General features: G+C 42.2%; 1 protein-coding gene across 1 annotated transcript; it reads right to left on the bottom strand.

Annotated features, from left to right (window-relative positions):
* Window positions 1-28,901: 28,901 nt before the first annotated feature.
* UGCG (UDP-glucose ceramide glucosyltransferase) lies at window positions 28,902-58,607 on the bottom strand. The gene is made up of 9 exons (XM_051643065.1): window positions 58,318-58,607; window positions 40,449-40,590; window positions 37,211-37,313; window positions 36,189-36,290; window positions 35,707-35,819; window positions 33,675-33,853; window positions 33,173-33,259; window positions 32,587-32,776; window positions 28,902-31,321 (listed from the first exon to the last, which is right to left on the bottom strand). The coding sequence occupies exons 1-9, from the start codon at window positions 58,413-58,415 to the stop codon at window positions 31,151-31,153; spliced, it is 1,185 nt and encodes a 394-aa protein (XP_051499025.1). The 5' UTR covers window positions 58,416-58,607; the 3' UTR covers window positions 28,902-31,150.
* Window positions 58,608-62,794: the final 4,187 nt, after the last annotated feature.

Genomic DNA, 62,794 nt, shown 5'->3' on the forward strand with positions numbered 1-62,794 from the left:
AGTGTTAGCAGGGAAGACAGAAGAAAAGGTGTTTTTCAAGTCTTTCACCCCACAGAGATGACCCCCACTCCCCCCTCCCACCCCCAAAAAAACCCCCACAAACCCTAATTCAGTTGAGCAAATCCCTGCTTTCTAAGGCCAGATACCTGGGAAGCATTAATCAACACTACAGAAATCTGCTGCTTCTTTGACAACAGGGTGAAAATGACCCCTCTAAGTGTCACCCTGGGTGAGGAGTTGCTCTTCCTGAAAGGATGTTGCAATCAAATAGCAGACATCTTGATAGCACACAGCAGAAAACATCTGCAGCTTTGGGAAATAAAGTGCATCCTGGAACAGTGGGCCAAGAAGAGTGAGAATTTCTCAGACCCTTTTTATTCACTAGTTCAGAGGCAGCCGTCATCCATGCTAAAGTTAAGCTATGCTGCAGCTTAATCCTGGCTGCCAGCATGTTAGCATGCTTCACGAGCAATCCCATCAAAGCCATCAGAATGACTCTGAATGTCAGACCACAGTAGAAGACACCTTGCCACCTTGCATTGTGTGCTCTTGAAGCAAGCTGTTAATACTGGCTTTAATGCTTCCCTGTGCTAGATTATGCAGTGTCCTCACTTGGGGCATTCCTTCGTTGAAGACAATAGGTAAATCCACATCTGGCATGCATTTCACAGAAGGTCTCAGAAGGAGTAACAACCAAACCAGGGCTGGAAACCAGAGATGGTAGATGCAGCTGTCCCTGGTGGGTTGGGCAGAAACTGCCACTGGTGGTGAGCGGATGGGTGAGCAAACGAGGGCACCTCAGGGGTGGATGCTCGTGGGCTGCTTCCAGCTGTGCTCCAGACAACCTCTGCTTGTCCTGGTCTTAGTGCCTAGTGCCCATCTGTGCTCGTACATCCCGTGCCTACCTACACTTTTTTTATTTTTAGGTTGCCAGTTACTGGTGAATCCTCTCTTGTCATTTGTGTGTTGCTGTAAATGCAGGCACTGGGAGCAGCACTGACTCTGCACTGGACCTGAGAAAACAGGCTCTGCACAAAGTTAAAAGCAGCCCAACTGAAATTTACCTTAGGGCACAGAGCTAATGCATAAAAAAAGAATAGCATGTATTCAGATCAGTGTGTTTCATACTAAAAAATATATGTACAGGTTGAGGACTGTTTTGACAAAATCCTGTTTTGCTGAACCCATGACTGTAAATAAACTTTTTACATGATGTTTCCCACTGGGCTGGACTTCTTCCTAGTCTGCCTAAGGAAACTGGCAAATACTTGCTAAGCTACCAAGCCTGGGAACCAAGACTTCAGATTCTACAGAAAAAGATACCCAGTTTTGCCTTGAAAGGTCTTCAAGATGTTCTGGCTTTCAGAGAGAAAAGGACAGGATTAGTGCCTAAATCAGTCCTGAGTTGACTTACTGTTGACATGGTGTAAGAGATCCAAATCAGTCAGGCTTCATTCTGGTTGTGAATCACTTTCATGCACCTCTGCACTATGAAAATAAAGAAAAACAAAATTTCATTTTGTTAGTTGTTCTAGCTGTGAAGGTCTTCCTAACGTATAACAAGAACGGAAAGCACCTACATCAGAAATTGAAAGGAGTTGATTCCTTATATTGTCAACATGTTTATTTAATGCAGTTTAAAAAATGGTTTCCTTTTGGAAAAGCCTGCTCCAACACACATCCAAAGGATGCTGAATTGCAAACTCAAGAGTCACTCAAGAGTGACAAGAGACTCAGAAAAGAAAATGTAATGTACAAACACATAAATATTCATCTTTGTGCCAGAGTGCACATATCAAACCAGTGTTTTTATGCAAAAGAAATTTACAAATGCCAACACGTATCCAGGTTTCATCATGCTTTTTCTTTTGCAAAGAAATGGTTTGTTTTGTAGTTTAATAGCTAGGGAGCTGCTGGGGGTTTTAGCACAATGCCATTTCAAGGGGCTGTTAACTGTCACCATTTCTGAAGGAAGACTAATTGACTAAAACTGTGGAAATAAAGTGTATTCTATGCTTTTTCCAGTGAGGTCCTCACTACCTTATTTGTGTTTTCATTTACTTCCTTTCTCTCAACTTTAATAAAAAATCCTGCAGATGGAGGGTCATACAAATGGCCTTGCTATGACTTCTGGGCACAAGAAGTTGCACAGCTCTCCTGTAGTTTTGTGCTCCTTCATTCCACCTCCCTCTATGCAGAATGACTGAGACTGAATGTCCCAAGACAGTGAAAACCTTGTTTATTGGCACATTTAAATAAAAGACAGCTCATGGTAATAGCAGAGTGATTTATGGATTCAGCGTTGAGTGTGTGGTCAGATGTTTTGCTGAATTGAGACTGGTGTTAACCTCTCTCCCTGCTCAGAGATGGCTGTTCCTCCCCATGACGTCTCAGCCACAGCAGTGGAAGCAGTTTGGAGATGACTGGTTTGTCCGTTCCTGTAATATACTAGGTCTGTGGTCAAAGTGGGGATTTCCCTCTGTGGGGCCAGCAGATGCAACAAGCAGGAGCACAAGAGATGGAACACACATTAGCTGCCATAATCGCAGAATAGCACTCAAAATAACTCAACACGACTGCCTGTGAGGACAACAAATGCTCCCAGTCCCTGTTCTGCTCTGCTCAGCTCACCATAGTTTGGCATAAAGTATTTCAAAAGCCCTGTAAGGTAACCTGATCAGAAAGGCAAGTTAAGGAAGGGTAGGATCTGGAGTTCCCCTGGATGTGCATGCAGCAGAGAAAAGCAGGAGTCCTGCTGAATCCCTGTTGACTAAAATGACTCAGCCAAGGGTGACAGATTAAGGGCATTTTTTGCCATTTAGCACTTATGATGGAAATTGCTCTCTAGTGCTTGCAGGGACTGGGTTTATCCAGCTGTTGCTAAAGCTATTGAGGAAGTGATACCCTTTCCACACAAAATGCCCCCACCATCCACCCCAGGCAGAAGGTGGGCTGTGTGGAAGCCCATGGGGTACTTTTCATGTATGTGGGATCCACCTTACTGTTTCAGACACCACAGCGTGGACTGGCATCTTCACCAGGGAAATAAAAATCTGTGGTCTGCCACCCTCCTCCTCCTCCCCAGCGCATCCAGGGGAGGAGGTGCCTGCAGGGGAGGAGGTGCCTGCAGGGGAGCAGCTGCCGGGGAATTCCAAAACCCGCAGGAATATCTACAGGAAATAGCGCTCGAGTGAATCCTGAAATCCTGAAGATTTATTTCTCGGTTTGTCCCAAGCTTTTTTTTTTTTTTTTTTTTTTTTTTTTTTTTTTTTTTTTGTCGTTGTTGTTCTTTCAGCCTCCGTCACCAGGGTAAATCAGGTGCTTTATACTTGTATTTATGAAGAAAAATCCTGATCTTTCCCTCTAAACCCGGTTTTCGAACACAACATAGTGACAACAACTCTCTTGAGCTTATCCTGGGACTCATGTTTGTGAAGGGAGGTGTGTGTGTTGGAGACAAGAAAAGCAAGTAGGTACAAAAGGAGAGAGAGGGGGAGGAGGAGGAGGAGGAATGTGTATAAACTGTTTCCTCTCGGTCCCCTCACAACCCCTTCCTTTTTTTTGTTTTTGTTTTCTGTCCCTTATAATTTGAAAAATCTCATGACAGTAATGGACTGGGGATTAGTCAAGAAAAGGGGCTTTGTAAAAAAAAAAGGCCATTTTAGAAAGATCAAGTTTTTCCGGTTAACAATTCATATTTCTCTGCCTGATACACTCTCAACTTCTGTCCTTAAAATGTGTTTTGTACTGCATGCCTTATAAACAAAAAGTTAAAATCTGGTGCATAACAATGCTGAGAAGAACCAAACAGGTAGAAAAAAACAGAAGTATTAAGGGCAGAAAGTGTGCTTAACAATTCAGGGTGTAACTCTGCATGGACCTCTTCATATTTAGCGCTGTCTGAACTGGTTGCAATAAAACTTGTGTGCTTTAAAGAATGAGAGGACATTTGCTGAAATCAGGTGCAAGCTGACCTCTGGCCAAATAACTATGGAAAATGGCAGTGTTGCTAAGCTTGTAAGCCTCTCCCTCTTTTTGTCAGCATTTGTATTTTCTTTGAGTCATGGCCACAAGTCACAGTAAAGCTCATGAATCACAGCAATAAAAATAAACAACCAGGAAGAAAAAAGTGCTGATGCAGCACGGCCACCAACTTCGCCGTGGAAGATGGTCTGTCCTGTGAAGAGCACACTAGCAGGGTGCTTTAAAATCCCTGGGAAGGTACCAGAGCTGTTTGACCCCAGCACAAGCAATTCTTGCTCATTTGTCCGTGCCTCCAAGCACTGTGTACGAGGTCTGTGTGGGGATGAGGCAGGAAGCAGGTGGGCACACCCTGTTGGAGCAGAGCGGGGGCACCCTGCCCAGCTCAGCCTGCACTCACTGCTCGCCAGTGCTGAATCCCAAAACATTATCCGTCTGGGTCTTCTTTTTAGGGCCAGGTTGGACAGGGCTTTGAGCAACCTGGTCTAATGGGAGGTGTCCCTGCCCATGGCAGGGGGTTTGGAAGAAGCAATCACAAATGGGAAGATCAGAAGCCAGGCCGGAATGGGTCCCTCCAGCTCAATTAATCTCCACCAAAACAAAAGAGTGGCCCTTTTTTTTTCTTTATTTATTTCTTCCTTCCTTTCTTTTTTTCTTTCTTCCCCACTCCCCTTCTCACCCAGCCCCTCCCTCCCCCCCCAATCACTGTGAATTAAAGATGGTGTGACTTCTCCAGAGAAATTTGTCTTTCTGTTTTATTTTAAGCTCCTGTTCTGAAGCAACAGTGGGGATGTTGTTCCCACAAGATTACACAGTTTACTACTTGCTTTTCTAAATAGTAAGTGCAGAGACTTACTGTGGTCTTGTGCTTTGTGCATAAAGTCAACACTGAAGTTCCTGTTGGCCAAAGTCCCTGTCTCCATGTGTGGTTTTAGTTCATTAATATCACAACACTGAGCAAGGGATTCAGTGAGATTCTGTCTTATGTTCAAAAGACACTCTAGGAGTTAAAAAAAGTTTCTGAAAAGTTTTTGAAGGAAGACAAGTGGAGGCCACCAGGTAAACCCTTGGAGCCCTGCTGCTAGCAAGGAAGCCATGGTGTGAGAAGAGGCACAGGAGTGCAGGGAGTGGTGTACCTCCTGCTCTAGGATTTGCTGTGTCAGAGCAAGCCCTAGACACCCATCCAAAACTCCCAGTATCTCTCTTGGGAAAGAAGGGCAATACCTGGAATCTGACTAATGGGAGCCAGGAGCAACCTCCACCTGGACTGCCAGAGCCTGGCCCATTTTACCACTCCCCCGTACTGTACAGAGACTGAATGAATCCCGAGCCCCAACTCCTCCTGGCCTGATGATCAGTCAGTGCTACAGCTAGGGTGGGCAGAGTGTGACAGAGGTAGCCAGGAAAACTCCCTTGCTTGAACAAGACTGTCAGTTCAATTACTCTTTCTTATTCCATCTACAAAATTGCAACATATTTCCCTCTCTCCCTCCCTCTAACATATGATCTTCCTGCTCCAGCAGAGCTACTGTGCTTGTAGCTGATTCTGAGCTGATTTTAATCATGAGGCCTGCCATAGCTCTTCATCATTCATCCTTTTGCAGATCACAAGGGCCGCACCAGCTCAGAGCACAAGCTGGAGCAGCTCCATGATTGCTCCATCTTGCAGTGCTGAAGGCATCTCACTGAAGATCCACTGCATTGCTGGAGCACACAGCCCTAGCTGGCCCCAGGACTCAAACAGCAGGACAGCCAGGGAGAAGTGGCAGGCAACCCATAGCAATACCTCTGGAGCCATTAGGAATGCTGCAACACCACCAAATTCCTGCCTTGCTACTTCACTTCCAGACACTTTCCTCTTTCACCACACTTCTCTTAAGCCTCCAGCTCATAAACCCACAGAAAAGAAAGTCTAACCATGAAGTCTAATGAGGGCGGAAGGACACACACCAAGGCATCATGTTTTCATGGGGAAGCTTGCTCTTCCTACTGCATCTCAAGTGGCGGGTGCATTGGGAAGGATGGGAAGGAACGTATGAGTGTTGTCCCCTCAGCAGCAATGCTGGAGCACCAGTCAGGCACACTGTGGCTTCAGTCCTGGGTGTGAGGGGCTGGAGAGATGGGCTCAGTAGGCTGCTGGCAGTCAGCACAAACCTGCCTTCACCACAGCCAGCTCCCCCCCCCTGCAAACAGCCAAGCTCCCCTCCACCCTGCTGCTTTTTCCCCATTGCAATCCTGCCTCAGCCTCTAGACCACTGCAGTGACATGAGCTTCCCATGTGTGGAAAGGAGGTTAGTGGGGCAAACCTGAGTCATGCACAGGACAGAGAACCCAGCCACACTAAAAACAGTTGCAGATGTCCAGGGTCAGGGAGGAAACAGCTCTAAAGCCAGTGCCCTGTGCCTTCAGAGCATGGCACGGACGTCTCCTGCAGCTAGCTGCCTGCTGCCCAACAACCAAAGGAAATAATTTGAGCATAACGATCTTCTACAAGAGTCAAAGCAAAGGCAACCTGGGACCTCAGTGTTACTGTTGGCTGTTGCAGGTTGGTGGTGCTGTATGAGCAGTGCCACCAGTAACAGTCTTGATTTTGTGGTGCCAGCAGAGACTCTGTGGACCTCCAGTCTCCTTCATCCATCTGATACACCAGGACCCAACTAGAAATGTACACAACAGTGCACAGGAGAACTTGAAGAATTAATTTTTGCTGAGGTTCCTAGGGAGATCTTCAGGCTGTCTTTGGTAACCCACTACTTGGAGCAAAATAAATTATTTATTGGGCTGCAGACACACCAAGGACTGAAAATGGGTGGTAACATCTTCCTTTCTTCTACCAAGGCTGCATCATCCCACCCTTATGGTATTGAGCCACAGGATTGTGTCATTCTGGGGAGGTGTTAAGCTAGCACAAAGGTTGTGCCACCTGTAATCTGTTCTTGTGAGAGAGGTATCCAGAGGAACACGCAGAATGTTGTCAAAGTGCAGCAACTCCCCTTTTCCTTCAGTCAAGTAGGGTGAGTCAGGTAAGTCCTTTTTCCAGGTGGGGCTGTCCTTTCATGTGACAAGATATAATTGCACATCTGCTGGGTTGCATCAGCTCAAGCAATGGGGACACAGGTAACCACAAAGGGTGACCAGAGTAATGGAAAAAAGCTATTGTTGCCAGGAATTGCAGGTAAACTCATTCTCTCTGGCAGGAAGTTAAGCAATGTTGTCGAGAAATATGGGCTTTGTACGTCTTTTCAGACTATTGCCTAAAGCCATACTGAATTTCCTGTTTCCAGCACTCTGGTGTGTGCACTTGTCATCATCTGTCTCTGCATTCGTGGGAAACGGTTCTTCTTCTTTACCACATAAGTCCAAACTAAATGCCTTTCAAGCTAGGGAAGCCCTTCTGCCGATTATTCCCAGCTAAGGGACCAAAACCAGGCCTGCTGCTCAAGGACACATGAAAGCAAAACCACAGGTGTGGTACAAGGCAGGAGGGATGGGCAACAAGTTATGCATTGCCCTACTAGTTACTGCCCTAACTTGGGGCTCATGGGTGCCAGCTGGCTCTGGACAGGACACTGGCTGGACAGGGGGTATAAAAGGCGGCGAGTTCAGCAGGTGGGACTGAGACCTCCTCGGACGTCCTTGCGTGGGACCCCCTGCTGCGGAGCCTGGCGCTGGGACCCTCCCTGCCTGCCCGGGGATCCAGCCTGAGCCTCAACGGTGAGTGTGCCAGGATTCTGACCCTGCCTGCCGGGATTCTGACCCCTGGAGCACCGGGTCCTTCCCGCAGCCGTCGGGGTCAGGGCCAGAGCCGTTTTGCTGCCACTGCCCGAGCCGCGGGGAGCTGCCCCCCGAAACCACGGATGTCGAGATCCTGCTGGAGCTGCCTGCCCGGTCTGCCTGCCTGCCCGCTGCTGGGGCATCACCACTGCTGGGGCATCACCCCTGTCACTGGGAAACCAGCCCCTACGAACCTGCTGCTGAGCCCTGGCAGCTGGAAAAGAAGCTGCATCCCACACACAAACAGACGCACAGACACACACACACTATCTCTCTCTCAACTGTCCTGCCGGGCTCAACTCCTCCCTCCCTCTCCTTTGATCCACAACCCTACCTGGAAGAGAGTGCCTTAAGAGCACAGCACTTTTTGCATTACCTCACTAAAGGATGCATTACTGCCCTGATAATATCCCTGGTAGCCATTTGTCATTTGTGCCTTTTCCCTAAACCTCATCCCACACTTTGTGTTAATCCTTAATAAACCGGTTAATTCATAAACTAAACATTGGTCTCAGCAGCAATTTGTGGGCGTGGTGGGGGTGCCATTCCCCTGTGAGAGGCAGCGCCGCGTGTGACCCTTGGTCTGATCCAACAACCCCTCCAAACTGGGGGGAAGTCACCAAAGCACCTGACAGCCAGTAGCCCCCCTGGCATCGGCTCCCGACAGCACTAAAGAGAGATTTTTTTTTTCTGTAAGCCAAGTAAGATGCTGAGCGCTGCTGTTGTGGGAAAAATAAAGAGCAAGGAAGTGTCTTGCCAGATTTCCTATTTCAAAGAGCATTGGAGTTATAGTTTTAGCCCAGCAAATAAACCCCACCAAAACACCTGTTTTTCACTTTGCTACCCATCTTCTGCAACACGACCTTTCGGGGGCACCATCAGTGTGACACTTTCCACTATAACCCTCAGATGTGGGTGGACACAGGCCAGACAAGCAGCAGAAGGAAGGGCAGAGGCTTGTGTGAGTGTAACAGTAGCATCAGAGTCCAACAGCACTCCCTCAGAGCAAGTCCATGTGAGTTTCAGAGTCCCTGTTTATCTCCCTGCAGCACTGCTGCTGCATCTGCAGCTGGCTGGGAAAGTGAGGTGGTGGTATCTGTCAGGAAGAAGGACAAGAAGGTCAGCAGACGAAGCGCAGCCATCTGGGCCCCCCAGGGTCCATGCTGAGGCTGGGCTTTGGCTAAGAGATGTGTTCAGAGCCAGATGTCCCTGTGCCACCAGGAGCCCAGTACCACTAAGCACAAATGCTGGTAGAAAAATCCCTTGCATGACTTGCAGAGTGAGCATCACTCTCATGGCCCTTGTTGTAGAGACCCAGCTCTGTTTCCCCATTAAGATGCAGAATCAGATTGAGGAGGAAAAGGAGGTGGCATTAAGGGGAGGATGTGGACAAGGAGATGCTGTGTGTGGTAGGAAAGGTGGAAAGCTGTGCAGTGTGCAAGAGCAAGGGAGGAGGAGCTGTGGTTATCCAAGCCCATTGCTTCTAGTAATCCACCTCTGCCACCCATGCCAGGACACGGGGCACTGCTCCCCTTCCTCGCGTGACATCAGATTGGGGTGCTCCTCTCTCACCTGTGGGAGGTGCTTCAGGAAGCACCTGTGGGCAGGTTCTTCAGCACCTGAGTTGAAGTGAGTCCTGTGGCTACAGACACCCGGAGCCAGACATCTACTTGCCCCTGCTTTTATTTCTACTGTTTTTCCCCACTGCCTTACCATTTAGAAGGAAAGTTATTGATTCATTAAAAAAAAAAAAAAAAAAAAAAAAAAAAAAAAAAAAAAAGGAGGGCTAGACTTCAGGAGTCCTCAGATTGCTTCTGTGTGCAGAAAAAGAAGACAGTAGGAAAAAGTCATATTTGTTTTCTCAGTGGTCCCTTTTCTACAGTTCCAGGGAGCTCCTTGTACAAACAGGTACCCAGTGTGAGAAAGGAAGGAGAACTGATGAACCTCTGAATTGCTGAGATTTATCATCATTGCTGCTGCTAAGTATGATGAGCTGTGAATAACTCCTGGATGCTATGACACCCATTCTCATTTGCATTAAGGATACATGAAGCTTCTTTTTGGGATATACATTTTTTTCTGTGGATATTAATCACATACATACCCAGTTTGCCATCTCCTTATGTTGTCAAGCTGGTTGAAATAGGCACATAAATCAGGCTTTCACATCTTTAACTGTGCCAGAAGCAATGTGGACCAAAAAATGCAGTTACTCCCTGAATAAAAATAAAAATAAAAATAATAGCTCAGTTTGTCTTCACTCACCTTTGGAGTTTTGTCAGGAAGGAATGAAAAAATGTGGTTAGAGTGCTCAAAAACTGACATAAATAACCTGCACCTTACTTCCCAGGGCAAGTACTTATGTTTGATATACCAGTGGGTATAAACTTCTCACCCTAAACCCTATGACCCTGTTTCCAGTAGAGAAGCCTGATCCTTTATCATTAGCTCGGAGGTGGTTTGGGGTGAGTGGTCTTCCTCCATCTGTGGAGATCGCTGGTTGTGCAACAGAGCAGTCGTGGAAACAAAAATTAAAGACATTTTTCTCTCGATTTCCCCAGACCTCTCTCCCCCACAGGTTCTTCTCCCAGACCCCCAGACGCTGGCACAGTGAGATGTCAGGCCACTAAAGCAAATTTAAGAAATCTAAAAGCAGAGAATTAATACTGTAAAATACTCTGTTTAAAATTTCTCCTGCTTGTGAGGCAGAGTAAGGCAGAGGCTGATCTAAAACCAATGGTAATGTTGCACCATGAATATTCTTAATTTCAAAGCCCATTAAGCTACTTGTAAGTAATGTCAGTATTGGCAGGAGAGCATGGTATGTTTGATGCTTCCTATTGAAAGATCAAGAAAAATCAGGTACTGCCTCTGTGAAAGCTGCTTTCTGTCTCTAGAGAAAGTTCAGACTGAAAGCCAGATGGAATCACACTGCAGTGCAGTAGCAGTCTTTGTGCATACATTTAGCTGATGGAAAAGTGAGATAATCTGTTATTAGTTTGGCCTGCATTAAAAGGACATTAAACAATGTTCTTATCACAAGCAGAGTGTGTTCTCTGGCATTCACAGCAGCTTGGCTTATTCCCAGCCATTTCACACAAATGTTGGCAATTAACTTTGTTCACTCTTATGCTCAATCTCAGATACAGTAAGAGGGTTTGATCAATCTTTGATGAGTTGTGCAGGGTTCAGGTTCAAGCTGTCCAGGCTCCTGGCGTGGCTGTTCTTATTAATAATAGTATTACTTTGGTAGGGAAAACACCATTAAAGTAAGAACCCAGTGCTCTAAAGTGTGCCACCCATGGCACAGCTGTGAAATAATAGATGTACCCTGCCCCCAAAATGCATCAGATTAAAAACATATTGTAGAAATGCAATAGTGGAAGAAAGCAGCAGCAGAATGAAGTATGCTTAGGTTTGTCCAAATGTGTAAGAAAAAAAGCAACAGGCACCAGTGGCTAGAGAGGCAGAAAAGAAAATAAATATTTCTCCAGAGTAATACAAGGTTATGCCTGCTGTGAATACAGGAGAATCTGTCCAGCTAGAATCTTTCTCAAGACGTGGCATCATAGAAAAAACAGTGATTATTGCACAGGCAAGAGGAGTCTCAAACAAAATCTGTAAGAGATCCCCAATGTCCAGAGTAGCCTGACAAGACTGTCTTAACAGTCTTACATCATACAGAGCCACAGCAATAGTCTGAGTCCCTCTCTCCCTTCTAGGTCTGGTCCATGTGCCCTTGTCCAGAGCTACCACAGCTTCAGGCTTGGCTGCATTTTCACAATGGCTCCCGTCTAGTACTTGAGATTTTGTAAATACAGTCAGTGGATGGGTCAAGTTCATCTCAGGGACTGCCTCAGGTCAGGTCTTGTTGGAGTCTGAGAAGTGGAAGAAGTTATGCAAAAATGCTATCTGAGCAAATGAGGCTAGCCTAAAAGAGGGGGTGTATTTTCGCCAGTGCAGGAAGTGCTCAGAGAATGGTATAGGTCTGGCAGTGCAATAATTTCACTTTGTGCTGGTCTGATGTCAGAAAAAGTGAGGTAAAATTCTGCCTTGCTCAGGTTGATAGTGGCCTCTTCTCATTTCAATCAATAATTCATTCCTGAGAGCTTTATAAATATTAGCTATTTTAGTCTCACTTCACCTCAGAAGACATTTCTTCAGCTTTAAAGAGCTTGGGTCCATGACCCTTATTTACTTCAGGTGCACAAGGATTTTTTTTTGCTTTACATTTTGCCCTCAACTAAAAAGCTCCCCCTCCTGATACTGCAAAAAGTCGTGGTCAAAGAGCAAACCCATTCATGCAATATTTATCACACCTGCATTTCTTTTGGAGTGCTCCAATGTTTTTGCCTGTTAGTGTAAGTGGACGCTTCTGTGCCTGCACTTGCAGACTGTAATCCCTTCTGGTGGGAGACAGAAAGGCCCAGAGAAATGCTACAACTACCTGAGCTTCTGGGACCATTTCATTGCCCTGCCCAGTGTTAGGTAAATAATAAATGAGGGCTTTGGATCCTTCTTGTGGCCATGGGAGCATCTTCATGGAAGCATCACCTTGATTTCTGTACTCCTGGCAGTCCCTGCACAGGTGGACAAGTGGCAGCAGCAGGAAGCAGGCTTGCAGAGGGCAGATGCTGGCAGCTGGTGAGGTGTGGGAAGGATGAAGGCCATCTTCACTGTCAACAGAGGAGAGGATATATACCTGCAGCTAATACTACCTTGGCTGAAATACAGCTGCAGAGCACAGTTGCTAAAGGTCACACCTTAGATGATGGTCCTTCATCAAGAGCTGGCAAACTCCAAAGCACAGAAGGGCAGGTGCTGAGTGGAAGTTCGTAAGTATGTGATGGCAGGGCTGGTTAATTGCATCAGTAATGACAGCCAAGCCCACACCCATGTGAGGAGGGATCCTGAAGCACACACCAACAGCTGCATGTCCACCACCAGTCACCAGGCAAGACTGTGCTCACTGCTGCCTGGGTAGCTCTCCCCTGCTGCTCACATTGTCCCTGTGGAGAGGAGAATGTGGACAATGCTATGACATGCGGTAAGGTTAGTCTCTCAAAGCTGCCACCAAGCTGCAGGCAGAAGATCCTGGAAGAAACAGGGGTGGGGTGAGATAACTTGCAAAGCCAAAGCCCATGGCTTCATCCCTGGGAGTTCCCCCTCTTTTGTACATTCTGTTAAAACCTGTTAAAGCCATCCTAGCATCAACCAGTCTCTCTGGGGGACTGCTCTCCAGGGAAGGATGTAAACCTGAGGCTCACTCAGGCGTCTGTCTCAGCTTTTTCTAGTTCTCCTTCTGCTTGTCTTCTTCACCCAGCATGAGGTGATGAAGGATCCCCTGCCCACAAAACCAAAGGCTTTATTTCCCCAGTAAGCCTGGCCATCATGCCCAGATTTCCATTCATTGACAGTAACAGTCATCACAGAAAAATCAGTACAGGACCATGGTGAGGTTTCAAAAGTTCATTACTTCAGTGATGACTAGCTATGGAAAGACCAAGATTACTTGGTGAAAATGAGACCAAAACTTTCCATTGACTGTCTGATGAAAAAAACCCTGAACTGCAGTGATATCGAAACACCAGATGGGGCAGATAAGGCCTAAACTTTACAACTTCATGTGAATATCATTAACTTTTGCCATCTGTACATGAACCATATTAACCTTTGCCAGCTCTAGGAAAAGGACACGCACAGCAGTGGTATGTGACAACATTATCATCACTTATAAGTAAAAAGGAACTGACTAACTTCAGCTGAAAATGTCACAAGAAACATGGCTTTCAACAGAAGTTACAAGATTTCTGTCAAAATGAGTACAACAACTAGCTGAATCTTAAGGTCACCAACCCAATGCCCCTCTGTCCTGGAGCTGGGTCCTCAGAGGAGCAGGAGGCAAACATAAGCATGTGCAGGTTTTATTTTGGAGGGAGCACAGGAGAGACAGGGACAGATGTCCCTGTCACCACAGGAGGAAAGCCTGTGGTGGTATGAGCATCCACTGTTGCAAAAGGTGTTGGTGGCAGTCACCACCTGGATCATGACAAAGGTTAGAGGACGTAGCTGTGGGAATAAAAATTATTTGAGGGCAACTGCTGTCATTGCTCAGTCACATCAAGGAATATGATCTTTAAGGTGAAGACCAGGTTTAATTAAACTGCAAAGTGCACAAATTGGAATAGTTGTGCAATATAGCCAGGTATAGAGAAAAGCTGCAGCCTGTGCAAACATTGCATGAGACTTCTATAGTTTCTTCTGTCCCAAACACATAATGAGGACAACAACCTGCTTGAGGTCACCAAGCCAATGCATCTGAAGCAAAGTTATCTCTAGGGCAAGTTCTTCTACTATCAAGACATGGCCCACCCCTCCAAATTCCATGGCAACTCAGACAATGAAGGTCAGCTACACTGACAGTCACATCATAGCTTCTGGTTGCTCCACCTTTCCCATGGAACCTTCCATCCCAGTGCAACGATTTCAAATGTTTTCCCCCTTTTTTTCCCTTCCATACCAGCTTCCCTCTGGTTTGCCCTTTTAGGGGCATGATCCATGAGATCCACTTTGCAGCTTCCTTCCTCTTACTCTTCAGTGTTAATTCTGTGTGAGTAGTATCAGACCCAGCTACCAAGTCTCCTCACAACTACAGGATAAATAATCTTGAAACTTTAACAAATTTAAAAAAAATAATTAAAAAACCAAAATGTACACAGAACACTATTGAGCCATAAACTCAAAAGGAACACAACACAATTATCCAGAGTATCAGTGGGAATGATCCTAGTACCATTGGTGATATGTACCTAAACCTAATGAAAGTGTCAGAGAACTGCAGTAAATAAAAGAAAATCAGACCTCCCATTATCATCTTATGAGCAAGTGCTCCTTTTCACATGCTTTGAGCTACCTCCCACCACACAAACTGAACAAAACACTGGCCAAGACTCCAGTAAACCCTCCAGATCTGATCAGATTAGATCAGATCAGAACCCTCCAGCACAGAGGAGAAATGCAGGAAATCACTATGCTTGCTGAACTAAACCACACGTATATGTAGGCATTTACTAACACACAGGTATAAATGTCTGCCTGTCAATGTGGGTGCAGGTGTAAGACCTGAAGATTTTTTGAGGTGTTTAATGCCAAATGATGTCATTCCAAACCTGAAGTTTAGCCTGCAGTAAAGGGCACAGGATCATTGCCACTCCAGGGTAGACAAGGCAGCCTGTCAGCTTCCAGTGAGAGCATTTAGGCAAGCACAATGCAGTGCAGAATGCAACCCTGCCTGGCTTCATTATCAGATTCTCTTCCCCCCCAGTGAAAGCTAATTCAGCAGAAATGTGGCACACTCTAAAGGAACATAATGAAAATGTGGAAATTCTACTTAGACAAAACAGTTGTTCTTGAATTGGACAAAGGGCAACCATTTAAATGTTAGAGCAGCCTGTAAATACATTCCTGACCATTTGAAGGCAAAATGTGAGGCACTGGGGGCAAGCACTTCCCTGAAATGAGCCCAATGACACCTGTGGTCACAGAATTAGCTACCACCCCCGGTCAATTTTGTGAGGCACGTCAGTCACTATGCCCACAGACAGAATTGCAAATTGAGACATCAGCTGCAAAAGGCAGATTTTCCTGAAGCTTTTGCCTCTTCTCCCCCAAGGAGACTGTTCGGTCTACAGCCCTGTATGTTCCATGTGTCCAGATATCAGACATGACATCTGCCTTTTGGCTTCTCGTTATGAAAGACATAAGCCCTTCCTTTATTTCAAATAATAAAAAAAATAATTCAGATTTAAAAAAAAAAAAAAGTGACTTTAAAATCACATCATTACATCAATGCAAAGCTCTCCGGATGATAGTGTGAAAGAGATGTAAAGCTCCCTTAAACTTGCAAAATCAAAACTAGACGAAACCTTGGTTTACACCAAATTCAGAGTATTCAGGTTCTTAAGCACTTCCAAGTCCTTTAGAGCCAGCTCGAGGAGAACAGGTCCAAACCCAAACCTGTGGGTTTCAGCTTTTGGCAGGAGGATATTCAGTATGCCTTCAGTATGGATGGTAGTGACAGCCAGCCTGGCTGCTCCTGGCAACCCTGCTCTGGAAGACAGTTGACAAAGGCAGTAACAAAGTGAATTGAGACCAATCTCTTTAAGTACAGAACTGGCTGCCCTTGCACAGGTACGTCCCGTGTTAGTCTAGCTGTGATAACCTTCCCAAGGGGCTCATACTTGCAGCAGGGCTGGTAGCTTTGTTAGCTGCACCAGCTAATTGTAAAAATAATGTTTGCTTCAGCTGCACATTTTACAGGAGCTACTCAGAAGCAAGGGGCTGTAATTGAGCAGCTCCTGGGGAGTATGCAGATGAAGGAAAACTCCTGTGTTTCACCTCAGACACCCTTTTTTGCTGGGTTCACAAATAGGGCTCTTTGTTGTGTGCAAGATAATACAACAAACCAGTTGTGGTATTACCAAACAGACCAAATAAATCAGTCTATTTCTTTTACATAGTAACCCATGACTTCCTCCAGACCAAAAACTTCTCCATTTCTGATGTGCTCCAGGATGGCAGATAACCAAATGCATTTACATCTCTTCTCCAGTCTTATTACCACTGCTACGGATGAAAGACCAAGGCACAGGCCCTGTCCCAGCTCTGGGACACCACTGGTGTCTCCCACAGCATTCTGCCCAGGACAGGGTTCCTCACACCAGAACTGCCTCACTAAGCAAAGGTGTTTCTTGTTTTGCACTTTGATGCAGCTATGAGCTCCTCGACTGAGAAGCACCCTTGTGCCTCTCAGCGCAAGACTTGGTGCTTACACTTGGGTCTGGCAGGATTTGATTGATTTGTAACTATAGTAGCTACACGGCAGTACACTGGTTTTCATTTCCAAAGCTTCCAGGTTCTCTGACAGTGGCAGGGAGAGCTGTGTCTAGCAAGTTAAAGCCTTCAGCAATAGATTTCTTCCACTGATTTATTTTCTGCTGACCTAGCAGTCTGAAAAATCATGAGTTCAGTGTAAAGTGGCACAAAAACCAGCACCTGAAATTTATTGGCAAATGAAACTGTGAGTTTCACTGAGAGTGAAACCCTTCAAGCATGCAAAGTTTAGCCAATTTTAGCAGAGAGGTGAGTTGAAATGAAAACAAAAAACTTACACTGCTGAATCCCCTACACTGGACTGAAGGAAGAAAAGGTCACAAGTGCCATCTCATCTGGTTCATGCGCTTGGTAGTTTCCCACGTAGGTTTCTTTACCCTTCCTTTCTGGGTTTCCAGTACAAGAGAGATATGAACATACTGGAGAGGGTCCAGCAAGATGTAGAAGAGCCTCTCATCTATAAAGAAGAGATGAGAGAGCTGGGACTGCTCATCTTCATCAACTGGCTCTTATTGGGTGAACACCCAATAAGAAGGAAAATGCTAATGCTTGGGTCCCTGGACATTGTCCACGACATTGCCCATACATAGCAAACTTAGTCACTGAGAGAATCTGAAGCTGATACAACAGCTAAGGGAACCTGAAAGCTTGCCAGCCACCACCACCCCCACCTACCTGAACTAGCATGGTGGTACAGCATGATTTTCATAACATGGGTAGCCCAAGGGCAAAATAAACAAAGGTCACAGTTGCCTGTGGTGTCAGGCAGAGCTTTATTGGGAATAAATCGTCTCTGAACTGTTCCCATGCCCTTGGAAGAGGAAGCACATCTGCAAAGATGAAGGAGAACCGAAAGAGCAAGAGGAAAGAGAAGTTAAAAGAGGTGGAAATCAGCACTCAGTGGTATATTCAAATAAATGCAGAGGAACTGTGCAAGCTATTCCAAGGAGACTAGAATTGGCTTTCCGCTTTTATTTACTTCCATGTCTCCTGTTGCTCTTCAAAGGCAGCACTACAGCCTGACCTGCAGGAGGACAGGGGAGATTCTCCTGGAAGCCCCAGTGCTGAGTTGGAGAACACTCTCTTCCTAAGTAACAAGAGTAACTGTTGGGCACTGCCCTACACCCTGCCTTTGAGCAGTCTGCCAGGGGGGTTACCCTGAGGTGGGAGGGTGGGAACCAGTGTGGCTGGGAGGCTGCATGGCCACCAACTGGACACCATCACACCAGCTACCTTTGCTTCTCAAACCCTTGCAAACAGGAGGAAAATAAAGGCCCATCAAGACTTCTACCGTTTGCTCTGCTGAGACTATGGGAGCATCAGAGGTCAGCAGCCTCCTCACTGGTGCTTTGCACAGGGGAGGTGAAGTGACAAGGTAACCCTGGGCACACCTGGCTTGTAAACCTACACCAGGTATTTCCCTGCACATCCTGCACACACATGCATGTTGACATGAGCCAACACACACCTTCGCAATGCCCGCTGTGGTAAATACCACACACAGCAACCGAGCCTCCACTTGAACTTGGTGCTAACCTTTTGAAAGGAGGAAACTGAGACAAACTGGCAAAACTTGAACTATCCTTTTCATTAATCAGAGGAACTGTTTGTTGGAGAATTTTGAATGCTAAGAAGAGATTAAGCTCTTTTTAGAGACACATTTTATATGAACAGTGATTTATCTGTGCTTAAAATACCCAAAATCAAATACCTAAATATAGGTATACGTATGCATTTGGCTTTATATTGAGTTAGAAAAGATGTTCTTTCCAGAATTTTAAGATGCTAAACTGTCAGATGACCTGAAATAGTATTAAAATGCACAATAAACATTATAACACAGGAAGAAGAAATGAAAAGAAAATTAAAAGCCAGAGAAAAGTGGTAAATCCAGCACAGACCAGGCAGCTCCTGGTAGGAACCAGGACATCTCTCTCAGACTGCCAGGCTGGGATTGAACTCTCAGTATCAGACAGCAGTGATGAGTGCTCTGAAGTCCTATTGCTTTCGTTTTGCAAGGACCAGCCTTTGGAAGCCAGGACAGGGGTCAACCAGCTCATGCTGTTTGTAATGACCAACCACCATGTGATTTATTATTCGCCCAAAGCCCAGTATTTTTATTCAACCGAAACTGTGAAACTACAGCATAAGCTCCCAATAGATCCAAAATATGAGGAAGCAGTTCAGGGAGACCAATGCAGATGTCTTAGTTACCTTCCTCTAGCACATGCCCCTTCCATGTGACAATATACAGTGTCACACACCCTGGACCTCTCCAGGGCAGTGACCCAAGGCTGCCAAAGCCAGCAGCCCATCCTCCCTGTCTTGCAGGAGGGTCGGTACCTGCTGCTGTGCATAGTGCCATCAGCTCCTTGGGGCAGAGCCAGGACCCTGGCCCCCACCCAGCAGAGTAACTTCCACCCATCCTGGCCACCCAGCCCCATGGCACAGAGGCCTCTGAGCACCCTTAGAAAGCCTCATCCATAAAATAAATAAATAAATGTATTTTTTCCAGTATTTACTGGAAAGCATGATGACACCAAAGCAGGAGGTCTGGAGGTTGGTAGCAAAAGGCCCCAAAAGCCTCTGCATCCCAGGTTGAAGGGTTGCAGCCTATTGCTCCCCCCTCCTCAGGAGAGCATGGAGCCAGGCTGCTGTGGGAAGTGGTTCCCCTCCTGGAGCTTCCTCCCTCCAGCTTTGTTCACCCTGTAAGATGCACATCACTCCCACCCTTCGTACTGGTCATCCTCAGCCACCAGCTAACAAACCACATAGTGTTTCTGGAGCTACAGTTTTCTCCACTGTGTTAAGTAAAAATTCTGACTCTATCTAACTAGGTCTTTCCAGCTATGCTTTTTCTAACACCTCACAGCCAGAAAATTATCCTAAGGGCTTTGCCTTTACTTGGACATTTGGAGACACATGAGAGATAAAGGGAGTTTCAAAGCTTCTGGAAAAGTGCAACTTTACCAAATCCTTTCCAAAATAAGTAGGCTTTTGTTTCTCTTTTTAAGTGAAACCATTTGTTATATTACTCATGTCAGATAAAATACACCAAAATTTAGGTGTACTCAGTACCGCACTGGAAGAAGTCCTGGGGAGAAAAAAACACAAGGAAGCTAAGTTTTTTCCTTTCTTACAAACCAGCAAAACCCCAACTGTGCTTTGACACAGAGAGAAAAACACTAATACTTCATTTCTATACTAACCCATCTCAAGGCACCACTACTACGGTGGTTGCAGCATTGGAAAATTGCACCACCTACAAATTTTTCCCTAACCATTGCACCAAGCAAACTATAACACATGGAGGCAATATACCTGATCAGTCTGGAAAGATGGGCTGATGCAGGAAAGGGCAGGCTGCCTGACTGTCCTGTCCAGCCCACCCAGGGCTGCAGGAGCTTTCCTGCAAACCAGGACTAGGCTGTTGGTCACAGCCTGGCTTCTGCCTGCCTGAAGTGATCTTGTCTGTGGCTGTTAAGAGAAAATTACCCTGCATCATCATTTGCAGCAGAAAAAAAAAAAGGGCCGGTTTCCACGTGGCTGTTACTGCAGCTAGAGGTGTCAACAGCATGACTGCTTACAGTCCAGGAGAGATGGGAGTAAGAAGACCCAAGATCTGCCTGTAATGTGCCCAGGCTTTCTTGGGAGTCAATGATGAACAAAATCCACAGCACAACCATAGCCAGAGGTGTTTTGGGTTGATCCATGGCTCTTCTCAGGAAGTTTTTTTATTATATGCCCCTCTTACACATGGAACTGTAGAGGACTGTTCTGTAGGCTTGTCTCAGGTCATAGCCATGCTTCAGGACACAAGGGCTTCCTTTTTGGCTGCACTCCAAAAATGTTGGACCCATCTGATTTAATGTAGGAGTTCCAAGAGTTCCAAGATTCTGTCACTTTTTGTGCCTTTTTTTTTTTTTTTTTTTTTTTTTTTGGCATTAGTGGAAATGTTTCCTTGAAACTATTTCCTTGTAAGATTATCTTAGCTTGAGGAACTGGGTTGCAGGTGTTAACCATGCTGTATAACCCACAAGCTTCCAGCTTTCATCCCCTGCACAAAGCTGTCATTTAGGCCTCACTACACTGAATACTGCATAGGACAAGGCGAAGGAGCATGTCAAGAAAAATGGTACTGAAGATACAGACACAGAGGCAGCTTCCTTTCTCAGGAAGACCATGTTGTGGCTTTTCTCTCTTTGGTCTTTCTTTTCTACTATATTTAGCAAGATGAAATCAATCAGTGCTGCCAGAGACACAGTAACCAGGGGGCAACAGTAATGACCAGCCTCAGACTTGCATCTTTTTTTATCAGGCAGACTCCCTGCTTAGAGAGCTTTTGTACTTTTCACTGAAGCTTCAGGTCTGAGCTCCCTCTCCTTGCTCAGGCATTTGCACTGGAGGGGATCTGAGCTTAGCCCTTCTTTCATTTCTGCACCAGTAAAATAGGGGAGCAGCCCTCTGGCAGTTAAAAGCCTGTAGAAAGCTCTGCTAGAGGGCAGATATTGGCCTCTTTCTCCTGGCTGACTGTCGTGAGTGTTGGAAAACTTATTACTGTGTCCCCAGCCCCATTTGCAAGAGTTCAGAAGGTAATGTCAGGGTTGGGTCAGCAACACATTTGCTCACTGACAGAGGGGTTGACCCTGGCTGAATGTATCTATTTGTGCATTAACATGCATTGCAGATGTGAAGATCTGGCAGCCCTGCCTGGCTCTGTTACACTCCTGAAATGAATGTCTTCCATCCTTGGTCTGGGTGTAGGCAGCAGTGCCTTCTCAGGGCAGCCTGGTGATGCCTGGAGGGCTTTCAGTTCCACTTCTCACCAACAGAAGTTTAAAGTCTTCAAAAGCCCAACTCCAGTCAGACCCTCAAACAGCACACAGAAACCAAGTGTGTAAAATCTGGATTCTGTGGTCTCCTGTCAGGTTTTTGCTATTGTTGGGGGTTTTTTTGTTGTTGTTGTTTTGATTCATTTTTACAAATCTTGTGCAAAAACTAGAGGTTGCAGGGTCATTGATTCCTGCTGGTAGGGATTACCAGAAAGCACTCAGCTTCCCCTCCAGTCAGCTTTACCTACAGGTGTCCCTGCCAATGGCAGGGAGGTTGGAACCTTTAAGGTCCCTTCCAACCCAAACCAGCCTATGATTCTAAAGGACACACAGAAAGTAACTAACCAAAGTGGGTCTGTCACAAAAAGCCTTCAACAGAACATCCATGAAAAAAGGTGGAGGATCTATCAGTGGGGCAGACAGAGAAAGTAGGATGGCTGTGATCTAGTCAATCTGATCAAACTCAAGTGGGTAGCAATGCAACTTTCTCCTCCCAAAAGAGCAGGTTTCAGCTAAATGGGAAGAAAAGTCCAGGAATCAGAAACCATGGCTAGGCCTGTCTTTCATGGGAATACTACAGTGCAGTGAGACTCTCCAAACAACCTATTACCTCCTAATAAATGCTAAACAATGGCCTGTTTTTTGTTTTGCTTTTTTGTTGTTTTTTTTTTACTTCATCTATTGCCACCTTGGCAGGACCCAGTTGCCAGCAAGGAACTGCCAAGCATCAGCTGTGTCAAACTGTGGTACATAGAGGAACATTACTCAACCAGGACTGGAGTGTGCTCTTTAGTGCCCTCTGATTTTCATCCACTGCTGACACCAGGGAGAAGGTGGTAATTTTATTTTTTTTGGTTGAAATGACATTAATCCACTGATGGCAGTGTTGCAAAGGGAGCAAATGGCTGTCACAGATCTGGCAGACATCAGAAGCTATTGCAGCGCAAACCAGGTGAAGGCACATAGCAGGGAAGTTATGGTGCAGAGCAGTGAAACTGCAGAGCTTCAGGCCCTTCAGACACTTTGCCACCTCCAGCAGCCTGAAAAAAGAGGGAAAAATGTGTCCAGTCTGTTTATAAGGACAACATCAACTTTCTGGGGAGTGAGAAGCTCAAAATAATTCACAGCCAGGAGGGTGGAAAAACAACAATGTGATGTTAATAAATTTGTATTAATTCCACGTTATTTTTTAGAGGAAAAAGCTTCTGGGTTTTGGAGACGGAGGAAAGGGGTCAGTCAGCAATATATTTTCCTTTAGGATGTGACCTGTGCTCAGACTTCAGGCAACAGCAGGAAACACTACTCATGCAGTGCAAAATGGCATAATTTTGTGGCCAGCAAACTAGCCACTGTGGCCCTGCAAAATTACTCAGACCACCCATGCCAGCCCCTTGAAGGGCAGTTTCCCTTGAGGCAGCTCTAGCACTTTTACTTGGAACAGCTCTGGGGGTACAGGGCCTGTGGGCAGAACTCTGCCACCAGGCTTAGGCTATTTGGTGAAAACTCTGCAAAAAACAGTCTTGAGACAGATGCAGTGCTGAAGAGCAGTCTTTCCTGCTACACAGGCTTGGGTTTATGACTTTGTATGTAGCAAAGAATGGGTCCACTGTCCAACAGCAGCAGGCTGCATGAAGCAGAAATGCACCAGTTTCTGTTAATCATATCACAGAGGGCTGGAAATGCCAAATTTAACTTCTGGTGCTCATTTCAGCTACAGCTTTAAGCAAAATGAAATAATCGCTTTAGTCATCACCTGCTGCATACAGAAGCAATCTGTCTGACAGGCAAAGCACAAAAATACTATGCAGTTGTATGCTGGGTGCACAAAGACTGCTATTATGGGAGTACCACTGGATGTCAAACATGCCTGTTCACTCCTAGCAGAGTTAGCATAGTCCTGATGCATATGATGAGATCATTGTTTGTGTCAGTCTGCAAACAGTCAAGATACACTTTATGTTCACATGCAGTTATCATTGACCATGTACCACACAACTCTGATTAATTGTCATCATAATTGCAGGAGGATGCCTGAAACACAGCAACATTTCAAGTCCGTGCTATTCAAGTATCTGAAAGTAAGAGGGTTGCTAATCCACGCTGCCAGGTTAGACAGGTTGTACTCGCAGTACCACGCTCCTTCTAACATCTGCCAGCTCCCTTCTCCTTTCCCTTCTCCTCCTGCTCTTAGACAAATGGACACCTCAGGTCCCACAGCTTTGGAAGGGACCCTTTATGGTAGGTGAATCCACCAGCAGCACTATAAAGTGTCAACGTCAACTTAAATAAAGCCTATGGCTGCCAACACTCCCGACCTTGGAGAAGGTCCAGATGTCTGCTCCAGCTGTAGCTCCCTCCCTGCCCACTCCACAGGACAACAGTGACAAGCCATCCTTATCCACTAGTCATCTGCAGGAGTTGGCATGTGATGGAAGGCTCCAAGACACATGGAATCATAGAATCATAGAATCATAGGGGTTGGAAGGGACCTCAAAAGATCATCTAGTCCAACCCCCCTGCCAGAGCAGGGTCATCTAGAGCACATCACACAGGAACGCATCCAGGTAGGTTTTGAATGTCTCCAGAGAAGGAGACTCCACAACCTCTCTGGGCAGCCTGTTCCAGTGCTCTGTCACTCCCACAGTAAAAAATTTTTTTCGAATATTCACCTTGAACCTCCTGTGCTCCAATTTGATCCCATTACCCCTTGTCCTATCACTGGTCAACACTGAGAAAAGCCTAACTCCATCTCCCTGACACTCATCCCTTACATATTTGTAAACATTGATGAGGTCACCCCTCAGTCTCCTTTTCTCCAAGCTAAAGAGACCCAGTTCCCTCAGCCTTTCCTCATAAGGGAGATGATCCACTCCCTTAATCATCTTTGTAGCTCTGTGCTGGACTCTTTCAAGCAGTTCCCTGTCCTTCTTGAACTGAGGGGCCCAGAACTGGACACAATACTCCAGATGCGGCCTCACCAATGCAGAATAGAGGGGGAGGAGAACCCCTCTTGACCAACTCTTATGTGGAGCCAAAATGAGAAGGTCCCTGAGTGGCTTGTAACCAGGAGAAAAGGGGTGCAAATTCTCCTGTCTTTCTACTCAGCTGCAGGGTTCCCTCCTTTGCCAGCCACACAACCCTGAAACAAGTTGTCCTGAAAGCCCCATATAATTCAAGGCAAACAGTCTTATTCTGGGGAGCTAGCTTTGATGAACATCTCAGAGGTCCCAGCTGCTCTCTAAGCAAGAACCTTTATAAACATCTCTAAGGTTTCACCACTGTGTTATCCTTCATTATTACCCAACCTGTTGTGAAACCACCCAGATTTGCCTGTACTTGTCACTCTGGAGCATCAGTGACAAATTCAGCACTGCATTTGCTACAGCTCTCTCCTGCTTTCTGTTCTTTCTCCTTCCCATGCATGCCTTCACGGACAAAACAATTGTGCAAAGAAGGAAGGGCAGAAGCAAGTGAAACTTAACAGAAAGAAGGCAAGTGACCAAAGTATTTGCCTTGCCTTGCTCAGATTTCAGGGTCTGCCAGATAAGGATGCAGAATCTCTTAATTCTCCAGCAGTGGGCAGTTACTGAGATGACCAGAAGAATGGATTAATAAAACATTGTTCAAGCTTATTAGTAAAGAGTCGAGAACAAAACCTGACATTTTTTTGAGCCTTGCTGTCTGTCTGCTTACTGAGAGATAAAAGCAAACTGGATACTAGCCCAAATGGCTCATGATTTATTTAGCTCTGGGCTGCTGGCTTTTTATATTAGAAAAACATATTAACTCTCTGGTCCACCTACAGAAAAGAACAGGCTTGTCAAATTGAAGGGTTCTTGCCAGGGTTTGTTGGTTTTGTTTTGTTTTTTTTATTTATTTATTAGTACACGTATAAGGATATATAAAAAAATAATTTAAAAAATGCATGCACATACACATTCATATATGTAATTGCATATATGTGCAAGTAGAAAAATAAACTTAATTACAAATGCTGACAGAACCTCCCAAAGGCTTCCTACTTTCTCCTTTTTTTTCTCATTTCCACAGGGTTAGGGGGTCACTTTTGAATTTATTACTGCATTTTAAATGTACACTGTACAAGTCTCCTGTTCTCTTAGCACCTCCCCCAGTATTTTGGTATCACAGAAATAAAGGAGCCATTGCCATCAAAGATAAGTTACTGTTGGATATGTAACAATACCTCCTTCCAGGCCCAGGCAAGCTTTAAAAGAGGAACAGGGCCCCAGGGGGTGGGGGAGGCAGACTTGCTGAGCTTTAGATTCATTTGAGCTCACTGCAACCCTGTCAGCCGATCTAAGTTTAACACAGGCCCAGAGGATGCAACACCCAAGTCACGAACAATAACTCACTTCATGTCAAAGCCCAGTGAAGAGATTTCTTTTGACAGTTCTTGTTTCATGCTCCCAGTGAGCTCACTAGTTTCCTCCACAGGCACACGAGCCTGACCTCTCCCATTCACCCACAAGTTGGCTGCATATAAATATGGCCATTAATTCCAGCTGGCACATGGGTTTTGCTGAGGCCCTTCCTTCCTGTCAGCAACAGGGGAAAAAAAGAGTTGGGGGGAATGTGTGGAGGGATGAGACAGAAACAAGCAGCAGCCCACAAACTTCCATTGCGAGCTGTCTGGTTTGTGTCTCTTAATGGACCATCCACCATCACACCATTTAGGCAAAAATACTTAAGAGCAGATTAAGACGAAGTAGAGGAAGCATGTCCTCTCCAGAAGAGTAAACCACAAAAGTAGCAGACCAGTCTTGATCTGATGCAAATTTAAAAAATAAAGCATTCCAAAAGTTGTGTCGGAAAGTACTAGAAATACTCTTTTCTATTTTACAGTCTTAGTTTACAGGAACAAGCTGATTAGCTATTTTAGCCTGAGTGTGCAGAGAGGCATCACAAATCTCTTCCCTTGAAAAGGCTACTTAGACACACTTTCCATACATAGACTGCAGGGCTTTGGCATACTCAGAATAACATTTACAAGACACTCATTTAAAACTGCTTTTGAAAAGGCAACACACTGGGCATAACCTTGTGAGGTTATAGCTGAACACTGATGTGATAGTTGTTAATTTGCTGATCACACAAGAAGTCTACTGTGGTTATCCAGTTTGTTAACAGCTAAACCACAATGTTACCATAGTGAACAATATCCTGTTATGTTGGCTATAGCTCATAGTGTCTTTATAAGGAAAAGATGTATATTGTTATGTAGGTTAGGCTTGATACGTGTGTGTAGACTCTTAGGTTACCTAAGGATAGACGAGGATGACTCGCAGCGTTCATCCCGAGACCACCTAAGTGAAGAGAACTTGTCAGTCAACAAAGAAACTGAGCTTGCGCAGAAGAAACGGATGAGGTGGCCACTGCCACGAACCAGGAAGTTATCAACTGTATAAAACATGGACTATAGCTCCCCAGAATTGTGGACCCTTGGTGGAGCGGAGACTCCCCGGCTGCCCAGCACTGCTTTGGTCAACTGCCACTTAATAAACTATAAAAAACATAGAACTGTTTGTGTGTCATTTTGACTATAACAGCTGACAATGTGTCAGGATCCACAAGGCTGCCTGGTCTGCTTGTAGTTACACCAGATGGATTTGAAGGGAGAACTAGACACTGATGTGCATGTAGGACTTGAAACTGAGAACACAGTCAACCTGTCAGTAGAAACTGCTACAAACCAACCAACCAACCAACAGCTTTCAGCAAAGATGTCCCACAGAGTCTACAGCAACTTTCTGCATGAAACAGGTAACCAGACTCTAATACAAACACAGCCACGGCTAAACTGGCCTGAAGGGATTCATTAAATGTTCTTCTTTACTGACAGGTTTTAACTCTAAGGACCAGACAAATAAACAGTGAGAGCAGAATGTGGGGAATTTAACGGTAAGAATTACCACTTATTCTCAATGGTCTGATGGCTGGAAGTGAAAATCTGTTAGTGCAATTGCTCAAACAGTTGGACTTCAAATGCTCAGGATCTACAGGATACACAAAGCCACTAGGGTTTGGTTCTGTGGGGACTTTGGGGTCACATTGTGTTGGTTTAATTGTGGTTTGGCTTTTTTGGGGTTGTGTTTGTTTTTTTTTGTTAAAAGCACATCCCAGATGACTGTCTGCAGAAGTTCTCATCTGTCCAGATAAGCAGTACTTGCTATGGGGCAACTGTGTCACAGAATTTAATGTATCCGAAAAACTAAGAAAACACCTTTATTTAAACTTGTGCATTCACTCTGATTTTCCAAGTAGTAGACCCACATAGGATAATCTGAGAATTAGAACCTTCAGTTTATACACTGTCAGATCCAAAAGTTGAAGTCTGAAATTGTCATTCTATGCAGTGCTATCCTCTACCCTAAAAGTTTTTAGACAAGTCTAGAGAGTATTTAAGCTGAAGTAATTTTGTGTAACTGTAAAAAGCTTATCTATTGCCACAAAAAGCTTGAGGTCTCCTTAGCCTCAACAGCCAGAATTGGTGTCACCGCTGTTGGGGGACCAGTTCAATCCAAGAATGGATTGAGCTGGAGCTCAAACCCACCTTTACAACTAGATTATCAGAAATTAGGTGTGAGCATAAAAAGAAACCTTTAAGATGTATGAAACCACTTTCAGAAGTGATATATGAAAGCAGGTGGTTAGAAGAAGACAAACTTCTCCAGCTGACAAAAGACTGAGAGGCAATACCAGTAGCCAGCAGTCAGTATCAGGAGACAGAAGAGTGACAATCTCTTTAATTTTCAAATTTAATTTGTAAGTACAGAATAAAACCAAACACTTTTTAATAATAGGCAGGCAAATAATAAAAAACTCGGGAAAAGAGATTTAGGTATTGTGTTGCATGGCTGCAAATGTATTGAGCACAAATTACTCTAAGGGATATTTAAGTTCCTGCAACTAGCTTTCAAGTGACTCCAGTGCTGTTTGCTTCTGCACTGGCTTCTAGCTCCCAAAAACTCTATCATACACAGTCTCTTAATCAGTTTCACACACAGAAGTCAAAGTGTTAGGAAAGAGGTAAGAAAAAGCCCAGTCACAGGACAGGGCAAGCAGAGTGCTCTCTTTGCAGAGTACCTCAAAGCAAATTATCAATACTACTCCTCAGTTTCAACATGTGTCATGGCAAATATGTTAATCTCTAAAATCTGAATCTAGGCTGACTAGTTTCCAATAGGGAACTATCACTTCAGTTGTGACAGGTTTATATACTGAATTTATTATAAAAAAACCTAAAGACAACTCAAAGTCAGGTTTAGGTATATGTGAGTTAATAATGTGAGCTGTAAAAAAACCTCAAAAGAAAGGCACATAAATTTATTGCTGCTGTCAAAACTGCCGTAAGTACTTGTAATGCTACATATTATGGAACAAAGGGGGAAAAACACACATGTATTCCAAACAGATTGTATTCAAAATTTATTTTTAAATAAAAGAAAAAACATTTATTTTAAATAAACATGGTATATTCTACATATCTGTAGATCAACACAACGTTACATTAACCATTTTTAACTTTTAGAAGTTCTGTTGCAGCATCTTCTAAACTTGACAGTATTTGCTTCCATTTCATAACTGACTGAACAATACCCAAATGAAACTATTTGCTTAAGTGAAGCTTTATTTTTTGTGATCAAACATGGCTCTACTAATACAAAAGCACCTGTTAAACAATTATCCCCACCTAATTTTTTTTTTTTAATGAAGTCTGTACAGCCTTTATTTTTGGTTCTGTTCCACTGCCTGCAGGAATCAGCATAAAGCTAAGTTGCAAGCTAAGCTTCACATCAGCAGTGCAATGAATGGCATCAAACTTCATGAAACAAAGAAAGATACAAAATTCAACTATGTAAAAAACAAGATTAAGACCAGAATGTTTTTGTGGATCACAACTAGACTAGCTTTCAGTATGCAACTTTCCTCAGGAAAAATGCTTTTTCCTGATTCACGTTAAGAGAATGAAGCATGCATCAAAAGCCTTTGTTCATACAGAAATATCCATTAAGAAGAGTTCCATGGTATCATAAGGCAGAAGAGATTAAGGTGGATGAAGCATTTTGGCCCAGAATATGTTTTAATGACACATACATACACATCGTACCTTGTGTAGCATATGACAGGTAAGGGATTGGCTCAGTAAGGTAAAAATATCCATTTTTATAAATACATGTAATTATTGCTAATACGCTACACGTTATCATCCAAGTTTTAAAGCTGCTTGGTTGGCATTAGCCTTGTAATTAGCAGCTCACATTCATGGTGACAATATGCTATTCCATATGAAGTAAAGCAGCATAAATACAGCTATGAAAACAAAAGGCTTATGCAGCATTCCTCTCTAGCTTTGCTGTGTTTTTAATTAAAGTGTTTAAAGAAAACAAGTCCAGTTCACCACAAATTAGGAACTCTCACAATGAGACTGGAAACCAAGCTTCAGGTAGCACGGAGGAGAAAAACATAGCATGCATTATAATCTAGTCCTTTTAGTCATACTACTGCAGCACAAAAGTCCAATCTAAAGGCTAGACTAACAGTAGAAGGCAAAAAGCCAAAAGTAGACTTAGTTTGATACTTAATATTACAGTTTCAATCAGTAATAGCAAACTCACCCGGCCCTCCAATATATTCACAATAACTACTGCAATTGAGTACTTAATTATGACTAGCATAGGTATGTATGTTCACTTTAAAAAGATATTAAATACTTGCCTCATGAATTCACCCTCTTAAGACATCGTATAAGAAAATAGCTCACATGTGAAATGTTTCTGAAATATATTTCCACTCCCCACTATGTCCCACACACGCACCCTCACCCCATCAAAGCATTCACTCACAGGGAAAAACAAACACCTTCAAAAAAGGATGGAAATATTGCAGGTGACCAGCTTGGCTAGTTACAGCACAGTGCTTAACAAGGTTCAACACAGAACCAGATCAGAATTGGCCAGAAGATGCCCACAATACATGTCTGATCAGTAACTCCTTCCAACTCAACCTATCAAACTCAGTCCACTTTTGGTTCATTGCAATGACTAAAGTATTTCATATATACATATAAACACAAAACTCTAGCTTTACTTCAGTTTGTTTTTGCAAAGCGTTTTTACCTTTCCATTCATCTTGTAACATCTGCAGCAACTACAAGAGGTAGGCATAAAGCATTTAAGAGCTTCTTTCCAAGGTCCTGTTACTAGCTCAATTTAGTGAGATAAAACAGAAATCAGCTGTACTTCTGTGATTTTACAAAGTACAGCTTCGTACAATCCAGTTGGAAAATAGCTAGGTGAATCCTGGATTTGCTAGGCTAGCACATCATGGAGTAAGAAGCTGTTCATATCCAGGAGGATACTTTATTATTTATTAAGAGTTTACTGCAGAGTAATCCTACAGAAAGTAGATGTCAGGACCAATTCTCTCAATTTCTATTTGTACATGGAAGTAAGATACCATTTGGCCAAGACTACAGATTTATTTTCACAGATGCAAGTGCCATGCAAAAATAAATTAAAGAACAGATACCAAAACATACAAATAATAAAACTACTGATGGTATATGTTCTTAAAAGTATTTATATAAACAATTTATAATACTTTTCTTCCCCCAGTTTCTCCTTTTGACATTCACAGTTACAAAGCTGTGGCTATACATCAAGAATTTCTTCTGCAGTGCCTCCACAACGTAATCTGTAGCGTCCTGTCCTCCACCTAATAGTGGGGTCCCACAAAGCAGATAGGAAAATATAAATTGTCATGGATTCTCTGATGAACCAAGCTACTGCATAATCGAGTTTTGAAAAACACAGAGCACCGCCCTAGAAATACAAAAAGAAGTATTTAAACATACCAATTATCCAAAAGGAATTTTAAAGTAATTTAAAATATTTGTATGACAGACTTAAGTCTATTCTAAATCTTTCCATACAGATTTACATAGTAACACTTTCCTGTTCACAGTGTGATTACCCACATTAAACATGAGTAGCTCAGCAGAACGATCGGAAGGTTTGAAAAGAAACTTCTGTATTGCAGAGCAAGAGGCAAGAAAAAGTGTGACAATTGCACTTTTTTTCTTTTTGAAGCTTTGTAAAACTGTTCAACCAGACACTAGGTTTTTGCCACAGACCCCAGAAGAACAGCATCTAGACAGATGTCTATTGCACAGGAAAAGTGGGGCTAAGAAAAACACTTACAGTCTCTCTCTCTATTTTCTGCTTTTTTGAGAATTTTCAGCTACATGCAGAGCTAGAGTCACAGAGGCTTCAGAAGAGGAAGTGTAGGCACAAAGCTCCTTTACATGCTGTGCACCACAAGAAGTGTAATTGGAAAGGTGACTGTTAAACTGACCTTTTGGATTCCTACAGAACCAACACAAGGCCTAACTTTAAAAAAATATATATATTATTTGTTTCCAGTACTGTGTTAGGACTACCAAAAGAATATTTTTCAATATAAGGACTATTTGATGTTTGAATGCACATCAAACTTGGATCAGATTTGGATGGAGTATGATCACTGCAGAAAACAGTTGGAATAGTTCCTGCAGCTTTAGAAGAACAAATGCAGCTCTGATTTGTGATGTCTTTCTATATTAAAAGTTTTTGAGGACTAGTTCTAGTTTAAGTGCTGGGAAGATTTTATTTTTAGAAGTAGGCTACAGCTGTCCTGTAAGTCCATTACTAACATATGCACCTCAATAAATACAAGTGACAACTAAGATAAAATTTAAAAAATCCAATGAAATCTCACAAAGCTGCTGTTCTTATGCTGTTAAAAAAAAAGGTTAACATTTCTGGATATGCATATGCAGAGCAAACTGGAAATATGAAGTTTAAGGGGACAGATACCCAAAGTTTCAGAGTGTAGGCAAAGGCTGGTTTATACAGAAAACAAAATAAAACCAAGAACACTTACTCCATGTCATGCTATTATAACTGAAGCTGGGAGACTGAGAAGTAACAGGACTTGACCTGTTGTTTCATCAATGTCAAATTTGTTGTAGAAATTTGGCTTAGCTTTTTTTCTGAAGTAGATGGCACTAGTAACTTTAATAACCTCCAAAGAAAATGAAGCTACATACCTGAACACCTTTCAGTTGAATGTAGTCAAATATAAACCATGCCAAGCAGTGACACAGGAAAAATACCATTATATCCCATCTAAACACATGATGAGCTGCCCATCCAATAACCAGACTGGCAACAAAGCACTCAGAGATTGGCTCACAGATTATTGTGGCGGGCAACATATTTATTCGCAGTTTGGCCCACCTAGAAAAAGACAAACAAATCAGTTCTGACTGTACATTATTCTTTGCATCCTCACCAAATGCCACGCCATTGTGTTCGGACATTTGATTTATATCTCAAAGAAAACACTGCAAAAAATTCTGCCTCTCAAAGTTAGCGCACATAGCATTTAAAAGGCACTGAGGGGCTTTTTTAGGGTTTTTCAAATACTAGTATCAGTCATACTTCTGTGGGAAGTCAGTGCCTCCCTCCCAACACGAACAAGAAGAGTGTATCAAGCTGTGCACTGGAACTTCAGCATTCTGGACATGAGAGCTAATTAGCTTGAAAAATGTATTCCCTCTCATTATCAGGTTACACACAGCCGAAGCAGGTGACAGGAGTGGGTGGGAGAAGAAGTAAATATTAAAATTCTACCTGATCATTCTGGACTGAAACTGAGAAATAGAATATGAACCAGAGTTTTGCATTGCAACTTGTGTGGCCATCGCAAATTTCCAGCCCCTGAAAAATTAATTTATGGTTATTTTAAAAACCATGCAAAAAAAGAGATGCAGAGAACAATTAGAGAACAAACATCAGAAAATTGTATTAGACTTGGAAAGCTTCTTTGGCATACGTGCCACGTTATTACAATGAGCATAAGCAAAAAAATAAATTAATGTATTTTATCAAGCCTCTTCATTGAACAAGAACAAACACCACTTGAATAACACTTAAACCAAGCTTTCAGAAACTTGTTTTCTCAAGGAATTGAAAATTACATAGCTCAGTTATAGGACAAAGCATGTATCGTAAGTATGTTTGCTTTAAACGTGAGCCTGATCTGAACACCTATACCTACAGTATGTACCATGTATTTAAAAAGATAAAATTACACTACATTGAAAGCAATAAGCTTACTTCAGAGTCATCTTACCGATCAGCTATCGCTTTGGCCATAAAGTAATCTTCAGCAATATATTGTGCAAAAGCTATCAGTCCTCCAGCTTGGTCCAAGACATCCTTCCTCATCAAGCATGACATCCCTGTTACACACTTGAAGCCAGTTAAGTGGGCTGAAATATATGACCTGGGATGCGAAGTTCCAAAATAAACCTGCCAAAACAAGGCTTTTTAAACTTCATATGTATTTATGTGAGTACTACTCTAACAACTTTTCCTCTAAAAAATGTCTGGAAGGAAAAAAGTGTTAAATGTGGGAATTATGACTGTATTTGGGAAGATACCGCCAACTTAAGAAATCTAGTCTACCATCAAATCTGATAAATCTATTAGTGACACTGGGTGTGTTTTAATGCACATTAAACTACTGTATTTCATTTGTTATTTAATTTGTAATTTATTGAGGTTGTTATCAGGGAATACATGTATTAAAAAACCATTAAGTAACTTACTAATTGCTAGGATTCATGTATCATTAGGGGATAGCTGACAAGACATGCTGTCTCCTTTTTCTTGTAACAATTAACTGCTTTACTGCATACATGTTCTTAGAAAGTTATTATATGGTTATACAGTAGCAGAGGAATTTTCTTTAAAGTACTTACAAACAAATAGCAAAGAAAAAAATTCAGATTGTGAGTGAGCCTTCTCAGAAGATTCACTAACTTAAAACTAGGAGTACCCTATAAACAGACAGTAGGAACAGATGCTAGTGCCTCTCACTAGTGTCCTTTCCTATAGGTGACCTTCAGGCCAATCTTAATGATACAGTAACTCCTTCCAGAAAAGGCATGTTCATCTGTCAGAGTACTGGATCTGGAAGAAAAAGCTCTTCCAGGAGTAAGAAGCAGGAGCTGCAATTCTTGCTACTTCAAGCAGCGCTCAGAGCTTTGTGCTATAGCTCCCTGCTATCTTCTCTCATAAGTGGACTTTGCACCAGAGAAATCAGACAAGCTGCCCTCCCTCCATGCAATGAAGGGCTACTGAATCTTGCTTTCATTTCTCTGAATTTCAGCCTTTGACACACATTAGTTTGCCTTGGGGCCAAAACGTCTTTTATTCTAATCCGGCATGTTTAAGATTTTAAATTACATGTATTGAGACACAAGGGACAAACAAGAAAACTCAGCCTCTTCATTCTACAAAAGAAAACTTACTGAGAAAGAAGAGAAGGGAGAAAAGGACACAATGACTGACATGAAGACAGTGAACAGGAATCAAGTGTTCACCTTGTCTTTCAAAACAAGTGTTAGGAGACATGAAATAGCACTACAGATGAACAAGGGTCAGAATGAACAAGCTGGAGGTTCCTGTAACAGACAAATCTATCAACTGCCTGGTAAATACAGCTATAGATGTTCAAAATCTACATGGACTCAGAGAAAGAATGGACAAGTTAATGTAAGAAATCTGTTCTTACTGCAATGTTAATATATGGAGGACTAGTCAACCAGTCTACTTCCTGCTCAGGAAGTCTCTCAGCTGAACACTGCAGAAAGTTCAGACAGTATTAAAGAAAAACAGGATATAAGCCATACTGGTGTCCTACCATCCACAAAGGCTCTGCCTGTAACTTCTGCAGAAAATCAGATTCTGTGTGAGCTGGACTTTGCTCTGACTTGCCATGGCCACTTCTGTGGTCCTTTTCAGACATCAAATAGAACTAATGGCCCTTTCTCAATAACCACTAGAAAGAGTTTTTCAATTTGGATAATTTTTTTTACACACCACAAATAATTTCCATCCTGTAATCTTTATTGTTTGCATTGTAAACTTACATACTGAGTCAATGCTCAGAATGACACAGTAGAATTTTGGAACATTTAAAAGTTAACCTAGATAGTCTGAAGTGTGCCTACAGCTGAAAACAGGTATTTCTTCACTCAAAAGGTAAAAGAAGCAGTACAAGACTTTTAAAGCCAGAAAGATCTTGCAAAAACAAAACAAAACCAACAACAAAAACCAACACAAAATCCAAACAAACAACTACATGACATTTCACCCACCTGTTCAAGGGTAGCAGCAAAACCCTGTCTGTCTGCAACGTAGGGAAGCCCATGGACCAAGCCTACTTTTTCAGTCATTTGGTTAGCCATGTCAGTCAGTGTGTCTGGCGTTACTAAGTGACAAACAAAAAATGAGACAGTTCCTTGAGCAATTCTGCCAAGAGCAAACTACAGTACAGAGACACTAATTCTCATCTATTACCAATATCAAGAGCATGTATGCTTTGTTGCACAGCATTTTGCAGGAAAAAAGTTTCAGGAAAATAGTGATTAACATTATTATTATGATCAACAATAAATACAATGGAAACAGTTTGAACAGTATTTTAAAACAGGATTTTCACCTTTAGAGATCGAGCATTTTTATACCACAAAAATACTTTTACCAGATCTTGACATTTCTACTTGTATTCTCAGGCAAACTGTTTCTCTACAGGAAAGAAGAACAATATCATACTCAGCACATTACAAACCACACCTACCTCTAATTCCACTATCACAAATCCATATGAGATCATATTTGGCAACTTCATAGCCAGGCATTAAGTTGTTAATCTTGGGGTTGATGCCAACCTTCTTGCCACCTAAAAAGTACAAACATCATACACAAATAACATATGGGTTTGTTTTAGAATTCAGACTCAATACCCAAAATATTTACATAGACTCACTGAAGAACTACAAAAGTTTTTACATCAGTTCTTAAGGCCTACTTTTATGAAAAAGATTTAATTTTTAATTATACTTTCATGTCTATGTTTTCGATCCTACTACAATTATGCAAAGAATTAAAAAGAAAATACTAAAATGCCTCCTCAAAATGGCAGGGTAACAAGGGTATTGTAATTAAAAAGCCATTAGAATGACAAAGTTCATTACTACATTCTGTAAGATATTCTCTACCTCTTATTTCTTAAGACTACTGATTATGACTATTGTACTCTACAGTAATAGCAGAAAAAATAAGGAACAGAATAAAGTGATGCAGAGTGTACAGACAGACATGGTCCAGTTTGGTTCATACCAGAGAAAAACATGACATTCTACTACCTAGTCCTACTACCCCTTCCCTCCTCTAATTCAAGTGTAAACTGAAGAAGGAGCCCTACAGTCTAAGATGTTGAAGGATGCCAACCCCTGCCAATCAGTGATTCTGTTTGATTGCTGCAGGACCTCAAACACAGCCACAACTTCAAGTCACTTCCTGCACATTCCGTTCAGTGCAACGACAGGATTCAATTTTTAATTGAGATTTTTTAATCTCAATTTAATTCAGATTTAGAAATAAAAACTTGCAGGGATTGCATAAATCACTCTTCCTAGAGTTTTTCTGGACTAATGTCACAGATGGTGACTACAGACTTACTTCCTTACACCAAGCTGATGATTAAGCTACAAAACCAACAAAGGCTGGACAAGATTACTATTTAGTTTAGACTACTAAGCACAAAGACCTAAGAACATTTTACAAGTAAGAATCCCACCTTTGAATTGCACTGCTTACCTATGAACAATCTAGCATCAACATTCGGGTATTTGCCAAGAAGCTTTTTGCATACATCAATAGCTGGATCGTCATGATCTTGTACACAGAGTAGTACTTCATACTGGTAAAAAGAAAAATGTATACATACACATATATATTTACACACACACGTAATATCCATACGGACTAAGGAATAAAGCTTATAGTGTACCCAACTGAAAAAATAAAGAGCACTGCTGCAGAGTTAAAAATAAAACCAAGGGAGCTGTTTTGCAGCTAAATAAGATTTTTTTATTTTCCATGCACAACCAAGTACTTGTGAAAAAAGAACCAAGCCTGTATCCCAATACACTCTTGTTCTGAGTAACATTAAGTCTTCCTGTTATCAGGACTTTTATTAGGCATGAAGCAAGACACCCTGCTACACAATTTTTCTTTCCAATTCTATTTTTGTTCACATATGAATCTTAAATCCAATCTTATATTCAATGAAATTATAGCACACAAAATATTAAAGGAATGATGCTATAATACACTTGATTGCATACCTCGGAACTTCACCTCCCTGTTCATTGTAGATGCATATATATGCACAACAGAGTTGGAAGACAACCCACAGAGACCAGAATAAGTTCATTTCATTGTATAATAAAGCTAAGCTCAGGAACATGTATGTGCATATGTAATGTGCGTATATTTTCCTCAACAGAATAATGGTTGAAAAATCAACAACAGGTAAGTGAAAACCGTAGCTTTTTCAGTGATCAAGCTACATGCTTGTTAGATGTAAGCCACAGAGAATGGGTGAGGACACAGAGTTAAGAATCACTCAACATTTTTAGACAGCTTTGCAGGCTTTGATGGAGATATTTCCGTTTCTGCACTAACAGCAAATTCCTTAAATATTCCTTACTTGATATAACATTCCTCTTTGCCTGTTAACTTGTTCTAATAGTTCAGTAATTTTGTTAGAGCTCTAATCCAAAGAATAAAATTCAGAAAATGCAAATGTCTGATCAAGATACCTAAAAGCCATTTTTTACACACCAAGACCTAAAAATGCCACCTCATTAAAAACAACTTATTTGGACCTCATTTGATAGAGCAGTTGTAAATAAATGTAAACTTACGTAAATTAATTTAAACAAATACATATTTCAAGAAAAAAATGGTATGGTTAAAAACAAGAAACCCCAATGACTTTAACTGCATTCAGAATTTTGTGGAAACAAAATCATTAACCACTAAATAGGAATTGGTAAGACTTGGTCTAGAATTACAACATATGAGACAAACACATCTCTACTTCTCTGAATGCAAACTCAAAGCCAATTTGCCTAAAGAGTGAGCATTATTTGATTTCCATCATTTTACTAGTATGGAAGATGAAATTTAAAGGGCAAAAGACCTGTCTCGTTAAGCAGACAGGTCCTTCCACCATAACAGAACAACCAATCAGCACGAACACCCCAGAAATTACTGAGGAACTTATTTAATTGGGTGAGCAATGAAGAACTATCTAAGAGAACAACTATTTTGCTAGTAATTAAATAATTAATGTTCAATCCACAGTTGCTGTGACACATCTATATCCATACCTCTGACGTTCCAATATTTTAAAACAGAAAAATTAACAGTAAACAACCTTTGTATGCATTAACCAAGTAAAGAACTACAAAATACAGGACTATATATATGCAAAGATGCTTGTCTACTTTAACACCACAATCAGGTTAATTTGGACATAACATTAATAGAAAGATATCTGCCACAATAAGCACAGTAGACAAAAACTGTTCACTGGTAATATTACGTGTTAAGTCCTGAAGTTTATAAGCTGTTTAACTGGCTTCTATGCAAGACAAGTTTATTTCACATGTTGGATATCACTGTAGAGTATCAGAGAATCAGTATCACTGCAAGTTAAACTTGTTCCAGCAAAGCTGAGTTCAAGATTTTTGTTAAAATTATTTCCTAATAATTTTTCCCCAGACAGCTTAACTTTGAATACTAGCCAACACCATTGTGCTAATTTTTGTGGTGTAGCTAATATCTTAAGTATTTTTGCATTTGGTGTACGTAAGTTTTTTCAAACAGTTTGAGGATCTTGCTTGTACTATACAATCTGTGCTCCAGTAAACTGAAGCACTCACATTTCCATTTTCACTCACATTGGGGAAAAATGCAATTGTCACTGCAATTATCAGATTTGTGTAGAGTAGCAATATTTTAAGATTGCCACCCATATGTGTAAGTTACCAGAAGTAAGGGTCAAGACTACCTGTCAAAGCAAGATCCAGCGTAACTTTTTCTGAATTCTCAAAAAAATTGTATTTGTAGTGAAATATCTCAGCTGCATGCTTTTATGCTCATTATAGTAGTAAGATAGCTTAATGTATTGTTGCCACTTATTTGCACGCTTTGCAATATTGGCACACATAGCATGTCCCAAGTGTGCTTTAAACTTATCTTGGCCACACTTAATCTTTATTGCACCTTGGTTGAGTAAAAAAGATTAAACTCTTCATGCCTGAAGCTTTTCCAAAGGCCTCAAGTTGCATTAAAGAAAAACTATCCAACTTTTATTAAGCTTAAAATGGTGGGGGTTTTTTATTGTTTTATCTGTCTACTTAGGAGTAAGTTTAAAGCTCCCAGTTGCAAAACTTAAAGGGAACTTGCTGTAGAGTTTACACTTACCTTTAACCTTTTACAACTGAAGCAGCACTGTCAGAAGCAGTTTCAAGAAGAACTGAGATTTTTTGTTTTTATTAAAGGTAAATTACAAGTTTTGGAATTCAGGAGCTAAGTAGAAAACATAGCCCTTTTTCTTTCCAGAAGAGCGTACACCAAGTATGGAATGATGCAGCAAGCGTTTTCAGATTTGAGTTGCAAGCTCCTTGGAGCAAAGACAGCATCTGACACACTTATCACTTCTATTACATAGTCAAACAGTGTTCAACAGCAAATGCAAGCATTTTTAACTATTTGTTTCCCAACACCAATAAGTGGCTTGGAGACTATTCTACCTACCAACAACTGGCAAGATACACCACCTCATCATTGAGCTACTCTTCATTAGATGACTCATCATTAAGAGCCACAATGAAGTTTCAGGCTATCAGATAAGTGTTCTTTTTTTGAGAACACTACAGAGTATTAGTTGCATATTTCTACCCCAAGCTCCTGATAAGTCTTTTGGAGGCATGGAAGAGGGAAGGAAAAAAAAAACAAAAAAGATACTAAATAGTATACATACTTTTGGATAATCCAGTTCAAAGAAGGTTTCCAAGTTGTTGATCAGGTTTGGATCCACACCTTTTAACGGCTTCAGAAGTGAAACTCCAGGAAGCTTGCTATATGGCTGTTTGTCTGTGGCTTTCTTATTGAGGTGGAGGCGTCTGCAAGGAAGAAGAACACATAGCACCACATAAAGAAATTGCTCAAGAGAATTCCACACAAAATACAGTCAGAACTAAGAAAGCTTGAAAGTTAAAACTGCTGCAAAAGAAATAGTTTTGGATTAAGAAACAACACTATTTTTTATATCTGACAGTTGATGAGTCAGAGACAATGCCTAAAAAATCATTACCATTTTATGTATGTTAAATTCAACCTTATTCAACTTATTAGCTATTTCAGATTAATGCATTTTGAACAATAAAAGCATAACTTTTTTCAAACCACACAAGAGACAAGATTTTTCTGCCTTCCTCCATAACATTAAAACTCATAGTATTGTAACAGGATAAACAGAATAAAGCCCACCATTAATTGTAAGCAAGGCAAAAAAAGGAAAGGCTCAGGTTCTTTTTCGTGTATCTATGCAAAATGTAAAGAGCTGAAAGCACATGGGAAACAGTGCATCCTACTGACCATTTTGCTAACAAATCCCTCCAAGAGATGGATACAGATCAATCAACTGTCATATAAAAAACCCTATGAACTGGACATCAGGTTGGGTCAGACGCATAGCTAAACTGAGAACACAATTCCAAACAGCCTCTAATATTTCAGCAATGAAGATGCAAAGTAAATTGACAATTGTGTCACAAGTCATTAACAGGAACATGTAATCGTATGTGAATGAATGCGAAGTTAAATTCGGAAAGCTTGATGGGCCACTAGACAATCAAATTTGTATCAAGTAAATATATACAGTTTAAGTAATGAGAGAAAAAGTTTTTGCTGGAACTTAAAAATTTCAACTTAGCATATTTATTGCATACTGTAGTTCTCTAACATGCACAGTAGTCAAACTGAAAGTGTATTTTATTGTAGCATGTACCTAATGGTATCCATTCTTATCTTAAAAACTTCTACAGTTCAAAATTTACAAGACATCGTCCCAAAAAAAAAAAAAAAAAAACACACCAAAAAAACCCAACCAAACCCAACAAAAATAAGAACAGGGTAAAGGGTAAAAACAAAAAACCAGTCAAGCTCCTAGGAAGCATGCTCCTGAAGAATGTCTCTGACCAACTGAAGTTATTGAACTACAAAGGAGCTCCACTAAGAGAACAAGAAATTCCAAGAGCTCTCTAGAGTTACTTTTTTCCTTGAAATGGGTCAGTGACATCACAGTCCCACAACCATAACGCTGTTACAGAGAACAAACAACAGGCTCACTAAAAAGGCAGAAGGACAAAGCAGATGATGTCCTTGTACTGTTATTGAGTCCAAGACTGGGCACTGCAGAGGCAAACTGAAAATATTGCTGCTGAGCAATTAACAGACAGGGGACAGTCAGACTAACATAAGAAAAGCAATAGTTCAGATATCTACCACAGACAAAGATTTTCCTTACTAATCTCCACAAACACAAGAGCAAACAAAGGGTTTAGTACAAGTAAGAAGGAAGAGTCCCAAGAACACTACTTTGACCAGAAGAAACAAAAGTAGATAAAGCAAGGAGGGGTCAGAAGTACTCAATTTAAAACAGCCTGTAGCAATGCATATGGCTTTGTACAGAGGCAGAAGCCTTGATGAATAGGAAATAAGAGAAGTGACAATTAAACGGAAAAAGGTAAGGAGACAGTATGAAGACAGACCTGAGGCAGAACTGTGATAAAGAATAAGAGCCAAGTGATAAAACTGTAGAATCTTGCAAGGCATCATGTTACAAACCATGCTGACACATAGGATTATGCAGGTAATTGAATTATGTAAGGAACAGCCTACACAGGGTATAAGAGAGGTAAACCCTGGAAAACACGTTTTATCAGGCTCTATTCAGCTATGTAACACCATACACTGAGACTTTTGACAGTACAACTCAGTATAGCAAGACTGTCTCTAACACACTGCTTTAAAAATAATATTCCAACTCATGATCTATACATAAAACTATAAAAGTGGCAGCTTGCCATCCTGGAAGGACTGCAGTATTGTGACAATAAAGTAAAGCAACTTCCATGCCAGTAATTGCAATGCTTTGTTAGACCCTATGGAGCAAGAGGCAAACTAACAGTAAATTAGCATTCTACAGTGAGAAGAACTAATTGTGAAGTGGCACATTCTGAAGAGAAATTTAGATGTTACAGTGGAAAATCTACCAGAGAAACAGACCAAACACCATAAAAAGCCAAGTTACAATATTCCAAATAAGGCTAACATTTAACATGGAAGTCAAAGTAATTGACTAAATTTCAACAACATTAACAGTATAGAAGCAGGTATGTTCTAAACCAAGTTGTGCGTTACAGAAAATGCACTGAAGTCTCTAAGGCAGAAGTAAGATGAAGCAATAATTTGGTATTTTTGAGCACTAACTTGTGTTTGTGGCTGTTCAGTGCTCTTGAGTCAAGAGCTGTAATCACAGTGGTCTTTATCCTAAAGGAAAGAAATCCTTTCACAAAGTTTTTGTCACATACAGAATTTTAAAATTTTTTTTTATTTTTTTTTTTAATTGAAGCTGCTCAAACCGGTCAAAAACACTAACTATACAGATGTATTTGCTTAATGCATCTTTTTCTACCTGTGCCTAATGCAGTAAGCAGTAGAAAAACACTACACCAAGGAATGTGTAACTTTGAGCTCTGAAACAGATGCTGGCAGAGCACTATTGAAAGGCACTTTCTAGTATCATGTGTGAAAGATCGGTAGGCAGGTTTTCTATAAGCACTTTTGCACCTACATATATTAAATGGATCTGCTTGCAATCCCTAGGTAGTGAAACTGAAACTCCTTCTAAGCAGTTTGGTGCTAGTGTATGCAGTTAGGGAAAAAAAGCAGCAGGATGCAAAACGGTGTCACGAGCTTCAGTTCAACTATCCTATTTCATTTAGGAGACGTGCAAAATTTTCTCAATTGCAGCTCCTTAACACGATAACAATTAACTCACAGAAGCAACTGTAAATTAGATTCCTTCTCTCCACAGAGGAAAAAAAAAAGTTTCCTACAACAAAATCCAGGTTACTGGATTTATAACTGCTCAGCATAACGCACTATGAATTCTTGCCAAAGTTTTTTTTTATTATTATTATTATTTTTTATTAAGGCCAAGAATACACTTCTTACCTACATGGGATTAAGGGCAGGAGCATTTTGTAGCAAAATCAAAAAGCTAGCTACAATAGACACACAGTTGGATCTCTCAGCTGAGATAGCAATATATGCCTTTTAAAAGCAGCTGAAAAACCCTGAAGGCTATTTATTTGCCCACTTCAACTTCCCCTCAGCACTTACTTTACCTAAAAAATTATCCTTTTAGGGGGAGGCAAGTAATTCTTGGACAGAAATTCCTAACAGGTGGGAGTTCCACAGGCCACCAAGATAAGCCAGCAGATCATTACTTCTGAAAGGGGCTGTCTTCCTGCTTCTTGAATTTACAAACATCCCCCCAACCGCCGCAAAGTTTTCATGTTAGTGAGGTGAAGCACCTCACATAGGTGTTTGTGGAGTGGTATGGAGCTACAACAGGAGAATTTTATTTCTCCTGTTCACAGCTTGAACAGGAGAAATAAAATGTAAGATTATCCTGCTTCTTTTGGCATCAGAAAGGTAAAAAGGATGAGAACCCCATATATTCATTTTTTTCTAAACATATCTTAAATGTTAAAACATCTCCAAAACTAGGTCACTTTATGCACAGGGAGGAAAAAAATGCTATGGATGTATCACACTGATAAAACCATTAAATACAAAATAAAAATTAGAGGAGTTCAGAAAATAATACAGACAACACTTCAATTTATGAAAGGGTTAACAGCACCCTTGGTTCACAAGGACTAATATTAGTCCATTTAAAATCCTGCCACATTAATGATACAAAGACAATTCTGCCTAAGAACTACCAAGTAAGTTTCAGTATCTTACAGCAGTAACTTTATACAGTCATCTGATCATCTTACAATTAAGTGACCAAGAACATTTTTCAGATAAGAGATTGCACTTTTATATATAAAATATATATATATACATTATATATACATGCATAACTACATATTCATAGATGGACACAAGTTTATTTATCTGTAGCAGACTCATGGATTCAAGACACCATTTGGCTTGGGAGCCTGCCTGTGAAGATGAGAAGGGTTCTGCACGAGCAGCCTTTGCCATAGCTCTGGACCATCCCACTGGGAAGCAGAACAAGACATTTGGGTGTGGAGGCACAGAAATGCACAAGAGGACTCTGCTACAACACAACTAAACCTGAATACCACACAACTATCAAGTACTTATTTCTCACACTGCTCTACCCAGATTTAAGCACCCAGGCATACTTCCATGCATAAAGAGGCCCACTACATTAATTACTCCTTTTTAGGGACCTCCTAGACTTCAGAAAGATTTGGAAGTGGCAAAACAGATCAAACAAACCCAGTAACACCCATGGCCACAGGTCTCCTAGCAAAGGCACAGAACTATTCTTAAACCAGTAACTAAACACCTGGATCTTATTTCCAACCTTTCCCCCCCCCTTAGAATGGAGCTTCACAACGTAACTGAACCAGTTTAACTACAGGGTACTGGTCAGAGACACTTCCTTTTTCTCCTTTCTCCTTTCTGGGATTTGCTGTGCTTCTTGGTGCACACAGGTCTGATCCCACACTGAGCTGGTTGAGATACCTAAACCACCACATAATTATTACCCCATATATAATGTTAGCATTTTATCAGCTTAACTTAGCAAGTATACAGCAAGATGATCATGCAGATTCAAGATCCCCGGGTTCTCCTCCTCTGTGATGCCACTAACACCAGCCAAACACGACATAGTGCCAGTACTGACGTCTGTGCAATCCTGCTTCAATTCACCCACTTCAGAGAGTTAAATCTGGCTTTTTTCCTCCCACTTCATGTTGTCTTCTGCCAAATTAGTTAGGGCACTGTAGAGATGGCTGCAAGAAGCTCCAGAGCATGTTCAAGAAGGTAGCTGTGAATGTGCTGCCAAGATCATGGATCAGAGGATGAACAGAGAGTACCTCCTCAGACTTCAGTAACCTTCCAGAAGAGCTGAGATGCCAATGAGAAACAGCATAAGCCTCTTCACCATAAAGTCAGAGGAGGATCAGCATCAGCTCAAAGGAAGCATCTGGGGCACAACACCTTCCTCTAGAAACACACACAAGCACTTGGGACAGGCCCCTGACAACTCTTCCACAACCAACTTTGCATCACAGTTTTCCTTTACACCATTCAATCACTGCCTTATAGCTTGTTCTCTATTCATATTTGCCTGCCTGAAACAGCTAACTAGAATTAATTGCTAGTAGAAAACTGTCAGCATTTTCAAGTGACTCTAGAAGTAATACTTAAGGCACAGAACCCTTCTGCTTCTCTTGGTTGAAAGAAAGACATCACCTGATATAAATGTGCTTCAGCCAGTTCAGGACACCGTTGCTAGGTGGCTGGCCTGGGTCAACCCATCCTCCCCTATTGCCATTTACTTAGATTTGATGGAATAATTATACAGATACATGACAAGTCAATCCACCTACCCACCAACTCAAGTCACAGAAGTGTCAGATCCAACAACAGGAGGAGCAGAAATGCACAGCTGGGGGCAAGTGGAGAGAACTTAAGAGGAAGACCTAATGTCTTCTCTCTTAGTATGACAACAACTGGAGTAAAAAACATGTCACTTGGCCTTGATAAAATGGTCAAAGACAGAGGGAAGTAGACAAGTTTAACAGAAGGAAATGGTGGGTAAGAGTCAGGTGCTCACTTTCCCAGTACAGGCTTCTCATGGCTGTCTGTCAGGAGAGAAACAGTCATAGGTTTGTGCATTCATGCCTGCAAAAAAACTGATAATAAAATCTGTAATCCTGCTATTTGCATACTAGAAGTTTATGTTGATAAATATATTGCAATTTGTTAGTGCTCTGTTGAATGCCAGGAGAGGTTAGAAAGTAGATCAACCATTTACTTCCCTTCCAATGTGTATTTTCTCCTGTACTACACATACTCTATAGACCAAAAAAAAAAAAAAAAAAAAAGGACCTTAGCATGTAATGCAATTCCATCACAACAGGAATTGGAGGAAGGGGCATCATTTAAGAAAACACCTTAAACCAGCAAGAGCTGGACTTTTTTTTTTTTTTAAAGAAAAAAAAGCCCACCAAAAAACCAACAAAACAAAACCAACAAAACACACCACAAAAAAGCAACCCACACCAAAACCTCAAATTAAAGGTCTTGAGACGGAACTGAGTGAAAAAAAAAAAATCACTGATACTGTGATATCCATAATTTTTCAGAAGGTAAATGTCCTCAAAAAGCAAACACCAATTTGCTCTTCCAGTTTTTGGATGCAGTAGTTCAGTCAGTGACTAGTAATAAAGACAAAAATCACACAATGCAAAACAGTAAAAATCCTATCTAGTGCTATTTGACATTTTGAATTTAAAATCTTCATACACAGGTGAAATTCTTTAAGAAGCATCTTCCAAATGTTATCACAAATGTCATGGTCAGTAGATTCAATGCATAGCTCAATACAGTCTTTTTTAAAGGGGGAAGGAAGAGGGGGGAGTTTAAACATGAATTGGGAGTCCTAAGTATAAAAAAAAAAAATCTCTTTCAGGAAGAAGAAAGAACAAACACTACAGACCTTAACTTAAAACCAGCAAACACTCCCTTTTCTTAATCTAGAAATTTCTTCCCTACTCCCCTATCTGTCCCCACACTCGTGCAATAAAAGTGAAACAGAAAGGCTCCCATACAAGCAAATGCAGTTAAACCAGAAGTAATGGGAACTCTTTTACCATCCGAATCCCAGATAGTTTACCATTCAGCAAGCTGAAATGAAATCTGCCTAACAAAAACATACAAGTTGCCTACAACACAGCCATTACTGTATCATACTAAGCATTAAACTGAACACACAGTTTTTCCTTGCAGTCTATCTACAGACTGCCACCAAAACAGCAATTTCCCCATTTCTGCTTTCCCACACTCTCAGCCTACTGGTGGCTATAAAGCAGTCAGCTCTGCAAGATAAATTGAATCAGCCTGCTGATCAAACAGACAACTATCCCACAGAAAAAGCTAGCTTGCTGATCTGAGTCACCATGTAGCCACATGCTCACTAAAAGCAGATTGGCATGGCAGAAACATTCATATAGGTGTAGGGGGGAATCTGGATTATCCCTTTGAGTATCAAATCAAGTACCACTGATCTATAGAAATATAAATGCCTTTTTATACAGACTCCTTGCAGCAAATGTCACATAAGTTCAGAGAACTACATGCAGCATGATTTGTGGTTTATTTATGAAAGCATCTCCAATGAATTGCAGTAACTCTGGGCCAAATAAAGCAAACACAGAAGAGAGCTTTCAGTACAGGATCAACCCCCCTAGGTTAAGCATGGGGTCTTTTAAAACACCAGGCTTTAGAATATGTGTACTGCAAGACTACTCAGCTAGGTTTTCTGACTTTTATTTTGCACGTCTGTAGGATTAAAATAGCTCAGCCCTATTCATGTCATAAGGCACAACTTTAAGTGACAACATAATTTGCTAAACATTAGATAAAGTGCTTCCTACAGAACCCAGGTTGCTCCTTACAGCTTCCTTTGTGCAGAAGATCCCCAACACACATCGACATTTAGCAGTTTCTTCTCCCTAAAAGCTTCCAAAATAGTCAACTGCCAGTAACAATTGTGTTAATGACTAAACAGAAACTCCAATCATAAATCATAAAGCAGACACCATGCTATTTTTTTTTCTGAATTTTCAGTGGATGACAGGCCATTTTTTATTTAACTTAGCTGCAAGTGTTTCCAGAGTACAAAACAGCATACCACCGAAGCAGAAACTTTACTCAAATGCCAGTTTACACAAGTTTGAACACACAGTAACAGACCCTATTATGCCTACACGGGGTAATCACAAACACTATAAACCTTGTCTGTACTATATAATGGTCAGCAAGACAGTGTCACTGCTCTTGCACTGCAAACATTCTGGAGAGCTTGACTAAGTCTCATATAAATGACATCAGAAACTAAAGAAAGGAATTATATATAAAAAAAAAACAACACAACAACAACTTTGAAAGAAAATATTAACATTAACAATTCTGCTCTGAACACCATAGTGACAGAATTTCAGAAGGGCATTTTTTTGTTGTTTCCAACACATAAAAACAAGAAAAATTAAGTTGGTAAACTTCATCTGCCTTCTTTCAAAAAAACCACCAGCAACAAACACACCACAACATCTCTTTCATAAACCTCAAAAACAGCAATTGTCTTCATCACCACTACACAATCTACATAGAACAATCTGCTTGGAAATGCTACTATGAAACATACGTGTCATCTCTCAGAAATGCTGAAAAGAAGTGTGGAGTATCTTAATTCTGAAATATCTTGTCAGTGTTTCAAAAGGTTAACAACCCTTGACACTGTATTTTGACCACGCACGATGTCCTCTCATACTGTGTAGTCAGTATGGCAGGCAGGGGAAAAAGCAGCAAAAACCCTCAAAGTCCTCCATCCTGAAAATCATGTCACAGAGATTCGTGAGGATGAGGCCAGGAAGAATTCCTCACATTCTAGTTGCTACTCCTGTTAGTAATAACATTAAACAGTTAAAAATATATATTCTCATAAAGAATATGAGTCTCAAAGGTTTCTCTGAGCTTTTTAACCCAGAATCTTACTTTAGCAAGGCTTGTAAGGGGATTATCTCCTCAGTAGTAACTCAGTACATTGACTGAAACCAAATTTACAGCAGCTTGATTATGCTATGTCTACCAACATGTGTATACAACTAGAGAAATACTTCTCTTGCTTTGTAATGAAATGTAGCACACTAACCACTATGAAACCAAAGCAGCAGTCACCTGGGAAGTCATTACTCTGCAGGCATATTGAACCAAGACCTCAGGACAAGTACTTCATAAAAACAGGATATTTGCAAACTGTGTAAAAATGAATGCTTACATTTCCAGATCGGTCCTGATGGACTGTACTGCTGATAAAGCTGAGATGAGCTTTAGTAAGGGGAGTGGATGGGTGGGGAAAGAAACCAGAACAGTCTCTCATTTACAAAGAGGAGTTTCAGAAGAGGGGGACAATAACTACAGTGGTCCAAAACAGACCGAACCAACTACCAGCTCAAAATTGCAACAAAAATACATTAATCGTTATCACACTGTTCTAACGAAATCAGAGAAGTCCACTAGAAGCATCCATCAAGTGTTCAAAAACTGCCTTAAGAAGCAAATAGTACTTCCAGGATACTTTTAATCTTTCACATAGTACAATGCTTCACTTTGGCTTTATGTCTTCGCATCCACTTGAAAACCTGTTTTACTTTACTTGTCCAAAGAACAGCATAATACTTCCCTTATGCATTCTACAACTTCAATAATTTGACTCAAGGTATGAATTTACTCAAGCCTATTATAAGAAGGTGCAGTTCAGCCTAGGTCCTCATCAATTATTAAAATCAGCATGTTGAAGAAAATGAAAAACTATTCACCTTGCAATTAGCAAAATAAAAACATTTTTTTATCTGTAGCAAAAGATTTCTCACAACAAAGTAATTAATCATTTATTTTAAACCACAGTCCCCAGTAAAATGCAAAACCAATATTAAAACATATTAAACCAGTTAAAATGAAAATCCCGGTGGAGGCTATTTTCTATTATGCAATTCCCAGGGAGTGATGGACAAAAATAATGGAGAGTGCTCTAGTAAACCAGTAAAACTAGTCACATACTTAGCATGCAACAGAGGAGTTCTGACAAAAATTTCAATGAATTAATTTTTGAAGTCACTTATTATCATCTACACTCTACTTGCCCACTTTATTCAAAAGTTATGCCTTTATGGAAACACAGTTTGAGGTAAAAGCTTTAGGTCCTTTAAACTTCTTTGAAAACTTACTATCCTGACAAAAGCTTACAAAACAATTATAATCTTCGTCAACCCACTGCTTAGCTTCTTCCACTCCAGCGGACATACAAGGCTGGATGCTTTTTTGCCTTCCAAGACCTCTGTGTGCTCCACTAATCCAACCCATTTAACTTCCATCTTACCTACTCTAAATCTTACAGTCTTCTGTCTTCCATCTTCCCCTTCCATGCAAACCACTCAAACAGATCTGGTTTATTTTTAAAGCTTACTTGCCGTTTTTGCACCAACTTCCCTCCTCTCAACATCAGCATTCTATTCAGTCTGCCACAATTCCTTTCCCTTAAACCTGCCCTAGATAGCCTTTAATCTAGGCTTTGGTTCCTTGCATTCTATTAAATCATTCATGTTCAGAGTTACTACTACCATACTGTCCCTCCAAGGTTTATAGCCTGCGTCTTATCCTCCTGACTCACTATCATCAGCTACTCCAATCTTCTAGCTCAAAGTCAGGTTAACATGAGTAGATTGCTCAGGAGTATCCAGTCAGCTTTTCCTGCCTCCCAACAGCCTTCACAATCTCTCTGGAAAGCCTATATCAGTGTTCAACCATGAAAGTCTTCTTTTGTTGAGAATGAGAGTCTTTCATTTGAATTTATGTTTGCTGCCTCTCATACTGATACCTGTCAACAGGCATCACTGAGAAGACTTCTGTCCCATCTTGCCCACACCACTCCACCCCTCAAAAAATCAGGTATTTACACACATGGATGGATTTTTCTCCAAGCTTTTCATGGGCTGAATAGTCCCTGCTCTCAGCTCCTCCTTCTATGTCACATGCTGCAGTCTCACCATCGTATCTGTAGCCCTAAGTCAAACCTCCTGCAATTTATCCATGCAACACACATTGGGCAGCCCAAAACTGTGCCCTGGACTCCTCCCCTTACTGCTGCTGTGTCGGAGGGGAAGGATCACCTCCCTCGACCTGCCAGCCATGCAGCCCAGGACGCTATTGGCTCTCTTTGCTATCACACGCACACGAAGCGTGCAACAAAGCGTCACAAGCACTCCTGGTTCCTTTTCTGCCCAGCTGTTTTCTAGCCAGTCAACCCACAGCCTGAGCTGATGCACAGAGCTATTCCTACAAGGTGCAGAACTTCACACTTTCCTTGGTTGTGCCTCATGGTGTTTCCATTAGACTATTTCTTCAGCTTTTGCCCGTCCGTCTGAATGGCAGCACATCCACCTAGTATGTCAGCCACTCCTCCCAGTTCTGCATTAACAGCAAACTTGCTGATATGACCCATCGTCCAGGTCACTAATGAAGATGTCAAACTACTAGCCCCAGTATTAAGCCCTGATGATTTTGTGCATCTCAAAATTAGCTCCCTTTGGAGGTTTCCATGTTCTATCACAAGCTTTCATCATCCTATCTATGCACTGGTACACAGAGCAAATTGCTGAGATTTGGTGCAGGTTTGAGCAGGGGGTTGGAACTGAACCTTCAACAGGTATTTCCAGCTTGAAGCACTCCAATCTCCTTCACAGTGCTGAAAAAACGACACTCACCTCTGCCTCCAAGTTGTTCAAGTCTCAGCCTCTCAGGGTGTGTTCCCATAATCTGCCATTTTCCTGTGTTTCTCCCCCATAACTATACTTGGCAAGAGGGAAGAGCACCTCTAGTATCAGAAGTAATTATTTGCATTATGTTCAAAGTCTCTAAAAACATTAGCTCACCTGTGCCTGGTAACTCTTGCTAGTAACAAGCAAGTTCTGTAATGATCAGCTTTTAAATTAGATTTAGACTACATCCCCTCCTTGCTCCCATCTGTCACAAGGCAGTGTCAGAAGCACTTCCACAAACCAAAGAAAATGAAATCTTATGATAGCAAAGTGAGTAACTACAACTCCTAACAGCTACTTTAGCCAATCTAATGCTAGATACTGAAAGTGGAAAATACAAGACAGGCCAAAGGAAGAGACAGCCCCATCCATCTAGCAAAAATGTGAAAAGAAGATGATAGAACAAGCAGAGAGGTCAGAGAACTAAGCAGGGTATATCTGGTCACACAACTCATGACTGAGCAGCAAGGGAGAGATAAAGAGAAAACCAGGCTGACAAGACAAGCAGGGTCAAAAGAAATAGAATTGTTATATTTTTAAGAATGAAAGGTCACAATTACTACAAAGTAATAGATTATTAACCAAGACATCAAAAATACTTCACAGAACAAAAAATCCCAAGTTAAACATTGTCTATTTGGGGTTTTCTGTTTAGTGGAAGCCATGGTTGGAGAGTTATTCAACACTGCAGACATACTTCAGAAAATCTGAGTTTTATGCATGCAAAATTAATTTCTTTCTTGCGTGCATACGCATTAAAATAAGTCTAATGATTACTTCTAGTTACATTCAGGTGTTTTATTACACTTATATGTATCTGAAATTCTTGGGTTTCACTCAACAGATAGGGCACAATGGGCCTAGTTATAGACAAATACTGCATGAATGCAGAATACCCAACTTCTTCATCAACTACTGTAACATACGACAACTGAATTATTTTAAAAAGCTAAAATCAACAGTATGTTTATCAATTAAATGACATGTACCACCCTTCTCACTTAGACCTGGGAACAAAGACAATGAACAACCTCAGTATAAACTGACTGTGGATGCTTTGAAAAAAGTGATTTCTGTTAAGTGCTATAACTAGAACTGCCACTGACAACAGAACAACAGAGATTCAAATCAGAATATGACTCCATGAGTTCAGTTTTGTGGACCAGGCAAATAAAACAGCAAGATACAAACTGCTTAAGAGATCTAGCAAACATTTTCTACAAACTCTGTGGCAGAAGCGATGTTGAGTGTAAATCAAAGACAGAATTTTACTCCCTTAACTTAAAAGCCACTCTATTGCCTCTCCACAGTCCCAGAATCACCTTACAATATACACCTTTTCTTGGTTTCCAAGCTGAAATAAACATCAACAAGTGAGAGAGCTGTTCAGAGAAAAAAATTTAGAACCTTTCATTCATTCTTAGACTGAAGTCTTAAGACACAGAAGGGCAACTGGTATCAGATTGTTTACACTTAAATAAGGCATTTTCTAAGTTCTGAAGGCTTTTCTTGCCAGCTTTATCCTACAAAGACGCACACCATATTCAGGAAGCTCCTCCTGTTACTATGCTAGAACCATCTATTTTGAAATACAGTAATAACAGCAAATCCACTGTGACAGATATGGCTAGTGAATGATCAGAACCCCAAGATGTGTTAGAGCATCATAGAACAAAGGAAACAACTCTAGTTTTGTTGGAGTTTTATGGTTTGTTTTGTTGTGTTTTTTTTTACTTTTCCCCTGATTTCATAGAACTTCTGTTCTGCTTTTTGCACTTCATTAGAATGGAAGTTAGGAAGAACTATTAAATAACTATTTTAACAGACTGCTAAAACACCAAAATTTACTCTTCAGTTTCCTGAACAACATTTTAGCCAATACTATAAATCTTCTTTCTTATTAGGACATCCTACACATGGTCTTCCATTTGATAGAATGCCAGGTTGGAAGGGAACACAATGATCATCTGGTCCAGCCTTTCTAGATAGGAACATGGTTTAGATGAGATGGCTCACCACTCTGTCAAGCCAAATCTTAACAATGTCCAGTGTTGGGGAATGCACAACTTTCCTTTGGCAATTATTCCAGTGTCTGCCTGTTCTCATAGCGAAAAATTTTCTTCAGAACTCCAGTTGGGACCTCCCCTGGAATGTCTTGTACGTGCTATCCCTTGTAATTTCCATGTGACTCCTTGTAAAAAGGGAGTCTCCATCTTCTTGGTAGCCATCCTTTTGTCACTGAAACATGGCAATAAGCTCTCCCCTAAGCCTTCTTTTACTTCCTTTTTTCTCTCTTTTCAAGTTCAGATACTATCTCAAACTATCTAAAATGGGGAACAGCAATAAAGGACAGTGGCGGCAAGAACCAGATTTAGCAAACGCATTGTGGCAGAACACTCTTCCTGAACTGAAACCTTGTATGATACCTTAGATATTCAAAACCTATGTATTTTAAAGCCACTACAGCACAAACCAACACTGCTAAAATGCTGTCAGGACCTTGACCACCACTGGCAGCACTTCAAGACAATAAACATGCTCACTGTTGCAATCCCATTTATTTACTTAATTCACACATGTTCTAAGTATTCTGCTAAATCAAACATCTAAAAACCAAAGGAGAACCACAGGAAGATGACTGCCTATACCACAACAGCTTTGCTGACATGTTTCAAGCTTACTTTAGTACTTGAGTGGCACATAGAAGCCCTCCCAAATCACTCGTTCAGTATTGCTAGGTACAGTGTAGATGGTGGACAAACAGGCCCTGCCCCAATTACTTTAAAAAAATGTTAAGCCAACAACACTGTCCACAAAGAGAAAACAGGAGAACAAATTAATTTCATTTTTTCTTCTTCACTTCCTGTAACAGGTGCAGTGTAAGTAGTTTTCAGAATATGGCAAGTATCATAGAATTCTACTATAACACTATATCCTCCCACTGATGACAAAAGGAATTTCCATGTATAAGTGAAGACTCCTTCACACCTCCATGATCTAGGAAAGGGTGTAGTGTGTTTTGCCCACTGCCTAGGTCAAAACAGTCCCTGTGAGATGAGAGGTATTAATAATACTGTCCAGCCAATAAAATTCTCAGACCCTGACATGAACAATCACTATCTACCTGAGGTCTCTCCCCCATAAACACACTCCAGCAATAGAAGCACACATAGTTTATTACCTCCTTCTGCTAATTCCCTTCACAGGGGTATTTTGCTTGCAGGACTAAGCCATTTCTCCACATACCATTCCATCAGACAACCCCACAGCCCTCCTCCCTTGTGCAGGGCAGTGCTTACAAGCGGCACAGCCTCCAAACTCAACAGACCAGCGCTTTCTCCGACCACCAGCTCCAGTTTCCCACCAACACGACAACAAGGACATCTCCCTGGGATGGCTGCTCTAGGTGTTCAGCATTCCTTTCATTGAACTGCAAGCAAAGGGCAGCAGTGTGGTCACATTACGGGGAGAAGCAATCCTGTTTTCCATACGTCTGCCAAATCACAAACTGGGGCAGCTCCTCCACAACAGTCTACAAAACCAGCACAGCTTGCAGTTTGGTCAATTCAGAACTACCAGCTGCTCATTGCCAACCAAGGGTCACTTTTTCACACCATATACTAAATACTGTTACCACCAGCTTGTTATTCTGACAAAAGTGTCAGCTCCTGGCTCTGGACCTGCTGAGATGGAATCTCAAGATTGCCACTGGAAGCACACTTTACTTCAGGGGTCTAACAGGTTGGGTCTCATGACATTACCCCAATTCTCATCCATCCCCTTTGCAGCTGTTAAGTTTTCCACCTGGTAACACATTGTTTATATTAAATACATACACTTGCAACACAAATTGCTAATAAACACAACTGCTTCCAAGTTTCACACCACTGTAAATACTCCAGCCCCAAGCCACACCAGGTCCAGCTGCTACCTGCATTGCCCACCAATTACTGAGACAGGCAAAACAGTCTCAACTCAGAGAATTTTGCTTACTGTAAAATTATTGTCAGTTAACAAACAATTAATTACTCATTAGGTATTGAGGAAAAAAGACAACCGAACAAACATTTAGGGAAGCCCCTTCTGTCCTCCCCCAGGCTCAGCTCTGGTCAGTGACCTTTCCTCCCCACCCTTCCATCTGAACTGCTCATTTTCACTGTACTCATCCCTCCCAACCCCTTCAGAGAAGTGACGCAGGAGGCAAGGGTCAGTACCAGTTTGTAAATATATTTCTGCCACGCCCAGCATCTTACTCATTTTCCTCCACTGCTGGGTGCTCCTTAACTGTTACCTAGATCCAGCAGACACACCTGTTCTGAAGTGACTTTCCTACAGGTTGCAAACCCTTTGATAGAGTCTCTGCCCCAGTATGGGCCTGCTGTGGGATGCAGTCTCCTCAGTGGTGTGTCACCCAAAGGCTGAGTCTGTCCCCACCACAGTATGGGTTGCCCATAGGCTGCAGTCTCTCCAGGGCTCTGGCATGGCTCACCCACAGCCCATTCCGGAGGTGTCCCTGCTCCCACGTGCAGCCTTTCCACAGGAGGCAGTCCCTTTGAAGGTGCAGCTCCTGTGGCATGGACTACCCAACAATGTCTCCCTCCTCTGGCTCTCCTCTATTTTCTCCTCAGTTGGTGCATCTCATCCTTTTTCCTCCTGTTACCCTCTTTCATGTTTTCCCCCATATCTCCATATGTGTCTCCTGCCCCTTGCAGCTGCCACTCTTTCTAAAAGATTTATGAGCAGCAGCATCACTTGAGCCCACCTGATAGGCTGAGGTTTTAGCATACAATGGGGCTGTTTTCATCACCTTCAAAGCTGTCCAGAACCAACTATGCCCAGGGTATTCCATGGTCTCTTTCCCCACCAGGCACCCTTGCAGTTCCCCAGTACCAAAATGCTGCCATTTGTACAACTCACGCAGCTATGTTTCAAGAATGAAGGTAATAATCCATAGAGGTAGTAAGATCTAAAGACAACCGAACCACAGTACAGAGAAATTATTAGAGCTTCTAGGTTATTTCACGTTAAAAAAAAAAAAAAAAGGCAACTGCGACGAAGGACAGCAGAAGCAAATCTCTAGCATCCATGAAATAAAGAGGAGCTTTGCCTTTAAAACAAGGCTTGGGGTTATCACAGATACCTATCAGATGCATGTGGAATAGCAAGAAAGGAAAACAGATAAGTAAAAGCAGAGCAAACAGAAATTCACATATTTTCTAATCCCCTCAGTGATGCAACAGCAGCCTTCTATGTCAGACAGTAAAAACGTGGTCTTCTACAGAAAGAGATGAGTGTTCTTAACCCTTTCCCCACATATCCATAAGTAAGTCTTTGCCAGGCTTAAGCAGTATTCTGTCAGCCACCAAAACGTGAAAATTTCTCACTAACACCTAAAAAGCATTTTTCCTTGGAGATATCCGAGGAGAATCTGGACATGCTATGCATCCTTCTTTTTACTAGTACTACTAGTACTCGGAAAACAAAACTAGTACTAGTTCTCAAAAAACAACAACAATAAAAAAACTCCACAAAACATGAAACACACAATAAAAACCCCACTAGAAGAAAACCCAAAAAAACCCCAAGCAACCAAAAAACCCCACAAACCACCACAGAGTGTGCACCCACGGCTACAACCCTGTCTGGTCCGCACACTGTACTGCACTGGTTAGGCTGTTTCGCTGTACGCTCGCTGCACAGCCAGAAAACACACATTTGGCAACTCCTGCGCGCCTCGGTCTCCCACCAGGAAGGGAAAACCCTCGCTTTACAGGTGTACCAGCAAAAGCCAGAGCCCGAGCCTTCCCCCGCAGCGCCAGAGGCGAAGCAGCAGGGGCCCCAGCGCAGGAGCAGGCGGCAGACACGCACAGAGGAGGGGTTTAAGGCCGAGGCCCAGGCCCGCACACGCCGGGGCCGCCCCGACCCCCGGCACGGCGCTGGGCCGCAGGCCGGGCCCCAGGCAGCGGGCGCTCCCCGCCCCCGGCCCGCAGGTGCGTGCCCCCCGCCCCGAGCCCGAGAGAAGGAGACGGGAGGCTCCCCGCGCCCCACGCCGGCGGGGCAGGGGCAGGGGCAGGGGCGCGGGCGAGGCCCGCTGCCCGGCTCCTCAGCGGCGGGGCCGCTCCGGGCGCGATGGCGGGTGGGCTGGGGATCCCCGCCAGCGCCATACCCTGCCCCCTCCGCCGCCGCGCTTACGTGTAGATGATGGACATGAAGTGCATGAGCCAGAGCACGACGAAGAGGATCAGCCCGAAGATGGCGAGTCCCGCCAGGGCCAAGGCCAGCACCGCCATTCCCGGGACGCGGCGGCCGCGGCAAGAGCCGGCGACGGAGCGGCAGCGAAGGCGGGGCGGGGTCTGTCGGCGAACGGCGCGGGGCCTGCCCCGCCGGGCTCTCCAGACGGCGGCGGTAGCTGCTGCTGCTGCTGCTGCTGCTGCTGCGGTGCTGGTGTCGCTGCCCCCTCCCGCCGCCACCCCGGCCCCGCTGCCGCCACCCGCCCGCCGCTGGGGCACTGAGCAGCCGCCAGCGCCGCGCAGCCCGGCCCAGCTGCCGCCCCGCGCCGCGGCCCCGCCCTCTGGCAGGCGCAGGCCCCGCCCGGCCCCGCTGGCCGTTGGCGCCGGGAGGCGGGCGGCTGCGGGGCGGCTGCGGGGCGGCTGCGGGCTGGGCTGGGCTGCGCTGCCGGGCCCCGCCGAACCGCGGCCCCGGGCCCGCCAACCCACCCGCCGCCTGACCTTGCAGGCGTCCGCCCCGGGCCGGGCGGGCGGCGGGAGCGGCCGAGGCCTCGCTCCTCGTCCCCAGGCTTTGCGGTGGCTCTTCCCGCTGCTCCCTGCCCCGCAAAGGCCTTGTCGCCTCAGCCGGTTGTTGCCGACCCACTCGGCACAGAGGGGGCTGCACAGCCCTTACGAGGTTTTTATTTTATTACTGGTTTTATTGTTGTTGGGACGGAAAGCAGACTGAGCTTGCCAGATGCAGGTTAGATTTAGTCTGGAAGAAGTTCAAGGCCAAGTGCAAGGTCCTGCTCATCAGTCAGGGCAATCCTAAGCACAAATACAGGCTGGGCAGTAAGTGGATTGAGAGCAGCCTTGAGGAAAAGGACTTGGGGATACTGGTTCAGGAGAAGCTCAACGTGAGCCAGCAGTGTGCGCTTGCAGCCCGGATAACCAACCATGTCCTGGGCTCTTACCAAAAGAAGCGTGGTCAGCGGGTCAAGGGAGGTGATTCTCTCCCTCTGGTTTGCTCTTGAGATACTCTGCCTGGAGTACTGTGTCCAGTTCTGGAGTCCCCAACATAAGAAGGACGTGGAGCTGTAGCACTGAGTCCAGAGGAAGCCACAAAGATGATCAGAGAGCTAAAGCATCTCTGCTGTGAAAACAGGCTAAGAGTTGGATTGGTTCAGCGTGGAGAAGGGAAGGCTCTGGGGAGACCTCATAGTGACCTTCCAGTGCCTGAAGGGGCTACTGGAAAGCTGGGGAGGGACTTTTTACAAGGATTTGTAGTAATAGTACAAGGGATAATGGTTTTAAACTGAAAGAGAGGAGATTTAGGTTAGACATTAGGAATACATTTTTTAGTGTGTGGCTGGTGAGGAACTGGCACAGGTTACCCAGGAAAGCTGTGGATGTCCCATCCCTGGAAGTGTTCAAGGCCAGGTTGAATGGGGCTTGGAGCAACTTGTTCTAGTGGGAGGTGTTTCTGCGCATACAGGGGGGCTGGAATTAGATGATCTCCACAGTTCCTTTCAGCCTAAACCATTCTACAATGTTGTGAAGCCTAGCTGTAGGTATGAGATTATGGTTACCTGTTCATGAAAAGCTATGCTCTTTCCTCTGCACTCTTGACCAGCAGCACAAGCTGAGCATTGCCCTGTATGCACACTCTCTAACAGATTTTTTCTTCCACAGCTCTCAATTATTAATACAGATGAAAAAGTCTTCACAAATTCTGCTTAAGAACTCAGTCATGTTGTTTTTTATAAACTATAAACTGTGGTGACTAGAAGAGTCACCATAATGGTTTTAAACTGTAGAATTGGTTTCAAAGTAGCTCTGGTTGCATATGAGAAGATAGGATGTAGAGATTTAAAGGCAACTCACTGTTAGAAAGGCTAGGATCTCACATGGTGTGACAATAAATTGACTATATTTTAATTAAAGCACATTTAAAATCAAAGTGAAAAGCTACTGGTAAGTCTGGGAAGAGCAGATGAAGTATCAGTCCATCCCACAGCCAACATTGCCTTTGTAGTCTGTTAGTTCTTGTTCAACATTAGTCCCCACACAAATCATGGTGGCCAGCCACATTCGTTTACACTGGCTTTACATTAAATTTTCAAGTAAAACATATTACCTTAACTTTCAATTTCCTCTATCAGATTATGCCCATATCTTATTTGTAACTGAAAGTGGCAGTTATTTTTTTTTTTATTTGTTCCTGTAGTTAGTCATAGCAATCACATTTATATTGTTTTAAGATTGCCTCAATGAGCTTTATATATATTTTTAGTCCTAATTTGAGTTGTCAAGCTCAATGTTGGCACTGTCACAAGGCTAATCTAGCCAGAGAATTAGGAGCTCATATGTATTAATGGTTAGAATATAGCTAATATGTAACCTTGTTTGATTACATTCCATGTCTCTTCCAAGGCATAAACAGCCTATGGAAAAACATATCTTACATTAAAATGTGACAGTACTGCAAATTTATTGAGGGCCTATCTTCAATAGTCAGGTGAGCAAATAATCACCGTTTATTAAAATTCTTCTGGTTTTGAGGAAGTATTTACCTGAAGCAATATGCTTTTTTGTGTGTGTGTCTGAGGAGGTGTTTGCCTGTGAGATTACATTAACAGGCTGCTTATTTTGCAGTAGCTAGGGTCAGTGGCTCCATGCAAACAAATTTTGCTGAGGCTTCTCATAAATAAATAAAGGTTATCTAACCTGCTGCTGACTGCTGTACCTCAGCAAACCACAGCAATGAATGAGCAATCCTCAAGTAATACTAGGCAGCAAAATGCCAAGCTGGCCTAAATAACTTTGGTTTAGCAAAGAACCCATCTTTCTGCCATCCTCTCTGGGACTTCATTCAGTCCTGCTGGCTTTGTTATATGGGCAGAAAGAACTTCTCTCTCATGAGGAGTCTAAGGTAAAAAGCTGCAGTACCCAGCACTGAAGTTGATGCCTGGTTTAAAATAGGAAGCTCCCATACACTTTCAGGTGACTCTTTGGAAGCATCACAGAATCACATGGTGGAGAAAAGTCAGGTAGGGTAAGGCCTTTGATCTGAGCAGCTTCTCCAATCAACCTTGCCACATGGGTTCTTCAAGCAATTATATTAATCTTAGTGGGGGAGCAAAGAGTAAAGGTTTCCTGGAACAAGGGACCATCTGGAGCTGTGACAGTTCAGTGGCTGAAGACGTCCTCCTAGTTTCCCCTCTGCTAGTGGAGGGTTCAGTGATTTGCAGAGAGCAATGTTCTTCAAATAGTGCAAATCTGCCTCCTCCTCAAAGGTGCCTCATTGTGCTTGGAGGCATGATACACCCTGGTGTTTTAATCAAATGCTTTGGACTTATGCTAATGTGTTCTGTGTTTAAATTAAAACCAAACAAAAAACCCAACCCTCCTGTGTGTTGTAGAGCTGCTGTTCTTGGTTCATTCATCATTTTGCCAAAATATTGATTAATTTAGTTAACAGTGTTTGGGTGTAGCTTTGTTGAAGACTGAAAAATCTCCTTCCCAAGGGTCCTGAATGGCCTAGGTATGAGACTTACTGTGCTGATAGCAAATATGATGCAATATAAACACTCGTGTATTTGAACATATTAAAAAGCATAAATATATTTAGATCATTAGTGAAGGAACATTAGAGTGTTAACCTGTAGTGATACCGATGTTATTTCTGAGAAGACTTTGTAAAGGAAAGCCACAAAATTTGTCTTTGTACATCGGTAGGAGCTTTTAACCACTACACAGACTTTCCAGTTTCTGCCTAAACCATTAGAGTTTCTGTTGAAAACCATTGTTTACCTAAGCTTTGGAGAGATAAAGTTGTGGTTTAGTTCCCCATTTTCGGATTGCAAAATGGTTTGTCACCTGAATTCCAATTACAAAGGTATTTTAAGTCTGCTGAAATTGTGTTTCACAGCTTGTTAGTATTTCCAAGTGTGCACTCCCCAGTTTGCTGTATATTACTTTTTCTGTTCAGAATTGTATCACTGAGGTTCTGGGCAAACAGAAGGCAAAAACATATTTGCTTTCTCTTGTTTCTGTGCTTTTTCCTCTATGAAAATATGGAAATAAGGAGACATGCAATCTAAGTTTTCCTTGTGCATAGTGATTAGATCCATTCACACATCTGCACCCTTGTAACTGCTTTGTAAAATACCTTATTGTAAAGGGAATATGTGTTGGTAGGAATTGTGTGTATTTGAAAATAAGTTTTAATTTTGATAATGTAAACTCTGAAAAGTCTGCCTCCAAGGCCAGGCATGATGTTGGATATGTATAAGTAACCTTTTATTGAAATACCTTTTTTTTATTCTTTTTAATAAAATCAAAGAAATGTGTCTTTAACTGCTCAGCATGTTCATTATTATATGGATGTTCTGCCTTGCAGCTTCTTGTTTAAATCTCTTTTGTTATGAAAAAAAGTATGCAGTCATTAGTTGGATTTGATA

This window comes from Apus apus, chromosome Z (assembly GCF_020740795.1).
Source record: "Apus apus isolate bApuApu2 chromosome Z, bApuApu2.pri.cur, whole genome shotgun sequence".
Classification (NCBI taxonomy): domain Eukaryota; kingdom Metazoa; phylum Chordata; class Aves; order Apodiformes; family Apodidae; genus Apus; species Apus apus.

What these genes read in the sequence shown, in the direction of transcription:
- UGCG (XM_051643065.1), bottom strand. Translation starts at nt 58,415, where the DNA reads ATGGCGGTGCTGGCCTTGGCCCTGGCGGGACTCGCCATCTTCGGGCTG. An exon ending in TGATGCTAGATTGTTCATAG is followed by an intron (nt 36,291 to 37,210) that starts GTAAGCAGTGCA and finishes TGTACTTTTTAG; the next exon opens with GTGGCAAGAAGGTTGGCATC. An exon ending in TTTCAGTCCAGAATGATCAG is followed by an intron (nt 32,777 to 33,172) that starts GTAGAATTTTAA and finishes GTCTTTTTCTAG; the next exon opens with GTGGGCCAAACTGCGAATAA.